We start from the raw sequence: 72089 nt of genomic DNA, 5'->3' as shown, positions 1-72089 counted from the left end.
AATCTGGTTTGGAAAGAAAACTCTGCACCCCCAGCACGGCACACAAAGCCACACACAAACCTTCAGTGGGAAGCAATGGAAGCAACTCCCTTCTCCCTTCCAGCTTTGCTGGAAATCTGGTGCTTTTGACATTCAGGACTAATTGGGCTGGATCAGCCAAGCTGTAATGTGCCTTGGCTGGGTCACACGAACCTACCCTCAGAGCCGTGTTGGTCTTCTGAATACAAAACACAGCCGTAACTAAAGCTGTACAAACAACCCCGGCTCAGACAGGTTTGGTCAGCTGCCAGGCCAGGGCACAACTCCACTGACCCCTCCTCCCTCCACTCCCCCAGCCCAGCCCCACAGAGCAGGGATGGAGCATCAGTGAGAGGAAACCAGTGGAGAGAGGGGGGTGCCTGTCACATCCAGCTGCAGAGGGACACGCTGCCCCTTGCAGCCTTTGATGTGCCAGCCTGGCCTTCTCCAGAGGCCTGCCAGGAATGTCCCCTGCACCTGCTCCGGATTGATACAGCTTCCCTAATTAATTTTTCCAAGTAATGGTTTTAATTAATTTTTAATTAACTGTTGTGCTTCATCATAAGCCGTGTATTTTATCCACAAGCAGTGTAATTTTCCACTTTAGCCAGAACACAGCTTTTTTCACAGATTGTTATTTTTAGAGTGTGTTTATTAGATCACTGAAACTTTTTAAGTTTTGCTAAACTAACCCTGATAAGCTTCAATGAAGAAAGCCTGGGGGAGCTAAACCCTGGACACCTGCAATCCAGAATTTATAGCCCTGCAAGGACAGGCTGGAGTGACCAGAAGATAAAGAAAAGACTATCAAAGGCAATTCAACATGTGCTGGAAACTCCCAGCCTGTGGGAAAAAAAAAAAAAAGATAATGAAAGGCACGGAAAAATGTGGACTGGTTAGCATGAGAAACGAGAAAACAATAACCAACAGAAGACAGAACACTAATTAACAAAGAGAATATGTACTTTAGAACCAGCAACCAAATTCGTTTGCCTGAAGTGCATAAATAAGCAGAAAATTTGGAAAGCCGGGCGCACCTAGGTGGAGCTATTCCCTCATGCTGCCCAGCCTGGGATAAAGGAATGCCTGCTCCCAAAAAAAAAAAAAAAAAAAAAAAAAAAAAAAAAAAAGCGTTAGGGAGTTTCACTTACCCCCACGTTTTCAGTGACACACCTACCAGGAGATGAGCAACACGTCTGTCACATCTGTGACTTGCCTGACCAGGCTGCCTGTCACCCAGCCAGAAGTTAATTTCAGCCTTTCACAAACACTCGGGGAGGGGGGAAAGTACAGAAAAGAAATGTACCTCGTGGAGGGAAGGACGGAGGGAAATGGGAAGGTGAGGAGGAAAAAGGGATTAAAGGAAAAAAAAAAAAAAGCTGTTTATTAACAGGTAATTAGATTGCCCTAGGAATTTCCAGATGTCCTTGGTCTGGTTTTCAAAACAAAGAACCCCAAGTGGCACGAGGAGAAAACAACTCAAGAGAAAAGAGAACTGAAACACATAAATTCTGCATTTCACATTGCTCATGTAAGGACCTTACACCCCTTTGAAATCTAAGGTCCCACTCATAAGAACACTTGAGCATTCGCAGGAGCAGGGCACTAGTTTGTGCTATTTTTAACTATACTTCATCTGTAAAGCCAGTAATTACAAACAAAAAGCCTCAGATTTAAAAAGGCCACCTGACCATACAATCACACTACTAAAAACCCATTTCCAAACTAGCAACAAACTAAAAGCTTCTTCTGATTTTATTTTTATTTTAATGTAGGTCTTTAATGCCCTATATATCAACTTAAGAGTATTGCTTTTTTAATGTTGCTTTTTCATCTGCCTCAATGTTGATGGTGCAAATCATCAAACTATCTCCCAGGGACACATTCCCAGCTGGGATAATGGGATATGAATCCCCTGACCAGTAAAACTCTGGAAATTTATATCCGCAGATGCTCTGGCCCTTGCAATATCCTTTGTTTTTCTACTGCAAAAGGGAAATCAGTGGCTTCTTTTGTCAACCCTCAGCACTCTGAAGAGTGATTGAATCTTGTTTACTCTCACCCTTCCTTACCAGGCTCTGGTTATGGAAAGAGGTCTCCAAGAGAAGTGGAATTTCCAAGGCTCACTGTCTCTGTTTCAGTTCCTCCTGAACCTGCCCTCCTTCAGCTTAAAGCCATTCCTTCTTCTCCTGTCCCTCCATGCCCTTGAGGAAAGTCGCTTTCCAGCCTTTCCTTTAAACCCCCTTCAGGGAAACTTGGAAAACTCATTTAAAAAAATTTAACAATTAAAAATTTTAAAATTCTGACATGTAATTATTCAGGACAAATTATTCCTTGCTTTGGCATGGAGGTCACTGTGTCCTTAAAACTTTAAAAATAATAAAGGCCTCTTAGGAAGGGCCAACTTGGAAAGGCACTTGGGAAAACTACAGCAGCTGAGATATCCATCAGCAAATAAAAGAACAGTTCAGTAATGGCTATTAATCTAAATTTTGGATGGGCTCAGGCATTCAGTGTGGAGGAAGGTGTCCAAAACAACACACAGGGAACAGATGCCACTGAGGATTTAGAGCTTAGTTCCAGGGTTTGAGTTTTTGTCAAGTTTTTTGAAGAGAACCTCCTAAGAAGTTGTATCAATGGCTTTGATATATTGAGGTATGTGGTGGTCACATACATCTCTTTATCCACCTCCACTCCCTCCACAAACCTGTTCAACAGATTTAACTGGGACAGAGGTTTAGCACCCCTAGGAGGTTAAGCAGCCAAAGACAGATTCATCATGCTGAAGAGAAGCAGACTGTCCTGCAAACTCATCCATATGCAGTTAGAAACCAAAAAAATTCACATGACGGAAAAATAAAGAAGAGTTTTATAAACATCTCAACATAGGGAAAAGTTCTGTGAGGGCTCAGTGTACACTAAGAGCCAATAACTCACATGTAAACCATGCTTTTATTATTCCTGGCCCTCAAGGGACTTCCTGGCAGGAGTTGTCACTCAAAACACCCATAAAGCCAATTCCTACCTACATTTTTTCCTAAATTTTGTCGTGCCATAAGTGACTAAAGCCCCAGTGCTGAGGCAATGACAAATCACCCAGCTGCCAAAAATTCACTCTGAGCGCCCCACCATCAAAAAGTTTTCCAGAGAACCGAAAACATTCTGAAGAAACCAAACTCTCACCAAAATCCCCACAAAGGCTCTGCTGTTGTTTGGGCACCGAAAGCCCTCCAGCTTTGTGTGAAACACAGTGGTCAAACTTACATTTGAACTGAGGTGCTTCAAGTGCCTCACAAAAAGCCCCACTTGGCTGGTGCCACACAGGTAATGCTTCCTCCTTCAGGTGGAAGAACAGACTGTTCATCATGTGAACAACATTTCCATTATGATCACAGGAGACGTGCAGGGACAAGAGGAGGCTTAACATAATGTCCTTTACACTGTCCTGCACCAGCTGATGTGAATCATACTCCCATTTTCACGTAGGCACGGCTTTCTTTTTCACAATGTAACGGAGAGGTGATTTGGGGGGCGCCTGGGTTATTTCGAGCAGGGAGTTTGAGAAAAACATCCTTCTTGCCTCATTACGTCACACCTGCAAGTCACCATGGAGACTCCATTTATTATCAGAGTGACTGCTTCAAAGGTGATCTTCAAGGCTGGGTCCAGGATGGAAGAAAAGAAAGCAGATACGAAGTTTTTAATTCGTTAATACAATCAGAGAGCCGTGCAGAAAACAGGCACCATGGAAACAAGCCACTGCGTTGTAGTGTACAAAAGTCTAAAAAAGCAGGCAAGTTAATTTTCAGTCTCTCAGGTTATTTTCAGGCATCAGAAGGCTTGTTTTCAGCCTGCTCTGGCTCAAATTTGGACAGAGAACAGGCAAGCAGGCACTCGAAATGCAGGATTTCATTCAGGAGTACAGCAAAGTGCTCTCTCGGCCCAAATATTTTTTTCCACAACCACTGCAGTAAGCCCCATTCACTGTTTTGTCAAGACCCTTTTAGCACTCTGAAATGACTTCAAGCCTGTGCAGGCTTGAGACAGCTCAGCCTGTGCCATTAGAAGGGAGACAGGATTGAGGACCACATGCTCCCTTCTACCCCTCGGTCTTCTCTCAGCTAAAAATGTGCATTGGTAATTTCAGGGCTGATGGTTAGGGCATCCTTGGAAGTGAAACAGAGTTATGGGCACCTCATTTGGTGCTGTGGCATTTCCCTGTCACTCCAGAATGGGAATTCCTCCTCCCACCCCCAACCTGCTCTTAATTGTGCAGAGACCACCAGGTGACAAACCCTCAGAGAAGATTCCACGTGGACGTTCCTTTTCAGGTTGTCATTTTTCAGTGAAAGAAGTGCTTCAATGGCACGGAGACCAGAGTGGCTCAACCTGGAAGCATCAGGGGGACACTTTAGCAAGCATCTCCCAAGAAGCCAAGTGCGTTATTTTCACGGATGAAAGGCAGCTTTGACCTCCTGGCTCCTAAAAGTCTTGATAAACACGACTGCTTTACACCTTGTGGAGTGACAAAGTGGTCCAGGATAATGAGAGCCTTATTTTTCATTTCAGACAGCTGGAAGGTGTGAGTTCTAAAGCATGAAGTGCCAAGAAGATGCGACAGAAGTAGTCACTGCACATTTGTTAGTAGTGAAAGACTAATTTTGTTGCTAAATTTTCAGTATCAGATGTTAAAAGTAGCAGATTTCCACCTCTTGCTAAATTCCACCCACAGATAAAACTTCATAACAAAGAAAACTGTTTAGAAATCCCAGCGTGCTACTTTCCCCTTTATCACCAGTGTGAATAGCTGAACTTAGGTACCCCAACCAATTTATTCTGACAAAGCAAATGAACCCATCCTACTGATCCATCACAGCTGTCCCAGAACAAAAGGAAACAGCACATAGCAGGAAACCAATCCAGAGCAGAAGACAAGAGGGGAAAGCACTGGCTTGTGCATCTGCTTGGTTTCACACCCACCAGAATAGCTGGAAAACCCAACACATTCTGAAAAAAAAAAAAAAAAGAGATTTCCCTGCTTCTCCCAGCAGGACAGTTTTGGCACGCGATTTTCAGGCGCTCCCTGTCACAGCCTGCAGGGTTTTCACTGTGAAATTTCCTCCACTTTCTAACAACTCACCCAAGGGACTCAGCTGGTTTTCTCTTCAAGGCAAGCCTGAGACTCCAGGCTTGGAAACAGACTGAAACCTGTCTGGTATCTATGATTTATTCTACTCACTTCTTCCCAACCCTGGAGGAGTGGACAAGATCCCTGAGCTGTATGGTTGAAACAAATAAGGGCTTTCCAGCCACATTTTCTATTCAGTCTACACTTTTAAAAAACCCGTGTTCTTATTCATCTGGATAATGTTTAAAAAAAAAAAAAAAGCCCTGCAATTAAGGGGTTTTTTCGAGGAAGACTTTTGCCCCTTGAAAACCTCTCACAAACACTAATAGATGCTTTTAGCTGAAGGAGGAGAGGGGGGGAAAGCAAGCCCACTGTGGAAATAATGTTTTTGAAATAAACAAATGGGCAGCTGCCTCCATAACAATAAAGGATGTCAGAAAATCTCACAGTAAATAATCCAGGGCATCTATTTTATATGCCAGATCAGAAAATCCTTCTTTCCAATTTATCATTGGATAAGTCATCTAACTCTTCCTGATTCTGCAAGTTCTTTTCTTTGCCTATCAGAACCTAAGAAAGAAATAAATTTAGGCCTAATTTAATTTGTGATGACACCACTGGTGGATTTTTAAAGAGCTAGCAATGTCAGACAAGCTTGTTTTGTTAATTTCTATAAGTCTTCTTAAAATATGAGGAGAAGGTGGCAGAATTCAGTACTCAAATGTTGCTTAGGCAGCTTCCACACTTAAAAAAAAGAAAGAAAAAACAAAAGGAAGGGCAGGATATGGAAATTGAGGCTAAACCTTCATAGAAAATAAATCCCCGCCGGAATGGTAAGGCTGCATGACACAAATAATTAACTTTGAGGACATGGATCAGCTGGGAGATCTTCAGTCATCCTGGGCAAGCCACAGGATTATACCAGAACACTCAGGGCTTCAAACAGGCTGGACTCAGAAACCTCCAAAGGTGGGGACAGCACAACCTGCTCCAGGATGTGACTTGAATCTTATTTCATTATATCTATAATGATGTCCTCCATTACTCAAAAAAGTTCAGAGACCACTGAAACCTGAAAAAAATTCTGTGTGAACAGTGCCTCCCCCTGCCAAGCTCACCCTGCAGTCACGGCTGCCCGTATGAAAAACTTAACCAGATTCCACCCCTTTGTGGTTCACAAATGATGGCCAAAGCCACATAACCTTTCCACTCCGTCTAAAGCAGCAGCTAACAACTCTAACAGGATTTTATTTTTCAAGTAGAACAGGGATAAGATGACACAAACTCTGCTAGGAGCCTTCAGAGGCACTTGCTGACAGCAGAGGACACGATGCTCCAGACCCTCAGGACCTGTTCCCAGGGTTCAGTGTGCCTCAGCTTGGTGATTCATAGCCTGTGAGCTGCACAGGACCTGCAGGCAGGACCACAGGCTGCTGCCAAACAGAAATGGGACATCTCAAAAAAAAAAATTTAAAATACAGCAGCAAAAAGTGAGGGGAAAATGAAATTAGTCACAATGGCACTAATGCAGAGCTCAAGACGTACAAACTTTTAAATGAAAGTTATTGAAGCAGCACAATAAAGGCTTATCTGCCTTTGGTTTAGCTCCAAGTGGCTGAAAAACTGCCTTTTTAACCAAAATCTGATTCACTGTGCTCTCTTCCTTTCCAGTGGTCCAAACTCCAAGCCTACAGATCCCTCTAAGCTGTCACAGCAGTCCAGAACCACCAGCTTTCCTTCCTTGCCTACAATAAACAGGTGTCCTGTGCACAAACAGCAAAATCAGGACATTCAGAACACGTCAGATAAATGTTTATGCACAAAAGCAGAAGCATTAACTTGCTACCTTCAAGCTTTCAGATTTGTTGGCATGGGCACAAGGGTTACAGCCAAGACTTGCAGACTTTTCTCTCAGAAAGAAAAAAAAACAAACAACCCTCATAATTCTCCGTCTTCCTGGCCCCAAGCACATATGTGGGGAAAAAAAAAAAAAAAAACCACATCCAATAACATCTAGATACCTAGTGCCTCTGCTCAGTGAAAGGAATTTGAAATTTGAAAAAGTAATGTATTTTCCTTGCCCCCGATTCTGTTTTCCAAAACAGTAAAATTGGTTATTATCTGAAATATTAACAACAAAAAGAAACAACCACAAAACCAAAACCAACCAACCAACCACAAAAAAAAAAAAACCCACACAAAAAAATCCCAAACAAAAAAAAAAGGAAAAGCCAAAAATCCCCATATCAAACCAAAACAAAATCACAGGCAGACACCTAGCATGGAAAGTTTCCTCCCAGCTCATTTAAAGCTGCAAACTTAGAAAGAACAGATCAGAGAATCTTAGAATAGAGGACGTAAATAAGAATTTAGTTCTCCAAAACACCAGAATGGAAAATCTTTCCAAAACTTTCATCCTACCACCTTCATAATCATGACTTTTTCTGAGTGAAATTACCAGTCCTTAACGCTGCTTAAACTGCTCGTATCTGATGAGCAGATCAAGCACGGGACCAAAACCCAGCCAGACCCACACGACTGCCTTTCCCACCCCTACACCCAGGTCTCTGGGGCGCTGTTTGCCCTCAGATTTGCATGTTCAGATTTGGGATAGCAGTCTCCATAAAGATTCACTCAAAGTCTGCACAACAACAGAGACACTGCTTTGAGTTGAAATAACTTAAGCCCAACCCTAATATTGCAAGCTACATATACTTTCGTACATCTATAAACCCCTCAGGGTTTCTTCAGGTATCTCCCTTCTCCAGACAACTCCCTGGCGTGTTGCTAAGACTCTCAACTTTGGGATTTCAATGCTACAGCCCCCACAGGACTCCCCAGGCTGGCAAGAATTTCCTCTTCTCTTTCCCCAAATGCAGAATGAATCTCTTTGCCCCCTTTTCCCCCCCTCTTTCTCCCAGTTACCCTCTCAGCCAAGCATGCAAGATGCCTGGTCAGCTCCCTGTGACCTCTGCCTACACTTTCCTAAAAGCTAATTTAATTTGACAACTGAGCTGCTCATTCTCCATCTCTTGAGTGTAGCTCAATTCCCGGTTACAAAATCTGAGTGTTGACCAGGAGGACAACCAACACTGGGGCTGGGGCCAGAGGTGAAGGGAGAGCAGGATTACAGTTAAGCAACCTGTATTTCCACCTGATTAAGGCCAGTGTGTAACGATGACCCTGCTACAGAAAAAATCGCAGTCCTTTCCAGAGCATAGGGGTGCCCACACACAGGACTGGGTATTAGAAGCATCCAGGAAAAGGTAAGTGTATAGAAAACTTAAATTTGTCTCAGTGTACTAAATGGTTTGTCTTCTCCTCACTTCCACAGTTCAACTCCAGTCAGCAGCTTATTCCCACACAGCAACTCGCTCACTCCCTCCGCAGCGGGATGAGGGACAGAATCAGAAGGGTTAAAAGCTACAAAATTCATGGGTTGAGATGAAGGCAAAGTAATAGGGACAGCAAAACCACGCACACGAGCAAAGCAAATCAAGGGATTAATTCATCCACCACCTGCCATGGGCAAGCACGTGTTCAGCCATGCCCAGGAAAGCCAGGGCTCCATCATCTGATGGACACACCTCGAATGTGAGTGTCCCTTGCCCTTCCTTCTTCTCCCCATCACTTCCTATGCTGACCATGGTATCATAGGGTCTGGAATACCCCTTGGTGCAGCTGGGATCAGCTGTCCTGGCCTGTGTCCCCTCCCAAATCCTTGATTACTCTCAGCCCCCTCGCTGGCAGGGCATTGTGAGGAGGAGAAAAAAGCCTTGTTGTGCAAACACTGCTCAGCAATAACTAAAACATCCCTGTGTTATCAATGCTATTTACAGCATAAATCCTAAATACACCCTCCTACTGTAATTTTCTTACCATGAGGAAAATTATCCCAGACAAAGCCAGCACAGTCACCATAAACCATAAAACTCCCAGGGAGAAGAAAAGGGACAAAAATCCACTCCCTTGCAAAATAACACTAATTGTTCCATGCAAGGTATGATGATGATGTGACAGCCATCCAGAGAGCATTTTTTTCAGCTGGAACGAGTAATCTGATGACAGGCTTGCAGCTCCTCCACCTACAAACCACAATCATGCAAATAACCTCTTACCACTGAGACACCTATTTATGTAAGCACAAGCCTAATCACTTACATCTGAGGCATTCACAAGGTATTATTACAGCATGATAAGGCTTATTAAGGAGTAACATAGCATTCTGAAGACACCACAAGCTTCAGCAGTGCAGCAAGGAAACAAAACCGTAGCATCAGTGGCTTCAGTTTCAAAATCTAAACATAAAAATGGCTGAATTCTGCACTAGAAGCAGCCCCATTAAGGCAAACCTATTTTTCTTGCCATCCCACCTTCCAAAAGGGTGTTCCTCTCCTCTAAAAACACCAGTTTACATCTGCTGCCTGACAGCGTGAACACCACGTGAATCAAATGCACAGCTTCAACTCCCAGCCTCATTTTGCATCAGAATGCTTAAATAACATCACTCTTCCCAAAAAACTGGCTACGGTCTTACCACTTCATCAGTGATCCTGTCTGTTCTCCTCACCTGCACTTTGATAAATCTGGAAAGCAACTGGTCCTTTCCAACCACCCTGGAGCAAAGGGAATTCTGAGCTGGGATCACAAGGCTGCCTCTTGGCCAGGAGCAGTGGATGAATTTACAAGCCTCTCCCACAGGTGGCCACAGCAAAGAGTTAATTTCGGAAGTAACAGCTCTCCATCCTGCTGCCCCTGCCGGTGAAAAAAAATCACCCTTCTTCATGGCAAACTGAGGTCCAGTGCTTCAGGAATGACCATTTGCCAGAGATTTTGAAGGCAACGTAGGTGCACTTCAATTAGATTTAGAAAATGGCTTTTTGTGTATTCTGTCTCCTTTTTGTTGGTGTACCAGAGAGCCACTTACTGCAAATTCTGTGAAATGTGAAAAATAAGGCTATGAATGCATTTAGCAACAATTTCTTACTGCAGCTGAAAAAAAAAAATACAGCTTTATTGAGTTATAGTCACATTTAATATGTTCCAGTAGCTTCTCATCTTAACCCTGCTGCTCTTCCAAGATTGAGTGTTCCCAGGTTTTTCCAGCTTTCCACAGGTCACAGTTCAGATTTTAGGACACTCATGGATCACAAATTACATTCATGCTCAAAAGGCACAAACCCATCAGGAACAGTTGTCCAAACGGACTCTGCAGCATTGCTCCAAGAGTGTCCTGCACAATCCTGCCCTTTGCCAAAGGGAAATTTGATACTTCAACATGGAGACAGGGGAAGCAAGCAGCACGTTTGTTAGTATGAAATGCATGCTTCAGGCAGATCACTCATTTCTCTCACTTAAAGCAACACAGAGACTCATAGAAGTAAAAATCAAGTTACTTTTTCTTCTCTCCACCTTTCAGCAGGAGGACCTCTGTGCAGTGAGACTACCCATGAGTGGTGTGTGGTGTCTGAGGAATATGCCAAGGAACTGGTTTGTTTCTTTTTACTGCCCTCGTTGTTTTGTAACCTCTTAGTCATCTCCCTCAGAATTGGTTTTAGAACCAAAGCACTACACAAAAAGCTATTGGATAAAAAGAAACACATAATTTCTTTATCTTTGAAGTCTCCTTATAGATGAATGTTAGTTCTGTTCCCAAATACTCCATCCATCTCTCATTTATACATCCAGAGTCACACCAAAGGTTTGCTCATTTTGACTCCCCATTTGGCCCTGTCACACCACTCCACTCTTCCCTCATCGCACTTGTAACTCTCCCAGGCATTTCCTTTCACACACACTGCCAATTCCAGGTCCAGACTCCTCACCTCAACCTTCCTATAGAGATCTCTATCCCAGGTGTTCAGCACTTTCATTGTCCTGTTTCATATCCCACCCTGAAGACTGTTTCCTGCCCCTTTTCCTATTCTGAAATCCTGTTCCTCCATCCTCAAACAGAAGCTGAGAGTGCTCCCTTTGCAGCTGGCATGATTTCTTCAATAATGAAAAGAAACGGGGGGGAAAAAGAAGGAGATTTAGAGTAAAGACATGAGAGTGGGGGTGGGAATAAACATGCTTAATTCAAAGATACAATTAAAAATATGTGTCTGACTTTGACAAGACTTTGAACAATTCTACAGATACAGCCACACAGACATGTGGAAGACATTGCCTTATTTTTCCACCTTTGGCTGCTGCACATTTGAAGTCAAATGCTTCACATTACAAGGACAGCAACCAACCCTTCCCCTGGGATGGCAAACAGCTGCCTGCTGGTGTATCTGGTTACTCCTCGTCTATCACAGCTAAAATCTCTTATCTCAGGCAACAAGAATTTCAAGGATGTTGCTCCTTGCCCTCAGCACCGTAGAGAATTCGTATTAATGTGTGGAGCCATATATAAAAATAGAAGGATACCTATTTTGAAAGACGCTTTGCACTCCAGGTCTCCAAGGCACAACTGCATGAGCCACGCACAACACAACACCATAAGGACTGTCTTTATTACCACACTTTCAGCAAATGGAAGCAGACAGCACATGCTGCTTTGTAAGAGCTCACAAAGGAAAATGCCAAAGCAAAGGCATGACGTGGAGGGAAGGATCTTCAGACTCTACCACTATTAGTTATTCCAGACTGCTACCATTATTGAAGAGCACATACTTATTAGTTTCACTGCAGTTTGGACAGAAAATGCCAGAGATGCTGTTGTCTTCATGAAAATGTGCTTTAATTAGAACTGGTGTTAAATTGTGTGTGTTTATTTCTTTTGCCTAGGAGGAAAGAAGTTGAGTTCTGACAAGAACCACGAAGTTTCACAACCCTTTCCCCCCAGGCCCCCCTCCTCACAGGTCATTTATTCTGTGGAGAAATATATAAATACAGCAATGGCACTGGACAGTTAGAAGTCAGGAACATCAGCTACAGTCTGTAGATACAGGCACCAGCAGCATTGATCAGTCATGCATTTTGTGGTGATCACATAATTAAACTTTTCCCATACATCATTTAATCACAGGTGGAATAAGCCTACTTCTTTGGATGGTTTACTGAAGCCACAAAATTTTATAAATTGTGACTTCATAACCATAGTTGCGCATAGAATCATGTCAAAATAATGTTTTCAAAGGACAGTGTGCTGAATAATGTTGGCATCCCAAAACAGGCAAGGAAGAACTAAAGATATTACTGACAAAGATGTTTTCCCCACTCCCACCTTACTGTTTCCATTGAACTAGAGAGTATTTTCAAGTGCAGAAATTTTAGGTTAGTTTTGTGCACAGAACTGGACTTAAGAGAAATCAGGAAAAAAAAAAAATAATGTGTCTGCCTCCAAAACTCTCTAAAAACTAAATGAAATACTCAATGAAACCATGGGTGACAGATCTGCATACATTACTTGAGGACTTGGCTTTGTGTCTCTCTCATTCATTCATGCACGTTCTTGAAGTGAAGCTCAACCCAGCACTCCAAAATCAGAGTGCCACAGTTTGATTTCAGGAGTGATTAATCTCACATTCCTACAAAGTTCTGTTAGTGTGGGGTAAGAACAGGGCATTTAATCAGTCAAATTGCTTGGGTTTTAGCTGGACTCATCAAGCATCTCTGGGCAAGGTAAATGAACCACAGCATTAAAATGCAGCTGGTACAGAGGACTTAAGAACAGACAACTACAGAATTAATATGACTTCAGAGTAACTTTTTAATCCCAATTAAAAGTGCATCATAAATAGCTTTTGTCTAAGCAGATATTCAGAAGTTTTACAACAAAGGTAAGGACTACAGTACCAAAACTTAGGAAGAAATACTTTATTTTCTTAGCTACTGTTCAGAAAGCCCTGAGGAAACTGATCCCCAAATCCCTAAGAGATCTGCAGCAGAGAAGCTGAGGAGCACTCTGTGCAGACAACTCCCGGTAGTACTTGGTAGAAAACGAGGCACAACATACCTAGGCAGCTTGCTCAGGTCACACCTCCTCAACACCACATGAATTCCATGTATTCTTCCCTTTTGGCAGCTACTACAAAGAGAGACATGATTCTCCCTGGCAAGTATCCCGCTATTGGACAGGTAACAGTTTTTGCTAGCATGTAAGGTCAGACACCTGTTGTTCATCAGAAGTCACAAAAACACTGTTTCACTGCTGGAAAAACGGGAACAGCATGACTAGTAAGGCTTCAAACACAGCAGCCATAAATCCCTCAGTCACTCAGCATACAAAGTTACAAATGAACAAAGCTACTAGCTTTTTTTTTTTTTTTTTTGTACAAAGAACAAGCTCAACAGACTTTAATTCAAATACATTTATAATAAGTAAACATTTCAAAATCAAAATTGGAGGGAGTGGACTGAAACACCCAGACATTCTTGCTTTACTCTCCACCCGCGCAAAGAAGGAATGGTTATTTCTCATAGCAGTTTGATCAGTACAGAAGACTCCCACAAACTAAAAGCTTTTGTCTTAGTTAGGTATTAGCTATGTAGTAAAAGTACATTCAAGAAGTCCTTGTATCAATTTGGTGTTTTTCAAGTACCTGACAGCTGATCCTTTTACAGATAACAAACAGCCCCTTTTGGCGTGCAGTGTTAGATCAAAATCCATCTCTCAGTTCATAGATAAACTGAGAATCCTGTTTAGATGAAGTCTGCTAGCTGACTCAGGTATTATTAATGTTAACTTCTCTAAAATGAAAACATTATGAAAGACTTATTTCCTATTTAGCAGTACCACATCTCCTACTGATAAATTTGGGTTGTGCTACTGATCACTTAGATGACATACACCTAAGAAATTTTAAAAGAATAAAATCTGAATAATTAAAATACACACTATCTGGAAAAATATCACAGATGTATAAGAATAGAAAAAAAAAGTAAAAGGCTTTAATTCATTACATTGTTTTGTGCAGATAATATTTTTACAGACTATGGCCAATCAATGAAGAAACAAAATACAAATGTTTCAGTCTTTTTAGCTCTTTTTTCAAGACACTTGACTTGTACTTTGAGCTTAAATAGTAGTTAATCCACTGATAAACAAACTCAGCAGAAAACAATTTTTTAGTTGTACCACTAAATCATTAAAATCATTAATATCATTATGTTGTACAGGAGTTCAGTGCTGTACCACTAATAAGATTTTTCCTGGTTACTGTAGAGGTAAACTTGTAATCCAGGTAAATTGGACTACAACAGTAGAAAAATCAAACTATCCCCATGTTGTGTTCAGGTAACGTTGCACAGAACAGCTTCAGATTAAATTTGCATTTGTTTTTATTCCTAGTATTGCAATGATGGGCAAAATTACCTCTAAAAGCAAACGTGTATTACAAAAAACAAACAAACAAAAAAAAATTGTTAACATTTTATGATGACTAAACAAAATAAATGGTAAGTAGGTATGAAGAAGTAAGATTCAAAACTCTGTAACCAGAGCTTACTTTCAATAGAAAGTTTCGAGTGTCAATTTTTTTTACATTGGAATAAATTGATAGTTTGCTTGATATCTCAAGTTTTGAACTTCTCTTCCTTATAAAGTGAATAAATCCCCAAAAGTCCTTACTTAACAGAAATAGCTTGAACACTACAATCTACTCAAGAGCAACAGAACACTTAATAGCTATACTATAAAAGCTGGTTCAACAAAGTTGGGAAGGTGAAATTTGATTTGATAAAGTCTCATTGCAGCAGACAAAAATGAAGCTTGCATTTTGTTTGCTGGCAGAAAAAGAATATTCAATTCACTAGAGTGCATATAACAAAACCAAACATGCAATCTATTGCTTTTAAAACTTTTACTGCAAGATAACATTAAGAGAACAGTAATTAGATATCTATAATTTTTTTTTTCCCAAAGAGAAAATATGTAAACAGGATAATAATTTTTTTCTGTATGTATATAGCTTCTCGGATCATTTCAGGGGGACAAAGGAGGGGGTGGTGTTTCTCAATAATCAGAACACTTTTAAATGTAATGGGTTTTCATTTGATAAAAAGAAGAAAGCCAACACTGTTCTAATTCAGCATTAGACAAAAATACTGTGTTTCTTGCACTACTTTAACACAGCTGAAGAAAAAACCCGAATACCCCTATTTTGGCATTCAGGATTACATTTGCTCAGATCTTTTAGATTTCACAAAGCTGCTATCCAGTGTTGCCATGAAATACAGACTATAAAATCTACGTAGCACAGGCTACTTCCAATGTCAATACTAAGTGGAAAGGAACATGAAGCAGTGCATTACACTACATTTCTGGAACTAGTACAGTAAGAGTTAAAACCTAGAAAAAGTTAACCTACTGTTTATAGAAGGAACTAATTATCTGCAGAAGCTGATTTTTTGGTTGTATATTTTTTTTTTTTATACTGTGCGATTTTCTGCATCTGCTAACTTAAAACAGACATTTAAAACTTGTTGCTTTCTTTGCTTTGTTTCCTATGTTCTCCCTTCCACCCACCCCCTATTATGCCATACACCAAGCATTATGAATGTAAGCCCAAATATCCTAGACAATCCAGTGAACAAAGTTAGTGTAATGCACTGGTGTGAGGTGTGAAATAGAAAAAAAAAAATTCTCTCAGTCTTCATCGAAGTTCTGCTGTAGAAGAAAGTTGGCAGCCAGGTTTTCATTCTTCTCACAGGCAAAATACGCCTGTATCACAAGTCCTTCAGGAAATCCTAATGCCTTTAACTGAAGAAAAGAAACATATTTAGGAAGTGCATTTTGTATGTTAGGCTTCTTTCTATGTCTAGTGTCTCTTAATGTCCCTTAAGCAATTACTGCTTTCTTGGAAATAACATTGCTGCCCAGTTCAATGCAGACTTTACTGAGTGAAAAATAAGGTGCTTTAGTAAAGAGAATCCTCACTCGAAAAGGTGATTTGATTAAGTCTAATGAAGCACCATTAAAAATTGTCACTTCTTTAGTGACCCAGTATGTCTAAAACAGAGCTGGGTCACAGTATTATCAAGAAGTAACAGCACATTGCACTGCTGCAGAAAAAAAACCCCAACTTCAAAACAATGCTCATTTTAAACAATTATACAAAGTTCCAAAGCACTTTTAACAAAAACTGCCTGGAACAAAAGCTCCCAGCCTGTAATCTTTAGTAGCTTGTCCAGCATGTCACATTAAGCCATATTTTCAATTGTTTATCTTAAAAAAATTAACTACGCACTGCAGCCAAGAGAAGTAAACTCAGAGCAATCTGGTTTTCGGAAGTCAAGGAATTAATTAAAGTCTGGAACACAGTGACAACAGGGTATGAGAACACCAGAGAAGACCTTATTACTGTGCCAAGGGCTTAGCCAGCACTTAGGGGCACTCAGAAATTGAAACCTTGTTTTAGCCAAAGGCAAGTACACTCCACTATTTCAAGATTTTCTTAAAATCCTCACAGCACCTGCAAGGCATTTCATGTATGGGGCAGATCAAATAACTGTGAGAAACTGTGTCCTATTATCCCTCACCAGTCAGTCTTAGATTTATTTCAGGCTCACAAACAGCATGAAGGCATCAGCTGCAATACTAAGACACTTAAATTTTGAGGTTTGTCTTTCACAGGAAGAGAAAGAAGCGTATGGATCTCTGCTTGGTTTTAGAAGAGACCGCAGAGCTAATAAAGCTCTACTGCATAAAATGGCTTTAAAAGGAAATGCAGCAGACTAGAGAAGATGGCCTGTGAAGAAGTACATGGACAAATAATTTTATTAGACTAATTTTACTAATTGCCAATTTCCTCAAGTTCTAGAGGACTGAATACCGATATTCAAATAGGTATCCTTCTGATGATCCTTACATGAACTTTTGTTTTGCCAGCTGAAAAAACACTGTCTTTGAGGTACAAAACCACTACCACAGTATGACAAAAGTCTTGCAGTTTGTTCTGAGAAAAATCTCAGGGGCATTGCCATCCAGGCAAATTTAGTCAGTTACACAGTAGTGTTTATGAATGCAATATATCACCCCAGAGTATATTTTCATGCTTACCAGTACTTTTAGAAAACTGTAACTAACTAATTCTCATGGACAGACAAACAGCTGGGTAAAGTTTTGACTCCAACTAATCTACTCAACTATGACTGTTCTTACTTTCCAATACTTTGCTAAGAGTGCTCATGCAGCCAGACCTTTGTATCTGGAAACCTGTCATGGCATGATCTAGAACAGTGCTGGCTGAGGCTTTTGCAAGAGGAATTACTTCCCGAGTAATTCCCAAGGGAAATCCATTCTGTCATCAATTATCACAGGATGATCTCTGATCACTTAAAACGCTCTGCCTCTTCTCGGTAAGACAGATTTAAGGTATTTTAGACTCACTTGCTATAAAGCAAGAAGAGGTATGATTTGAAACAAGGCTACAAGAGCTACGAAATGTCAAGTACGAAAACATCAAATATTATGCAGAACTACTGAGCTAAACAAAGCTTAAGTTAAGTGTGTCTTAAGCATACACTGGAGTCAACACCCCACAGCAACAAGAATTTCAAAGAAGAAAGGAAAATTTCAAAGAAGAAAGGCTCACCCTTTCTATAGCTTCTTTTTCCTGAGGTGTTACTTGAATGTAGTTCATATGAGCATTCCCAGCATCTCCTATTCCTCCAGTGCTGGCACCATCATCACTGCCACTTAAACCTTGGCGAGACTCTAGAACTGGCTCGTTCAACATATGAATAAAATGTTCCTGGTGCTGGCTTATTTGCTGTGAAGCACAGGACAGAAAAAGAAACACATATATTTAAATACCTCATCTTTAAGCCTGCCAACAGACAAGTAAAAATATTTATTTTCAGAGAATTAAGAAGTCAAAGGAATGTGCAAAAAGTGCACAGAGAAAAAAATTATTCAGTCTAACCGTAAGAAACGCAATTTTTATGTTTCAATTCAACTGCAGTGATCCTTTCCTCTTCCTCACCCCCTTTGCACCTCTTATGAAGTCTCAAATTTGTATCTAATATCATAGAAAATACATTCTGTACAGCAACAACTGCTGAAAAGCCAGCAATAGAATGTTGTAACTGCTAGTAACATATCCCAGACAACATCAACATGTGACTCTCTTGTAAAGCTAAATCACAATTATCAAGCATTATTTTCTTCTTTTAAGATCCACCTGCAGTAGTTGGGGGTTTTCCCGTCCAATCTGCTGTAGCAATGCCGGCAACAGAGAAGGATTTTGCTGGATAATTTGTCTCATCTGCTGGAACTGAGGCTGATTTCGCAAAAACTCAAGTGGATGCCCTGAGAAAAAAAAAATCAGTGAAGTAACACTTTTTTTTAAAAAGTTACTAAGAATCTTAATAAAATACATACCTACACTGTAACTGTAGATAAACAGGACATGCAAGTGAATAGCACACCCCTCACTGAAGCATAGAAGAATTTGCTTCCTCACAGTAACTCTAGCTTTAAGCAAAACTTCTTTATTCTAAGGTTAAACAAGGCATTCCCATTTCACCCAGTCTTCTCTTAAGATCCAACAGCCTGGTCCTTATCTCCAACACTTTCCTCTGTATGTCTCATCTCTGGTTAATCTCAGACACATCTACCCAACCCACCATCTCATCTCTGCATCTACACCAGAGCTCTCCACCTCCTGCCACAGGTCAGTTCTCCAGGGAGTCTTGTCTTCCCAAACATCCCACACTGTTAGTTACTGAAGTGAACACAGCAGTATCTGAACTGCTCCGAAATATCCCTCCCCCCATTCTCTCTTCATGGATCATGTCATGTGTGCCTGCAACTACTAAATGCACGTTTAACACTCTGGCCTCTTATCAGAATTTGTATCTTGAGCACCATTTCTGCCACAGCCTAAAACAGACCTTTCCTACTCCTTCATTAGGCTCCTTTCATGTATTTATCTATCTCCCCTTAAGAGGGAGATAAATACATGATAAATACCCTTCTCTTCAGCAGGCACCAACCACTGTCAAAGTGCTGCACTGCTGAGCAAAGAGTCCTAGGTCATTTATAGGTCTCTCCAGTACTACACTTCATGGCCTAATTTCAGGTTTCTCCCTTAATATTCGAACTTCTGTGTGGTAAATATATTAATATAGCCACAGTGGACAGTGCCCAATCAGTCAGAGTAGGAAGCCAGAGGTTAAGTGAGAGAAAACACAACCCCAACCATATCTGTGCCCTTGCACTTAAGTTCAGAACACTGAATTAAAGTAATTGTGCAAGTTCACTGCATTTTTGGAAAACTCATGCTTCATTGCACATGACATACAACAAGCCACTTGTTCCAAGAAAGTACCACACCTGGAATTTCCATGTTAACAGCTCTTATCCAATTCCCTTTGAGCAGCCCACAAGCACCTGGAACTTAAAACTGACTGGAAAAGAGATGAAGTGCACATTGTTTATCATACCTTCTCAAACACAGCCTTTCTTACCTCCTAGTGAGCTAGTAGTCGTGGGTATAGTTGCTACTGCTGCTGCCACTGCTGAAGACTGAGATGCACCAGTGCTTGGTGGTTGAGGGGGTTCAGCCACAGCCTGATTATCTCCAGGTATACCCTAAAGCCACAGATCACATCATTACCCACAGAAATGTTTCAACTACATGCAGTATTCGTGTTTCAGAATGAAGGAAAAAAAAAAACCCACAAACAACCTTAATGCTTTCACTGCAAATACAAGGCAAGATTCTGTGAGTTATGCGTTTACAACTGACAGAGAACACCGTGAAAAGATAAAATTAATCTTTTGGCAGGAAAAACCTGTGGTTTTTATAGAAAGACAGTAAAGCATGCACTGCATCACTTTAAAACACACTTCACCTGACAAAAAATACTTCCTTTGAATCCTGTTTGAAGATACTTGATATGAGCGAAAAAATTAAATATACTGTTACAATATGTTATACTGTTATGCAAAAGAAGTGATACTACAGCAACAAATTGCAGCACAAAATGCTAACTAAGATTAACAATGCCATACAACTGGCAAGAAACTGAGAAGAGATACAAGAACACAGCTCTTGGGACCTCTTTCCTCAATGAAAAGCTGTCATTTACTGTACCTTAAAAGTGAAAAGGTCTGTATGTCACCCAGCTTTAGCAGTTTAAAAAAAAAAAGTTAACTTGCCTTTTGTTTATTTTCTATCTGCAAGCAACTTTGTATAGGAACTGATTGCTATGGAGGCAGGAATGGACAAAGCTAAACCACAGTATTATAATAAACTAGAATGTAGGTTACACAACCATGATACCTCACTGTACTACTTTTCACCTGCATGGAAATCCTATAAGCTTCCTACCCTAACCCTGCCTACCTCACTGTCACTGAACTCCTGCACCAAGTTTGTCCTTTCAATCTATCTCTCTTGTCATGGTTTAGCATAGTTTGGGTTTTAGTTAAAGAGTTAAGTAAGTAATGGGTATTTTGAACCAAACCACTAAATCCCTGAAGCCTGGAAACTTACTCATGGGAGAGACACCACGAATAGTACAACAGGCCCTGTTGGAACAGCCCAGAGAAGTTATCCAAACGAAAGTCACCCTTCTGTTTGGGAACCACAAAACAGAAGGAACTGGGTGGGTGGAAATAGTACAGAACTACAGGGCAACCAGACAATGAAGAGGTTTGTCAAGCCTACCATAAAAATCACTGGTAGGTAATGTAGATTAAAATCCTGCTGTAACATGATCTTCACACGGTATGTTCATCATTACACCTGAACAAAAAGGACAAATATGCAGCTAATATAGAGCACACATCTAGAAAAGGAGAACTGGACAGTGCTCCAAGCAATGCTTTGCCTTACCTGTTTATTAAGAATCACATCAAGATATAAATCACCTAATCATCAACTGCATGTTTAAGCCACTCAGGGGAATAAATGCAGGATTTCCCTGTCACACACTTCATTACCTTCACATGGCTCAGTAAGCTTGCTACACATCCCTCCCTCCACTGAGGGGGAGAAGAATTCCATTCATGGTATAATTCTGAGGCAACACTCCCTTATCAGTGGCTTACAGAGCACTGATTAAATACCTTTTCCCATAAAAAAATAATTTCTGGCAAAGCAAGTATAATGTAACAACTTGGGTTACTCTTATGAAATTACTAGTTGATTTCACCTATTCACAGGCATATGTCATCACTGCAATCTGTGTCCAGATCAAACAACATGTGCTTGTTTAAACTTTTAAGTTTGCTCTTAAATGGAAGGACTATGTAAACTCATTCAAACAAATTTACTTAGAAATTATTTGTCATCTTGAACATCATCTTAACTCTTGCATGCAAGCTTGAAGTATCACCCTCCAGATAACAGAGACTGTGTACAGTTGTAATCAGACAATGCCAGTGAGGCATGTGGACCTTGTTCACACAGCTACACAACAAAATAAAGCATGGTATTAAACCACACACAAGTCACTCTGAATGCAAACACTGCTTGGACAGCAAAAAAAGGCCACTGTTGCCTTATGGTGGATGAAACAATTGTTTACTGTTTAACTGAGCAGTACAGTGGTTTTTAGCTGACATTGCTCTCCGCAGGGCAATAATCACATCAGGTCCAGCTTCTGCACAGAATAGAGAACAAAATAGTTCCAGCTGGGAGGTACTTACAGTGATCATCTAGTCCCACTGACCAACCAATTCACGGCTGACCAAAAGTTAAAGCCTGCAAAGGGCATTGTCCAAATGCCTCTGAAATACTGACAGGCACAGGACATTGACCACCTCTCTAGGAATTATGTTCAGTGTCTGACTATACTCACACTAAGGAAACGTTTCCTAAAAATATCCAAACTAAGAGGCTGGTTATTGAAGAGATGACAGAACTCCTTCCTAGTTAGGAGTTAGGAAATCCTTGGCTCAAAGGAAGATTTGAATGTAAATGCCTCCAAAGTCTGGGGCTTAGAAAAATAAAGAGCATCTTTTGCAACTGAGACCTCCTTCCACGACCACAGTTCATGGACACAGGATTACACCTACATCTTGAATGATGAAGCCATGAAAACTGAAGAACTTGCCATCTGAACCATGGACAACAAGTAGAATCTTCAGGGCTCATCTGAGGAACAGCTGTGCTTTAATTACAGTTTAAACTCCTTTCCAACACCTTACAGGTACCTTTGGTGTACTGGTTCTTCAAACACTTACAGATCTCAACATCCTAATCCTAATCTGCAGATTATATAAAAGATAGTGCTGATGATAGTTTGGAGGCAGGTAAGGTAGAGAGAAGGTCCAAGAACACTGTCACCAACAGATCAGATCAACAGTAACTAAAAGTAACCTTTTTTGATGCAGCAGGAGAGTAAGGAACATCTTCAGACCACAGCAAACCCGGAATAGTTAGAAAGACCATTTACAGAACAAGGATTGTTCTAGAAGGACAACAAAAAGTCTGACATCTAGTATGGTCTCCAAGAGCAAGACCATTCCTCCCTACTCCCTCTTCCAGAAGGAAGAAGAAGAAGAAAAGGTATTTCCAGTGAAGGATAACACGAAACATAAAGGGACATCTTATATAACAGGACCCCGTTTTACATACAGGGTCTTCTGAAGGACTGGAAATGAACTCCTCATACCAATCAATGTATTTGGCAGATGTGACATGTAACTCCATCACAGGGATACTCTATGTCTATTCTGGAGTTCCTGAAGAGAAATAAGCTAGAGGAGGGAAATGCCAGACTGAGTGCACAAGAATTGCATGCTGTGTAGGACTGCCACACACACAGCAGGCCCAACACTCACAGGAGGCACTGAATTCATGGTGTATTTACAGACTAGATGAACAGTAAAACCAACATTTTGACAGCATGAAAAACAAATGTTTGAGCCTGCAGACTTATGACAGACTTGGGAGTTACTGCATTCACCCTTGCTTCGCCTAATGGTAGCTGGGAATTGAACTTTTTACATTCTTGTACTCAAAATATGTGTTGTCAGTTTAAAATCTGAAGATTACAAAGTCTTGGGAACACTAATGTAAGTGGGAAGCATGCCAGCGACTTGTAGTTGTAACTACTGAAGGAAAACTTCATTAACAAAATTGAAGTTTTATAACTGGAGGGTAAAGATGCCAGATTTCTTATCAATCAATCAGAAGTTCAACCCACATGTATTTTGCAAGGATTAGGTCAAGATATCTGGTTGCCAGATTTTAATAAAGTTCAGATCTCCTAAAAGGAAAAACCTCATCAGGGAAAAAGTGGTGTGCCAGAGTGAAAATTAAATGCACTGGAAATACTGACTAAGCAACAAAATCATAGACAAATTCTATGGTGGTTACAATTCAAGTGTCAGATTAAGGTATACAATGAGAAACAATCCACAAAGCCCCCGAACAACTCACAGGGTTTTCATTAAAGTGACATTACTCTTCCATTTCGTCTCATGCCAATGAGGTTTGTTTAACCCTTCAAGCTTTATTTATCAAATGAAAATTGCTTCTTCTCTAAAACACTGCTGAAATGAAAACACCAGTTAAATTAAGCACAGTTCAAAAAAAAAAAAAAAAAAAAACCTCTCAAACCTTTTTGTTTGGAAAGTGTATCAAGAACACTGTGCATTATTACAGTGAACTGGAACTTAAAGAATGGTGATGTTATGTTATAGATACTAGTGCAAAAGTACAAATAATCAACTAATGCTGTCACTAAGAGGTGACACAAAATCACTGAGCCAGCCATTGGCAGTTAAAGCTATCACTGTAACTGGACATACTTTACATACAAATCCATATGAGTCAACAAAAAATGAAAGCAATGAAGTGGTAGAAGTGGTTAGGGATTACTTCAGTGTTTTCTGTAACACATCACATCTGTCAAAATTTCAATCTCACCTTTCCAGATGGCAAATGTCACTCTCAGGGATTGAGTAATGTTCAAAAATAACACCAAAATCAAAGTGAAAGGTATTACGTGGGAAACAAAAACTGAAAGAACAAGGTGTAGGCAAGGTAAGTGCTCACCATCAGAAGGTACTCCACGGCTCTGTCAGGATTGTTGAAGCTGGCCCTCAGCGCCGCTATCACCTGCTCTCGCTCGTAGCCCATGGACATGATCTCAGTCACCATGTTCTCATAGGACTGACCTGTCACTAGAAGTCACAGGACCACCATTTTAAGGGAAGAAGATGAAAATAATCACACACACACACAAAAAAAAGTTTCAATGGATACGTAATTTCTACCCAAATTTCAGTCGTTCATTGAAAAGAGTACTTCCTATTAAACATGCCATGGTTCTGTAGCTTTAATTCCAAATACATTCAGTGGTTTCATTATGAATTTGATTGGAAATAGTGGAGGGTAATGAAGAAAATGTAAATGTCTACTGACAAAAGCAGTACTTGGTGATACTTCTGTACTTGCAATTGAAATTATGTTCTCTCTTCAAGTTTTCATTTAAGGTCAAGGGCATCCTCACAGCTAATATTAAATTCCTGATGTAATCAAGAGAAGTCTCCTGCAGCTTACATTTGGAAATCAAAACTTTCAAGGCAGAAATCTGCCTGCCAAATTGTTAGCCATTGAGGATTTTCCAAATAAAGACTTTTTGCTATGCTGCTGTTAGATGACAATTAGTGATGACCATTATATTGCGATATATTGCTACGTGCTGCTGCTGATGATGATCCAAGTAATTTAATCAACTTAATGTGGACCAACTCAAATCAGACAGAAGACTTAAAAGTTGGATCTAGGAAAGTCACTCAAGACTTCAATGAGGGTCCAGGAGACCAAGTTATCTCATTTAATTCTTATCTCACTCAATTTAACATTTTGCTAGACATTCATCACATCAAATCCCCCACTTCTTACAGCAAAAATGGATGAAAACTGTCCCACAACTGCAGCAACCAAGACAAAAAGGTACACATATGATATATGGAGCAATTTAAGGGCAACTGATCACTACACTAATTTCATTGTACAGAAAATTATTATCTCTTTTCATAATCCACTTAATTTTGCTGCCTTAAAAGCAGACAGCAGGTATAACAATTAAAAAGAAAGGTAACTATTCTATTATACATTGTACCTGGTCAAATCTTAAAGTTTATCTTGCTGGGGAAAAAAAGAATACAAACAAACCCAGGCATTAAAATACCATCTCCTTCCTTGGATAAAGGTATTCCTGATCTCAGTGAAATCCTACTACTGACTGACTCTGCAACTAGGAAGTTAGTGGCAGGAGAGTTAAATAATTAACAGTAGTCATAAAAAACAACTGATTAATAATTTAAAAAAAAAAAAAACCCAGAGGAAACAAATACAAGAGCTACTCTGTTAAGACAAGTAAGTCATAATTAAAAAAACCAAAGAAAACATCAAGTTTTATTCCCTTAGGGAGAAGGTGTTTAACTCAAGCCAACATTAATACAACCCCATTGCCTGTTTCTTAACGTGTGCTTCTAAATAATCAGTGGGTGTATGACTTAGGGCTGTACACTCAAGAACAAACAATAAAACAGCCCTAGCCCAAGGGTACTTGTGCATTATCCATAAATAAAGGATTTAAAAACCTTGACTAATTTGACTATTTATTATTTGGGCTTCAAAGTAATAGTGTCAACCTGATAGTAGGGAATGGTAAGTTTTTCATGTCTTCATACAGAACTACAAAATCATTCATTTTACATCTACCTGCATTTTTTCATTCATTAAAAAAAAAAAAAAAAATCACCTAAACGTTGCTCTAAAGATATATACTTCTATATATCTTCAAAGAAGCAAAAAAGCCAAGCCAACAATTGTCCCAACACAATGATTTTGCTAAACTTCTGCTCACATTCTTCCTGACACGGCACGTTTACCCTTACTACTCCTAAGAAACTAACCAAGCAGACAGAACACCGGTTGATATAATTAGTTATTACTTGAACACTTCTGTACTGCTTTTTCGATATAAGCAAGGCAGAGACTAGAACATTATGAGAGATTTGATAGAGGAAAAAGATGCAAAAAGGCTGGCTTGCTCTGCACTGGCTGCTACCTAAGGCATAATTAAAAGCCAAAGGAGGAAAACAGAATTACTGAAAATGTAGGTGCATGTACTCCATACAGACTAGTTAACAAGTTGAGCAAAGTGAGATCAAGAATAATAATTCAGAAGTTGCACACTAGCAGTGTCATGATACAGAGTCAGGCCTATCTGTACCTAGTGCTTAGTGGAAATGTTTGAGGTCAGTGCTGAATTGATTCTGCCCTTTGCTTTTGTCTTTCAAATAACATTTTAAAGCTGGATTAACTCTCAAATCCAGTTCATCACACTCCCCACAATATATCTCGTCCTATGCCCTAAAGAAATTTTAGGTTGCTCCTGTGAAAGACGTAGTTGCACAAGAACTGCAAGACATGCAGATCTTCACACAGCACACGAAGCCACATCACTCATCACTTTTCAGCATTTAACTGAAAACAGCAGCAAATCATAGAAAACAACCCCTGTTTTTAAAGCAAAATCAATAAATTTCAGACAATGTAACTGAGAAGCCCAAGTTAGAGTATGTGTAGGATCCAACTTAGTAAGATCACAACTTATGTCTGTGAAGACATACTCCATCAATTTGTGCAAGCAAATTCCCTCCAGGACAGTTTTTCAAAAAAAGAACCACAGAGTTCATGCCTATTGCCCTTGAACATTTTTTAGCTGACAACACTTACAATATGCTTACTCAGAAAATCACACTCAATACCTGTTATTTCCAAACCCATTAGGGACACATGGGTTTTACTCCATCAGACACCAACCAAATAACTCCCATATAAAATGGATAGTGAGGGGACGGTCTTGAAATGGGATTTCTTTTTTTTTTCCATTTTTGAAGAGATTTGAATCAAGACCACCAGCTTCATTCAACTTGCTGATCAACACTGTTAACACGGGTGCTTGTGATGACCTCATCTTGGTCACTGAGATATTCTGAATGGTTAAGGAAGTACCTTTGGTAGCAGCAATCAGTTCAGCCCCTTCAGTCCTGTTACATTTTTGTCTCCTGCAGTATCCATCAGCTATTTCAGATCATACACTCTAAAACAGTATGTCACACGTAAGACCTAAACAAATCTAGTAGCTACCACTAATTCATGTAAAACATTACTGCTGCTTCTAAATCACCCTAGGCTGCTTAATCACAACACCTGCCTCCAACACAACCACACAAAAAAGGAAAATGAAACTCTTCATTTAGTTCAACTCTTTGTACTGAACTGCAGCTTCATATTTAAAGACAAAAGACAGAATAAAAACCCCACCTCCTCCTTATTTCTATGACTGAATTTGTTATGATCCAAAACAACCCAAAAATTTCAGGAGGAGTAAGGAGTTGTGGGTTTGTCTAATAATTTCCTAGGTACACAAATCAGCATAAATATGGGGCAGACCTTCTTACTGTCTTTATTGTTTATTCCACTGAGAAACAAACATTACTTAAACTGTCAGAATAAAAGTAAGTTGACTGTAAATACAGGGAGGCATTCATTTCTCAGCCCAGATAGCAGCAGATCTGGTGAATTTATCTAATCTAAATGTGTCAAAAAGCAAAGTACTTTCAAAGCTGGAACAAGGGAATAATAAAGGCAGCCATTTTATCAGACCTGCACTCTGTGGAAAGCACACACATGTTTATATCTAGTCTTCTATTCAAGCTACTTCAAAGTGAATAGTTAGAAGAGAAATTAAGGCAAATGGGGAAAAAAAGCTGGGATGACAAGGAACTTCCTTTTACACCATAAAAATATACAAAGGGAAATATTCTTCAGTAAAGTAGCTCTCAATGCTGGTTCCAAGATATCAACTTCAGGTCTTAGAGAACAGCACTTTGATTATAACTTTAACAGTGACAGATACAGAAGGAAATGTCAACATCTGCTAATCCGTCATGTTTCTGCTGCACCAAAATAATGTCTACATTAAAAAAACTCTCCACTTACCAAGTGCACTTATAGCATCCTCAAAAAGATTTGATCGAGATGTATCACCTGTTGTACTGTAAGACGAAGACAAGTGCAACGGTAATTACAAAACTTTGGAAAACTTCCTGTTTTTCAAAAAAAAAAAAAAAAAAAAAACAAACCAGCAGCAGCTGTAACTCTAATAGCCCCTTTTGTTTCTAAAAAACCAACAAAGCTTTCCAAAGAGCTCTCTTTTGGTCCTATAGTGAGAACAGATTTTACAAACTTACAATGCTAGCATTTTTAACACAAGGACAACCTTCCCCCCCTACCCCCCAGAAGTTTGGCTCTTGCCCATCTGCTCAGGGATTAGCCATCTGCTTGCTTGAATGCTTTAAAGGGTGGGAGAACAAGGTGGATTTTCAAAAGCACACAGCAGTCTTGCTAACTGCTTCCCCACAGTCACCAGCTTGATCTCAATGAGGACCCAAGGAGGTTGGTGGCAGGCACTTATTAAAATCTTAGTATACTACTTTCCCAGGAATATAAACTGCTAACATTTGCAATTACTCCATCTCAAGTTATCAAAGTTGTTAAATTACAGGATTAAAGGCTCACCTCCATGAACAGCAAGGAACACAGAGGCGCAACAGTGGGCAGAGGAATACCAATTTTAATCAGCCACAGCCAAGGGTGCCCCATTCCCAGGGCTGCAAATTAAAGCATCAGCCCCTTGGTTTCAGGGTGCCATCCAGGGTGGGTCAACAGGACTCCTTCAAGAGCATTACAGCCTACAGGGCAGTACAACTCACCATGGGGTGCCAGGAAAAAGTTCTGGGGGAAATCTAGAGCAAGAATCAAAGGCAGGGAAAGGAAAAGCACCAAAGCACCATGCAGATGAAAAGCACGGGTTAAGACAGCAAAAAGAGGAGAAAAAGGGCCAGTCATAGGTAAGAAACACTTGCCTGGCCACGCTCTGCACCTCACCACCACTCCATCCCGTCTTTTTATTAAATTCTACTTCTAAAATTTCTCATGATGCAGGGGGTGTGTGTGTGTCTCTCTCTATTCTACATGCACATGTGTATATGGAATTCCAAGTGTCCACAGGGACAGGGAACTCTGAGTTAGGGGGATCCAGACACCTGTGGAGCCAGCAACTGCTGAGACCAGACACTGTGGAAGTCTGAAGGCCAAGGACCGCAGCCAGTTCCTGGGTGAGCCCTGTGTGTGTGTGCATGTGCAGGCAAAGAGAATCTGAGTATCAGGGTTGCAGGGCTCAGGGAGTCCCCATGCCAGGTACCAAAACCCTGCCAAACACTAAGGGCCAGCTATCAAAACAGAAATTTGTATTTTTCATTTGTATTTTATACATATTCATTTTGCAGCAGTGGGCTTTGCCCTAAACAGCCAGAGGGGAACAGGATGTGGCTAATGTATCTTGCATGAGTGATGGGTTTTTCCCTGCCTGAGCTGACCTAAGCAGCCAGACACACAGGTTTATACATATTGTGTGCATATTTTGGGAATACATGTTCAGTCTTGATAACGTGATAGACTTGAGGACATGGAGCTGCAGGAGCCTCACATTTATCAGGCTACCAGAGTTGGCAACTCCTACCAGCAAGTGAAAGATCATCAGATTGATCTGAATGTTTCCAGAAGACGCCACTAAAAAGCCAACAAGGCACTTACAGAGATCTCTGTAAGATCTATGCAAGAAATAATTTGTTCCAACAAGAATGCTTCACTAGTATCTGTCAGTAGTAAGATTTACAATCAAAAAAAGATCAAAGGCAAAGCAGGACGCCAGCTGGCCTGGCCTTGGGTCAATAAATCTTGCCTTAGTAATTTAAATTCTAAAGCAAATCAGAAGGAAACAGTACTCACTGAAATCAAGGCAGGTGATAACTTTAATGTATATGCTAAATTATTTTGTTCCTTCCTGTTAAATACGTACACTGAGGCTCCCTTACTGCAGTTTTTTTTTAATAAGACTGCAATCTGTACATTAAAAATACGGAAAAAACTATGTCATTATGAAAGACTGATCTTTGAACCTAATGGACAAACTGAGCATTAAAAAAAAAAGGAAAAAACCCCACCCATTAATATTTTTACAAACTAAGTTACTTTGACTTATAAATGAAACTCCATTTGCATTCCATTTCTAACAGATACTAATTTCTCAGAAACGCAAATTAAATCATCAATTTGTATATTTAGTGCAAGAAATTTGTGATGAGTTTTTCAAGACATTAGGCAATTCCAAGTTTTGCTTCATTATCATCAAATCAGTATTCGATGGTGTTTAAATACAATCACTTAAAAATACTGTCTTGTGCACCAGTATTCCCAGAAATGACACACAAATTAAAAACCAGATTATGAAAAATGAAGATTTGATGCTATGCAGCACTTCAAGGGCCATTAAATTCCAGTTAACAACATTTTAATCCCATGCAATACTTAAGCAACTTAAAGCAAGCAAAAAAAAAGGCAACAGCATACAACAGGGATGAAACCTCCAACTTCCATTTGATTTTCTCAATTGTAGAGAATTGACTTGAAAAGTTTTTCCAGGTCCCACCATTACCTGCATATGGGCCAAGGAACATTCAGAAAAAATAAACTGGTAGCTTTAAGGCATTACATGATTAAGAGCAATACCACATCCTCCATTTTCGAAGAAAAAGCTCTTTCCAGAAATTAAGAGACTCATACAGCAATAAAGAACTTAGGGTACAAATCTGACCAATATGATCTAAAACACAATCAGAGGTTTATGAGCAAGACAGGACACATTCCTCTTAAGACTTCAAGAGCTTTGTGAGCAGTAGAGCCCCATTGCAGGTGAATATCCTCAGTCTGAAAAGAAATTTGCATGACAGCAACTCTGAAATGCCTAACAGGAACAAAAGTCTTGTGTCATTTACCTCTCCACTCCACAGGTTTATTCCCAAGACCATATTTGCCACAGGAAAAGGCATAAGCAATGAGGGGTGCTTCTTACAAGCAGTAATATTATACTTGAGTCAGAGACTGAAATTACACTCAAGAAAGAAGAAAAATTATATAGAATGGAGAGAATGACTGGAACTAGAAGCAACAGAAATGGACAGAAATAGGAACCCATTTTTGGAGGCTTATTCATACCTGTCAATTGATGATGGACTGACAGCAGCTGGTGCCTCAGGTGGTTTTTCTTCTGGCTTCTCCTCTTTTGGAGCACTCACAGGTGCAGGTTCACAGGCCACTGCATCTGGTGCTGGTGGTGGAGGGACAGGAGCTGGCACAGGGGCAGCAACAGGGATTGGTGCAGCAACTGCTGTGGGAGCTGCAGTTGTTGAGCCAACAGTGGAAGTGGCATTTGACGGCTGAGTTGCTCCAGCTGCTGCTTTGGGCTACGGGAGGACAACAGAGCTCAGGCACAGCACAAAGCTCATAAATCCAAGCTCTCTACAGGAAACACACTAAGTTCTGTTAAGACCATTTGTGTTTGATATTGCTGTCTCAACATCAAGCACAACATTAAAACATTGCAAGACATTAAATCTCTAATGCTTTTCTCTGTGTTTAAACGAGCAACTGAGACCGTCACTGAAGTACTTACACACCTGAGCATTCACACTCTAAGGAGAAAGTGAAATGCAAAGATCTAAATATTTACAGACCACAATATTCTAAATATGAAAACAACCCTATGTTTTATAAAAGCACATTTTTCAAAAGAAACCAAGCAAGCTGCCTAAAAGCATCTGCAGAACAAGCATAAGCTTTTCTCATCACTCAGATCTGGCAAAAAGTGATTAAGACAGAAATCACATTTCATTATGAATGCTGTTTGCTGGAAAACAAGATGCGAAGAAAAATTAAACTTCACCTGCAACATGTTTTAGTTAGGCAATCTTTGCATTCAAAACACTGCAACAACATCTCAAATACTTCAGTTCTAAAGTGAGCACTAAGGATAGAGAAGAATGAAGGACTACCAAACTTACAGCAGAAAATTTAGAGTGGATAATACTTGTATGCAATTGTGAAATAATCTTCATATCTCTTAACATGAATTTTTCTTAGACGCAGTATTAATCCCATTGTACAGAAACAGCCCCAAGGGCTGACAAAGCTGACCCCAATCTTTGCCTTTCTAAGAGAAATAGCTGAACTTTAACAAAACTACTTATTCAAGGTTCACCACTTTCAGACAATGTTTGCTTGAAGTAGGAAACATCTACTTCCTCCTTTTGTCTGCAAGGAGAGGTAAGGGTAAGAATGAATAGCCACCAATGTGATGGGCACAGCAAATAACATTTTAATAAGCACTCAAAGAAAAACACTGACACAGTTGGAATGCAAGGGGAGTTATTTTCTGCTGGATTCCAAAACCCTTAATGCAACAATGTCTGAGCATCAGACAAAGTTAGCAGTCTGTGCCTACGTGACTGGGCATGTCTACCCACAACAGAATCAGGAAAGGACAACTGAGCGTCAAGACTAGCAAAAATATTGTAAGACTGAAGAAATACCAAAACTACAGGTCCTTTAATATCAGAATATACTGAATTTAGCAGATCTTTGTGGAGATCTGTGTGATCATAGAATTGTTGAGGAGAGGTCTCAAATGACTGAATCTAACCCAGCACTGCCACACCCACCACTAAACCGGGTCCCTAAATGCCACAGCCACACATCTGTTGAAAACTTCCAGGAGGGGCAATTGCACAACTTCTCTGGAGCCTTCTGCCATCAACAAAATGAAAAAGTGGACTCCTGACATCTCATCTGCACCTGTTTTCTTGCACTGATAAATGCCTCTTTGGCAAACCACAGATGAGAAAGCTGCTCAGTCAGGAAGACAGCAAACAACAGTTACCTTTAACAAGCCCAGATGTTTAATTATGTTTAGTAATACCAGATAGAAATAACAGAATATATGTTTTCTTTGTCAGGAGGAGGAACTCTAGCTTCAAAATTAATTTCCTATTCCAAAACAGAGATGAAGCCAATTTCATTCAGATTGCAGTGGTCTGGAATGCCTGGAAAATCAGTGGCTTGATTCCTGGAAGCAGCCTAACAAGTGGTTCAGAGAAGAAATACTTCAAACACGTGTGTCACAGTCATTCCCTGTAAATTGCACTTGCAGTCTCTCAAAACCCACAGGTTTGTTTACTGACAGATGTATCCTGTCTCTACTGGTTTATGCTGTTGAGCTTGACAGAAGAAAAAGCCATTAACTATGAAAAGCAACATGGCAAGGCTGGAAGAGTTCCATACAGAGGATTTAACAACAAACTACCTAGGTTGCCTTCTTCCTTTTAACAACAAAAGGAGAAAAATAACGGGGAGACAAGAAAGAATAAACAGTAAAATCAGCCATTAGCAATTTTTTTTTTTGTTTGTTTGATACAAACATTCAGCACAGAACAGCAGCAAAAATCAGGCTAGGCAAACCAGGACTGTGAGGCAGTATTTTTTATCTATTCACACAAGCATTTTGCTGTTGACCAAAACTTGCATATGACAAAATTCCACTGGTTTTAAGGATGGGCATATACAATCACTCATCATAAGAAAAAACAGAATTAAATTAATGAAGCTTCCTATTCAAAAGTAACAATTACTCACTTTTGTCACCATAACCACCACAAAGTTCTTCTCATCTATCTTGTATTCTTTAAGAGCAGTTTCATCATTAAGGATTTTACCTGGGAAATTAAACAGGTAGAAATTAAGAAGTTGTTTAGAAAATCAATAGATGATCTTAGGATTTCCATAGCTTGAGGGCTGCTGCCCTAAGTGCTGAAGATGCTTCAAACCATTTAAAATAAAAGCATTAAATCTGGAAAGACTCACTGGACCCATAAAAAAGATACATGTAACAAAGAGGAAAGCCTTTAACATACCAAAAGCTTAACCAAGTAACTTAAGTCTGCTTACACAGTAAGGGAAATTCCTTTCTACTTATCTTCCATTTGGTCTTCAGGTAAGAGCATTACCTGCAGTAAGAAGTTTGTGACCTTGCAACTTTAACAACTTGCTATTAAAAGAAGGCTAAAACATTAGAAAAAGCTAGAACCATTCCATAACTTGCCACCTTGACAGAAGGATGAAAAAGCCATCAGACAAACCCAGAAACATTTCTTATACTACCACTTTTGATGTTTCATAAGCAGAGGTGGTACTGTGACAAAATAGATTTGCATCACATCTACAAGTACCTAGGAACACAGTAAGCCACATACTTCTTTGCCTTTTCTCAAAATAAGCTGACTTAGAGGTAGCAGCATAAATCAGAAAATTAAGTCTGTATTTCAGAGAGTTTTACAGCACCAATTTCCACTACAGAATTTTCAGGGACTATTTTACAATTTAAACTGATTAAGTTTCTGAAGATGTGCCACACACTGATTCTATTTCACAACGTCTCTCCGTGCTAGTGGGCTGCAACTAGAAGGATACATCCTTATCCTGATGACTGCAAGGAAATCAAGCAACACACACTTTATGGCACTAAGAACACAAAAGACTGGTTCCACCAGTCTTGCAGGTCAAGCATTCGAGAAAGTATTACATGTACTGCAGTAACAGAAGTATCTGTAGCATCTGACTCAGAACCTACATGGGTCTACTTATGATTTTTTATAGGCACTTCGGGAAAGGCTTTAATGAATGTGTATGTAATATAATATATATACTTTCATAAAGTATATATACAGACATCCTGTCTTCTCGGGACACACCACTCTCAGGGTTTCTAGACCTTACCTTAATACAGATATCAACACAATGGACCTGCCTCTAATCAGAGTCAGCTGGGGCTACCACTTTGTTTTTACCAAATTCTACAGCTCGTTTTAATAAAAGTAAAAAAGTCATCAGTATACCCTTGTATCTCTTGTCCAAGAAAAAGGAAAAAAAAGAGAATCAATCTTTGGATAGTATTATATTCTCAATCTTATTTCCTATATTTCCTACTGCTTGTGAGGCTTATACAATACTGCAGATACATTCTGGCTTCAGAAAACACTCAAGTAATGTCACAGAATCTTGTGCAATCCTTGGTTTTTGCAATCACTGAAACAAAATATTAAGAGTGCCATGCAGTTACAGACGTTGCACAAAGCCTTCTGCCTTGTTAACATTTCTTGGTTATACATAAGACTTCCACCTTTGATAGAGGCCTGCAGTCAGGAGTATTTTCTGGAACAATCAATGGAGGTTTCAGAGCACCTTCATGTTCTTGACATGCACTCCCTTCACTGAAGTACTAGGGACATAAAACTTGCTATGAGACATAGCCCTGAGGAGCTGTACAAAGACAGAGACTCACAACACTCCCATTAGCATCTCTCCACTGTCATCCATGGCTTTAGCTTACTACAAGTGAAAAGACAATACCTATTACAAAGCAGTACATGACAGAAGCAAAAATTCCACCAAAGTTTCTTTCAAACTCAGTTTTAGAGGAAAAAAAAAAACACTAGAGGGAGTACTGGAATAGCACCAAAGTATTGACATGAAGTGAGAACAAAAAAATGGATTTATGTATTAGTGCCAGAACGAACAAGGCAAGTAAAATAAAGCTCAAATAAAGTTAATTTCATGTTTTAAACTGACATTAGCCTGGTTTTTGCTAGTACATAATACACATTTCTAGTGACAGAGCTTGAAAATATTGAAAGTACCTTTGTACAGCAAGCATTTGGTGGTGGGTTTCTTTTGTTAATCCAAAAGAAATAATCTGGTTTTTAATTCCCTGAGGTATATACAGCAATGCTTCAGCTATACACGGCATAAATGCAACAAGAAAAGAATTAAGCCGGAACAGCAGCTTTGACCTGCTTAAATCCTGAATTCCTGTAACAAAAGCTATTTCTTCTTCACCCAGCATATCCCCAAGACATTAGGTTGTAAGAGCAAAGATGACAGACACACATGCACTAAAACCTATTAAAAAATTCTAATTCAAAATTAAGAGCTCCCTTTGACGCCAAGTTTGGTTTTGTATTTGTGGGGGTTTTTAACCTGTCTGTACTTCAGTTCTTCGAATTCTTAGAAGACTTAGCATTCACATCCAAGTCAAACAACAACATAAAAAAGGCAGGTTCAGATAAGGTACCTTCAGAATATCCATTACCTGCATAAATTAGTTTTTGGCCAGCTACTGGAAAGGCATCTTTTCCCCTTTCTGATTCAATCTTCTCTTTCAGTGCCTTCACCTAAAGCACAAAAACAGTTTTAATGAAAACAAAGTTCACAGTACAAAGTTTTAAATACTGAAGAGTAGTGTCAATCATGTCTTGATTATGCCAAGTTTACCAGTCTTCTGAATATGTCACTGTAACCACCTGCAGAGCAACATGTCCCCCTCACAAATAGTCTCCTGCGCTGAATCAAATTAGGTAATTATTTCTCCAAGAGAAGTTATTAGTATGAGTGTACAACACAGTGAAAAAATAAATTGATAAATCTGGGGAACAACCATGTTTTAATCTCTTGACCCATTTGCCCTGTTCTTTCTCTGAATGCAGCGGGTACACCTGCTACAAACAGAGCTGAAGGTCTTCATCATCATAACCACTCTTCAGGGAATGCCTGGTTTTTTTTGGTAAGATCACTATGACATTCAGCCTTGAAGTCCCCATACGCAAAGACTTGTGCAAACTGTTCAGATGCTTATCTTACATAAGCTGTTTTCAACTCTTCCCCCTCCATCTCAATTTCTGGAGCTGCACACAGCAATTCTAAGCCTACACATTTACTTGCTTGCATGGACCATTGATGCATCATCCACACTTTCACAGCACCACATGCAGTAGCTCAAGTGGCACTGTTAGCTGTCATGTGTAAGAATGCTCTCAGTTCTCCAGAAAGACTCCAAAATGCTACCATGAGGAGGTAAAGCAAGCTCCTGTAGAAGCATTCCTGTACTGACACATCTGAAGTCATGTTTTGAGACAAACTGCCTGCACACAGTCGTTCTTCTTGCTTTCTTACAGACACTCCCAGTATACACAAAACAAAGACAACCAATCTGTTATGAGCTTGTTACTACAAGCCAACACCACCTTCTAAACTTTTTTTTCCCTGAATATTCAAAAAACCTTTTTCATAAAACTCTGCAAGGATACAGAACACAACATATTGCTTCCCTCTATGGAACTAAACCAAAATAGGGAGCCAGCTCTTTTTCCCCAGCAGATGAAGAAAGGATGCTTTTGGTATTTTGTATCATATATGCCATCCCAGCACCTTCCAAATGCTTTGGAATTAGTCTCCAACCAGGCAGTTGCTTTCCCACAGCAAAACTAAGAGCAGCTCACTGCCACACCTAAGTCTGGAGGACAGTCAAACCATTACTTGTTTTAATAATTTGCTGAAAGCATCATTCTCATGCCATTACTTTACAACAGTCTGTCCTACCCTTGGATTTACACTTATTTTTAAAGCTTATTTTCTTGAAAATTCAAAATATAATTTATTAATTCCCCTCCAGTTATTAAGGATGGAAGTCACTCATCTTGCTACTGAACAATCTCCTTCACCACAGATAAGCCACCAAGGAGTTTTTTCCTAAACTTTAATTAATAATACTGTCTAATACTTCACACAACTTCAGTTAAAGTCCTGCATGCACTAGGGCAAATTAATCCCCTGAATCATGTTAAAAGTTATGTTTCTAAATGTCTACTTTTTAACATTCTGGTTACATATACTTACACACTTGTACCAATCACTCAAAGATAATGACTCGACACTACTCCTTTTATACCCTGTTACCACGTTTGTCATAGATTCGTAACAAATACTGCAATGCGACTAATGTCTATAATCCATTTTGTGGGAGAAAATTAAAGTTTTTTTCATGTCCACTGCATCAATCAAGGTACTGGCTTCAAACGTCTACTTTGTCCTCTTCATTTTCTATTGCTTTATTCCAGAAAACTGTCTTTTTCCCACAAGGAACAAAACCAAGATGTGTTCTCTCAAACATAAATGTTTGAACAGCTAAAAGTCTAGGTCAGGGCACGCTGAACACACATGTGGATTTACTACACAATAACTGGTTCCATGAAAAGGAGTTAAGATATTTACTGTAGGAGGATCCAACAATTCATTTGCCTTTGCTGACCACCTGCGTGCAGCATTTCCCCTTATTAATTACTGTGATGTGACTGATGTACTGCAAGTGACCTGGGGCACTGCCTTCTTCCAAAAACCTCCCAAAATGTTCTCCCTGCCGTAAGTCTGCAACAAGCAGGACTATGCTTTCATCCCTTTGGTAGATGGCATTCATCTTCAGACATAGGCAAACTTCCACTTTTACACCATGGGGCCAAGGGAAATGAGAAAAAAATATTTTCTAGGAATCTGTTCCAGTGTTTCACCATCCTCACTGTAAAAAATCCCCTCCTTATATCTACTCTAGACATACCCTTTCTTAGTTTAAAACTTTTATCCCTTGTCCCATTGTAACAGGCCTGCTAAAAAGTCTGTCCCCATCTTTCTTCTAAGTCCCTGTTTGGCACTGGAAGGTTCTCCAAGGTCTCCCCAGAGCCTTCTCTTCTCCAGCCTGAACACAGCTCAGTCTTGTATCCAAGCTCTCTCAGCTTGACTCCATAGAAGAGGTGCTCCACCCCTCTGAACATCTTCGTCACCTCCTCTGGACCAGCTCACACAGGTCCACATCTTTGATGTGCTGAGGACCACCAAGAGCATGAAGCCCCAAGTTCAACAGGACTGCACCTAGGAAAAGTAACTCGGCAGCCACAGGCAGTTTCAGCCTTGCTGGATACACAGGAGACTGTGCTTCAGCTGTACAATCCCTTTCCACAATCCTAAAATCATCTCTGAATACTAATACTGACATAATTTTTATTATTGTGGTAGCCTAGGTCAGAACAGACTTAGGAATACACTAATTACTATGCAGTAATTGGATCCACGTGAAGGTATTTATTGCCTCAGTGAAGTAGTTATCAATGCAAATAACACCATGAAGTTACAGAACCATGGTGGTCTGAACATAAGAACAAACTACAGGTTTGCTTCTAAAGAACAGAGACAATCTTTGACTATAGCTTACCATTAACTTCTTAATTCTTGAAAAGACTGGAAATCCTGAGGAGAAAAGGCTGTTACAGTTTTCAATGCTGGTCTTTATTTTCTGCCTGTATTCTTGCCATGTACATCAATGAGTTTAAGAACAGATTATATCCTAAACTGGAACACAAATTACTTCAATTCTCTGGCTGACAGCTTACAAAAACCTGAAACAAATTTAAGCTTAACAGAACTGAGCCAATTTACAGTATTTTGCTATCTATGTCCAGAGACGCTCTGCCATTTGCAAAAGGAAAGATCATTTACATAGGTCTCTCATTTAAATGGATATTCACTCTACTGTGAACTTTTGCCATCCAAAGATACCTGATATGTTAGGTTGACTGACAGCAGCTCACCATGAGCTCCGAATTACAAATTAAAAATTTTATAATGTCATTCCACTTGCTCCTTTAAAACTGAAAATACACAAAATAGTCGAGTAATTTGCAGATTACATTTGAGAACATTTCAGAGCATTGCTTAACTGCTTTATAAAGAATAGTGATTTAGATAAGGGAATGTGTCATATCTCAAATGAATACAATGAACTGATCGCATCACACCTATTCAAAAGAACAAACAAAAGGACTTAAACAACTCTTAACTACTACAGCTTGAATCTGCAAGAAAATGCAGTCAGCTGCAGACTTCATCATTCTCCTGTTAGAGACAGGAGTTCAAGAAATACTCAGGCTAAAACAAAAAGTGCTTGCCTGTTCTGGCTTTCATCACTGCCTAGCCCAGGATGCCAGAAACACATCATTTGCAGAGGATACAATACAATTCTCAGAATAAAAAAAGGAATAGATAAGATCAGATACATCAATTCTAGCAGCAACATTCCAGTGGCACAGAATTTCCTCTTGTAGTTCTAACTAGAGTGACTGAAGACTTAGTGAGAAATAACTGTGCCATTAATTCTGCTAAGAGAAGAAAATGCATGAGGGTGCAACAACCTGTATGTCAGACAGTAGTCTGATCCACCTTTATTTAGATTTAAACCATAGATGTTCCATTTTCAAGGAGGAATTAAAAAAAAAAAAAGGCAAAAAAGGAGAGAGAGAGAGGGAGAAGCCCTCTCAATGCTTTTCAGAAAGACAGCTGCATCTTCCAGCTGCTGGTGCAGTGAACTGCTGAAAAAAGCAACATCCCAAACTTTGCCTCTAGCAAATTAGGTTGCTGAGAACCCAGACTTCAGCACCACCACTGGTTCATGGTCATTAAGTGAAAATTAATTTTGGGGAAGCACACCCAGCACATTGATCTGTCAAACTGAGAAATCATCCACAGATTATGATGCATTTTTCTCATAAATACAGATCCATAAACCTAACCTTCAGGCTTCCTAGCTTTATTCAACCTGATTAGAGTTCAAAATGTATTTCAGTCCTCACCAAATCCCATTTTTTCTCTGCCCTTATAAAATTTCACAGCACAATAAAGGGAGCCTGTACTTTATGGCAATAAGTTTAAGAATGAGCATCAATTCATCTACAAACACTTTACCCTGAAGATTCAGAAACAGTACACGTACAGGTCAGGATGATTTTCTTCTGTCCCCTATGAATTTAGACATGAAACTCTCCCTACTATTCAGAAACTGAACAGAACACAGTGTCCTTGAGAATATATGCCATGCAATCTGTTTAATAAAGAGCTAGAGCTGATCAACTGCTAACTGAAAAACCGAGGTCTTCCAAAGAAATACCAGTCATCAACTGCATCCCAGACAGGCATCCTAAAAATGGGATTTCATTAAATCACCGGTGCTGAGTTTCCCAGTTGTTCCTTGCAGTCACTTTCTGCCAGCTAAGCAACCAGGGCATGCTGGGTTCCATCCAGGCAAGCAGCTCCCATTGATCAAACACCCTCCCCCTTCCCTCTCTCACAGCAATTTTTATTTCTCCTACCTCATATAAATGCTAACACAGAAGAGGCAAAAATCCTCAGTTTATTCAGAGACTCATTTCATAAATCTTAATGTAAAAGCGAACAGGGTACTTTCATTGGTTTTAATGTATAATTACACAGGCAAGACAAATTTCTGAACTTCTTGAGATGTTGAGAGAAACTGAATACAAAACTGGAAAGAATCTCTTGTGACATCAAGCCACAAACCCACCTTCCACACCACAATATTCATCAGAAACTTGATGCACCTAAGAACAAGTAAGGTTGTTTGCTACTTCTACCAGGAGGCTGCTACAAAATTTACTCTGATGTTGGAAGTCTCTTTCTAATTTCCAGCCCAAGTTAATTCACAGACTATTAATACCGATTTGTTCTCATGCTGATGTTCTAATTCAAGCATGAGTAGCCTTCCCACATCCCGTGATGCTAGCCAGTGTAAAACATTTACACAACTTTACCAAAACTTGTGAGTTAAGCTAAGTAGATCTCTTCAGTTTCCTTTCATGTCAAGAGTCACAGTTCTCCACAGGCTCCAGGCACCTCTTTCCTAAGGTAGAAATTCATTCCCCGTGGGAACAGGCGGCCAGCACACTCGAAGCAGAATAGCATCACTACTCTCCCTTTCAGGATCTGTGATCTTCAGGGCTTCACCTTTTCATGAATCCAACTCCAAATAATCTATGCTGCTCATTTGAGAACCATGTACCAGAGTCTGACCCTCAATTAGGCAGCCAGGTACTAATGTTAAACTTTGTGTTTGTCAATGCCATCATGCTTCTATTGATTTGTACTCAAATACTTATCAAATGAATAAAAGGACTATGAAGAGATGGATCCCTAGACCAACTCTGAAAGACCTTCACTACCAACCTGCCTACTGCTGAACTGCTTCTCTTTGAGAAGAAATGCTGCACAGAAGTATTTTTCTTTTAATCTACCTTATAATTCTCTACCACTCCATGTTTTTTTCTGTAGTAGGCTAACAGGTTTCTCCCAGACTTTGGGAAAAGCCACAGTTAGACAAGGACAAAAGCTTTTACTCCAAAGGGCTTTACTCTTTTCCTCCTCCCTGAGAGAGGGCATCATAGTCCAGAAACTTGTTTAGAATATAGGCTTAATATTTCTGAGTTTTCTCCTCCCACTGCCCTTGCAAAAATATTCACCACACATTATACTGCTATACAGACACTGCTCAAAGTCAGGCGAGGACAATGCAGCTGTGTCAGACAATAAACCTGCTAATGAAGCAACAAACTGACCAGTGCAACAGGTTTTACTACCCTTAATCAAACTCCATGATCAGCAACTGATTAATGACAAATATTGTGCCTGCTACTGAAAACACACAGAGGATAAGAAACTAGTTAACTCCTCAGTCAATGCTTTACAGTACTTTTACTCGTAAGAATGCATTTGGTTCCAGCTACTTCTTTCTACACACTATGAAAGCAGCTTTTTCTGGCACAAAACTCCATTTACAGTGTTCTCTTATATTGTCTTTCTAAACAGGGCACTCGCATTTAGTCAGGAGGCAATCATGGTGGTTACACGAACAGATCGCTGCCCTACTTCAGGCCTCAAAGGCACAACAGATACAGTAATTGGGAAGAATCACAGGAGAGGAAGAGCCTTGTGAATCCAGTCAGGTTTACAAGCTTAGTAAGTGCATGGAAAAAAACCCAGTTGTACTCAAATAAACAAGGCATCTAGAATTACTCCAACATTTAAAAACAAACAGCATAAAGCATTCATAAACTCCTGTATTTACTTGTTGTATATACTGTGCTGAAGTTGCATATAAAGAAAGAAGCATTCTCTGAAGAAAAACAGTCTGGAATTGGCAAGGTAAAAACCCAAATTTAGCCCTGACATTAACTTTCTATGCAATTACCTCTGCCTTTCTAATTTCCTCTACAAAATTGAGCTCAGCTAAACGCAGGTGAAATTTATAAGTCTAGCAGTTGTTGTTATGCACTGCCCAGAGATCAACAGAAATAATTTCTGATCTCAAAGCTGGCCTCCAGGCCTCCACACGCTTCTGCCCTGCATTTCAAAAATGATCTAAGCCCTGCCTGAAAGAGGAGACACCAGGGCCAGTTTTCTGATGCAAAAAAGGTGACTAGAAGAGCTGCATTCATGCAGCTTTGTACTAACACAGGAACACAAATTTCAACCTAAAGTAGAGTTTTCTGTTTTCTGCAGCTTGAAGAAAAGCAGAAAGATGAACAGTCCTGCCTTTGAAGCCACAAAGGCTTGTTTTAGGGAGAAAGCTTACATTCTTAGTGGTGACCCTTGCATGGTCTTGTTGATTAGCACAAAAAACCCTCCAGTAGCTTTAGGCAGGCAATTTTTACAACAGGCATATTCCCCACAAACCGATTTACAAGTATAAAAGTGACATAGTCACCTGAGTATGAAGAAAACTGACAAGTCATTTCAATTAATTCTAAAAAGACACTTAAAAACCCCTTTTCCAATACTGCATGCTGACCAGCCAGTTGGAGTGGTGCCTCTGACACAAAAACATAGGGAAAGACAAAGAGAGGGAGAACCAGAGTCAGTGTGTAGACAACACTCTGTGTGCTCACAGCCAAGGCAAGCCAGCCCTTCCCTCTCCTTTTCCCGTTCCTTTGGTGCTCCCTGCAGGGCAGCACACAGAGGACAGCCATCCTTACAGGCACTGGGTAAGACACGCTGCACACCACCGTGTCCTGTGAAGTAAAGAGTGATTTGTTTCACTGAGTCCACTCCACCCAAGGGAACCATGACCAAAGAGGCAAACCTCGGTGGGAGAAGACATTGCCAGCCATACCTTTTAGTGCTGTAAGTTTGCACCACCCAATCTCACACCTACAGATATCCTTTCCTGTGCTTCAGGAATTCAAAGAAAGTATTTTTTGAAAGGTTTGTCGGTAAACACAGCCATTTACGCACAAGGGCAGCAATGGGGCTCTAGACAGTAGCAGGATCATCTGCTCATATTAACTCTTTTTAATTAAAATGTACTCTCCACTTTCACCAAGTTTCAAAGGGAACACCTTCCGGCCTGCTGTTATCCATATCAAGGACAGATACCCTTGCTTTCCAATCATATCTCCAAAATAGACCTTAAACATATGTATAGAGCTATCCTTAAGTGTGCACAGGCTCTATATTTAACTTCTCAGTGTACTGGTCACCTTGTGAATGGTGGCCCAAGAAAGTTTAGATTTTGAGAAATACAGCGCATAATACTGCTAAATTAGTAAAAGTACAAAGCTAACTTTCCTTTGCTGACAGCTAAACTGGATAAAACATTCTCAATAAAATAGCTGAAAAACTATGGGCAGAGCCATGGCATTTGAAAAACGGGTAACACGTAAAAACACATTCCAATATGAATAAAATAATTTAGTTGTATTAAGTAATTTATGCTATCTTATCCTTTCCTCTATTAAATTAAAAAAATAAAAAAAAAAGAAAGTGTCACCCTGCCCAAAGGTCTTTGGAAATTATATTAAAACACTCACTAGAACTTCAGGAAAATATTCCTGAACATGTGAAAGCCTAGCCTTCTTCAGCCAAGAATCAGAACTGCCTTGCTTGAAAATCCTAACTCTAGCCAGGAAACAGAAAAGGACTATCCACCAAAGAAAAGCAGTAGCAAAAAACCCCCAGAGAGTTAACTACCCAAACATGAACTGTAACAGACCATAACTTGAAAATGCTACAGTCTGAGAAGAAAGTATGAAAATAATGAAAAAAAACCCCGCATATACTCTTATTCCAGTGATCTCTGAAGTTACAATTTTGCAGAGTCATGTATCAAACCACAAGCAGCAAGTATAAGCCCTTCAAATTCACACCTCCTCTGCCCATGCAAGCACACACTCATTAAGTAATATAATCCTATGGAGAGGCAAGAACAACAAAACAATCCCCTAGAAAAGCTGAAAGATACCTACTGTACAACCCAAGGAGCAATTAGAGAAAAATACCAAGACTTCAAACAGAAAAACACCTTTAACCTAGAAGGGTACTTCTGGATTTTGAATTGAGCACTCTTCCTCTAACCACCAAAATGATAAACTCCCAGGGAAATACAAAAACAATCCTCTTACCCACAACTTCTGTAGGATTAACCTGCACTGAAACACATGTAGGAAGGAGGCTGTCAAGAGTACATTCACAGGTTACAAGCCCTGGAGTCAGCTTTCACCATTTCACCCAGCAGTAGTCTCTGATTCTTGCAGAACTGTTGCAAAGTTAATTCTTCTGACACAGTAACGTTAGCACCCAAAAATCCCCATAAACACATTTAACAATAAACCATACACATACTAAGGACACACCAGAACACAGCAGAAGCTCAAACTTCCACAACCAAGTGTTCTGCTGACATGGTGTTAAACAAGCTGGCTTTTCCTGGGTGTTCAAGTGCTGTGGTGGAACAGTGAAATCCGAAAGCCCATATTATGTGACACAGACTGTGGCCGAAAGACTGCTGACATCCTGAATATTCCTTGCACTTCTCTGCATTTTGACAACCAGGTTTTTAGGTTAACAGCACAGGAGTAGCTGAAAACAAAACAGGACAGACTTACTTCTGCCTGGTGTTTCACTTCAAAAGTTAAGAATGTTTGCTGAAGATTTTTAAAACCCTGCTTCACGTCTACACAGTGATAACTACAACAGAAATGCCACATTCAGAAACCTACAGAGTCAGCACTGTCAACCTCAGACAAGACATGTGGCTACACAGGTCTGCATCAGTGTCAGGCAGTGCTTATTATTTGCTCCTAACACAATGTTTAACATATTTACTTTCTCACAGCCAGGCAACAAAAAGAAGCAGCAGCTTGTGCAGATGGATACATGCTTCCATTTCCCCTGGTTAAGGGTGAATGCTCAAACCCGGAGTGGCCCCAGTCAGAACACCAGAATCACCACAATGGGTAAATCCACCCCTGTGTGGAGCTTCATGGGTGCAACACAAAACTTAACAAAAAATAGCCAGGCCTGCAAAAATTTCTCCACTTGATAACAGGCCTTCTCCAATAACAGGGCCTGAGGCTAAATCTTTTCATCTTCTTTAGTCAGTCAGGAATATCTGACAGTCTTCACCTAGTGCTTTGGCAAGCAAGGATAGCTTTAAGTGTATTTTTTACTCACTACAAATACTCAGTTGGCCAATGTTTTAAAACATAACTAAACCAAAACTAGAGTCACACTACTGAAGGCAAGTTTAAAATTCAACTGTGTGATTCAACAGGAAAAAAAAAATAAGACCAGTTGGCTAATTAGTTATTAGGAAGCGTGTTGCTTCAAATTCTTACTGGAGGTTGGTTTAAATATTCCTTACTATGGATGACAGCTCTCAGTTACAAGCATTAAGTCTTGTCAGAATGCTACCTTGCACAGTAACATCAAAGTCTCTCCAGATTAATTTGGTACTGAGAGTAAGGGGAGGAACTGCTAGAAACAGAAAATCAGTTTTACAGAACCAGAACCCAACTTGAGAGCAACAGGTTTCCCGTGTCTATCACTACTACATGATTTTTGGCCTTGTCACAGCACAGGGCAGAAATCCAAGTAAACAAGCTTACCTCTATCTGAGAAACACACACATGGTCCAAAGACTAAAAGTAATGTTTCCCAAACTCCACGAAACACCTTTCAAGGTGTTAGGAAATTAATCTAAGAAACCAGCACACTTAGACAAAATCTCTATATTTCAAAAAATCTGACTGAGAACTTCCAAGCACATACTTGTGACACTTCCTCAACACAGTACATTTCAAAGCATTTGCTGATTTTAAGACTCAGTTTGCAACTGAAGGCTCAAAGTGTTCTTCTCTTTACTAAGTTACAGGATTTTTAACACTTCCAACACCAATTTCTTTGTAATTTTCTAATGTGACAAGGAAATTTAAACATTTTTTCCCCTCTACAGCTAATAATAAGATCAAGTCTTTACCCTGCTCTTTTTAAAACAAAGTTCTCCTCAAAGTCTACCCAAATTTTCCCTACCTTACCACCCATTTCTGGCCAAACTCTGAAGTATTATGCTCATGAGGAGCATCTTTATTTTGAGCTACTGTAGCAGCCACATTTATAAACAGAGGGTGCAGTCTCATTTCCCACAATCCAACTTGTAGTCATTGCATTCTGCTGTCTCATAAACTGGTGAGCGCTTTGACTGGCAACATTCCTTCAGTCCTCTCCTTGAATTTACTTCCCAGGACCTTACTGAATGCAGAAAACAAGAGAAAAAGAAAAGAGAGTTTTCTCAGTAACAGCAAAGACTTCTGCTTTAAATATTTGAAGGTTTCTGACCCATGCTTCTCCTAGGCATTTGCCACGTCCCTCAGTCATAATGGTAACCCAAATGAGGTCTTGATCCAACTTTTAACTGTCATCCTTTATTTTTCCTAAGATGGAAGAGAGCAAACCCACAGACTTTATAAAATCAGATACAATGTTCCATAGTTTCTAGAGCTTCACTGCCCACCAGTCACAGGAAACCTTGCTGCAGACAATACTTCAGCTGCCAGCCTCCCCAGATCTTTCAAACCAAGGCCACAACTGTGTCTGGACTTGGCTATCAGAGTGACCATCCCTGCTCAGGCAAGTGACAAGGCAACTTCCAACCCTGCCAACTCACTTCAGGCCCTTCCTCTCATCTCAGAACACTGCATTTCCCCGAGGATTTTCCAGCAGACTCCGTGTGCGAGAGGAGAACATGCACTTGGAATCAAAACATGTCTCCTCCTCACTCGCAGCATCATCAGACACACACAAAGACACCAGTGACGGGGAATAAGGCTGCTGTGAACCCCACCGCATACCCCAACACCGGCTCCACCAGGGTCAGCAGAGTCTCTCCCGCACTCCCTCCCATCCTAAGCACAGACTGATTAATCACTGCAGCTCGCCCCGTGAGGCCAAACAATAAACCCTGCCCGCGCTCTCCCACCTCCACAGCACACACCTGCCCGGGCACACGGCGATGCACCTGGGAGCAAACACCAGCCCCTCTCCAGCCCACGCTCCTGCCCCAGCAGAAAAGCCCCACAACTCTCCCAGAACTTCCCTTCTGGCGGGAATCCATGGGAGGATGGGAAGGACCACCACGTTTTCCTTCTGCTGCACCCCCAGCCCCAACCGGGAGAGAGATGCTCTGGCAATACCCCCTCTCCCAGTGCTCCCATTATAAACCAGCAGCGATCTGTGCCCCACTGACTGCTAACCCTCGGCCCGAAAGGGAAAACTTTCGCTTCCTATAGCGCTCCTCTCCTCCCCAGGACTACGTGAGCTATTTATTCCCCCTCCCATCTCCCGGGCTATTTCCCCTTTCCACCTCCTGGGCTATTTCCCCGGGCTATTCCCCCTTTCCATCTCCCGAGCTATTCCCCCTCCCACCTCCGGGGCGTTCTCCTCAAAAACAAGGGGGGAAAAGTCCTTCCGCCGGAGGTTTGGCCACGGAAACCCCTTTCCTTTGGCGATGGGAAGTCACTCTTACCGAGAAGCATCCCAAGGAAAAGGGGTCCCTCATCACCCCCGGCTAAGCTCACCCCCTCGCCCCGGCCCCGAATCCCCCAAAATCATCCCGGGCGGGCACCGCATCACCCCCGCGGCCCCAACCCCTCACTGAAGCTCCGACCACCTCCACCGGAGGGGTCCGTGCCTCCCTTTCCCCGGGGGCGAGGGGACAAATCCCCGCATCCCCCTCCACGGCCGCGTCCCGGGGGTGGGGTGGGGTGCGGGAGGGGGGGAAGGGATCCCGGGAATGGGCGCACCGTCTCCTCGGGGTCGATGTCGATGCGGAAGGTTTGCTGCTGCAGGGTCTTCAGCGTGATCTGCATGGCGGCGGGTGCGTGCCGCGCTCCGGCCGCCCTCGTCCCTTCCCCGGGAAGAGGTGGTGGGGAAGAGGCCGGGAAAGGGAGGAGGAGGAGGGAGGCGGTGTCGGGCTCGGCGGGAGGGGGGGACGCGCATGCGCCCTCTGAGGCGGCCGGCACGGCGCAGGCGCGGGCGCGCCTGAGGGCGGGGAGAGCGGGAGGAGGGGTGCGGGCAGGGACTGAGAAATATAAACATGCAGGGGGAGCGGGAGGGAGCGGGTCGATATGGGGGGAAAAGAGCTGTGAGGTCATCGAGTCCGGTCTGTGACCGGCCAGCACTCGTGTCAGCGAGGCCGTGGCACTGGGTGCCACGTCCCGTCGTTTCTTGAATGCCTTCAGGGGCAGTGACTCCACCGCCTCCATGGGCGTCCCGTTCCAATGTCCAGTCACCCCTTCTGTGGAGAAATTCTTCCTGATATCCAACTAAACCTCCCCTGGCCCAGCCTGAGGCCGTTCCCTCTCCTCCTGTCCTTGTTCCCTGGGAGCAGAGCCCAACCCCCCCCGGCTGCCCCCTCCTGTCAGGGACTTGTGCAGAGCCACAAGGTCCCCCTGAGCCTCCTTTGCTCCAGGCTGAGCCCCTTTCCCAGCTCCCTCAGCCACTCCTGGTGCTCCAGACCCTTCCCCAGCTCTGTTTTCTTCTCTGGATTCACTCCAGCACCTCAATGTCCTTCTTGAAATGAGTGGCGCAGACACCGTACTTGTAAGTTGTTCCACAAGTTTATTAATACACGCTCGCGGGTTTATAGCACCTAAGTTCCGCCAGTGCAGTTTCCATAGAATCATAGAATATAAAGGGCCATCTAGTCCCAACCCCTTCGTCATGGGCAGGGACGCCTCCCACTAAACCAGGTTGCTCAAGGTTGTTTTATCCAGCCTGTCCTTGAACACCACCAGGGTTGGGGCATCCACAACCTCCCTGGGCAATCTGTTCCAGTGTCTCACCATCCTCACAGTAAAGAGTTTTTTCCCCGATATCCAACCTAAATCTCCCCTCTTTCAGTTTTTACCCATAGCTCCTTGTCCTATCACTACAGTTCCCAATGAAGTGTCCCTCTTGCTGCAGGCTCCTTCAGATACCAGAACCTTCTCTCCTCCAAGCTGAACAGCCCCAACTTTCTCAACCTGACTTCACAGAGAAGGTGCTCCTGATGAAATTGGTGGCCTCCTCTGGACTTGCTCCAGCAGTTCCATGTCCTTCTCCTGTTGGGCACCCCAGAGCTGGATGCAGCACTGCAGGTGAGGGTATCACAAGAGAAGAGAGGCAGAATCACCTCCTTTGACCTACTGCCCATGCTGCTTTGGATGTAGCCCAGGATTTGCTTGGCTTTCTGGGCTGTGAGTGCATTCTGCTGGCTCACAGTGAGTTTAGTACTTTGTAGTTTAGTGTTTGAGCAGTTGATGCATACATTTGATGGGTTATTAACCTGTGCTTGCCCTGGTGCTCCTTAGGTAATAAAGGAGGAGTGCTGCTACAAATAAACTTTAAAGTTGAGCCAGCTGTGTTGGTGAAAGAGACCCTTTCCCCTGCACCTCATAACCCCTTTCATCATCAGGTGTGGAATCTCCTTGTAGCCTCTTCCATCTGCAGGCGTAGGATCTCCTAGGGCATTTTCTTTGTACCCAAGGCTGTCTTTCCGCAAAAAGGGGACGCTGATGTCAGGCTGACTTAACACTGTATTGCAATTAAACTCCAAATTTCCTAGTATTGTGTAATGGCCAGAGAATTTCTAGTCTGCCACATTGCCAGCTTGATGTTTGTAATAAGAACCATCTTATAACTCATTTTTACAATAAGTTGGTTTCCTCACCATTTCCTCCCAGCAGCACAGCAGAGCAGGGGCCAGCAGACTGCAGTGCCAGGCAGAGGGAAAGCGGGAGACCCCTTTCCCTGCAGGAGTGAGGGAGTGGGGACGTGTTACACGTACACACAGGGCTGGAGGTGCTGCCTCTGCCAGCGTCCTGCTCATGCTCTGACACACAGCTGCCAGACAGCCAGAGCCTCCTGCAGCTTTCACAACTAAAAAGAAACCGCTGACTGTTGCTAGTAGGAATCTGGCATTCTTGACAGCACAGAATAACTTGCTTGCTCTGCGTGGAGAGTCATTAAGGGAAAAAAAAAAAAAAAGAGAGAGAAAATATCACTTGCTATTTTTTGCTTGGAGGGTTGCAACTTAAAATATGCTGCTTGTTCACTTCCATTATTGCCTGATACCAAATCTAACTCTGTACTTTGAAGATAAAAGGGATTTTTTTTTCAACTTTTCATTCAGCAGTCCAGATACGTAGGTGCTGAGCTTCACATGCAAACTAAAGTACCTCATGCTGAGGGTTTGTGTCAGTTTCACTACTCTTTTCTGCTCAGAATGTGTTAAACTACTCATTCTGACTTCTGTGTTTGCTGGTTAGTGTGAAGCAGTTCTGCCTAGTTGAGGGTTCATTTGCACAGTGGCTGTGTAGCTCTGCTTGCAAAAAGCCCCTGAATAACTGGGAATCAACTCCAGAGGCTGTGAATGGCTTCGCATGAAGTTTTTTTCTGACCATTTATTTGAATTTTGAAATAGAATGAGAAAAAAAAAAGAAGCTGTGATTTTTTTTTTTTCCCCCTTCTGAGTGGTTCAGGAATTTATGACAATTCATTGTATGGGGAATAGGATAAATAAATTCTTGGCGTTTCCTCTAGCTCAGCCCATTCAGCTCCATAAAATCTGGCAGTGCTTGACTCTCCAGTTCTTTCTTGCAGTTGCAGAATTGAGGGCCAGAGTTTTTCCCCCAGAGTACTCTCATAATTTAGTTTCATAATGCTTCTCCTTGACAGCCAGTGCTTGGTGGTTTTTTTCATTCTGTGTCTGAAGTATTTTGGGTAATCACCCTGTGTTCAGACTGGAGCACCACAGTTAGCTAACTTTATTTACAACAGTTTATATGCTGACTCAGTGAGCATACAAACTTCTCCTATGCAAAGAGAAAAAACTTGGATTGATTTGAGAGAGATGTGAAATGAAGCCCAAGACTTAGAAAGATACTTTGGTGGCAAATGCATACACTGATTACTTTTGGATTCCCACTTCCAAGTAACTTGATCTCCCTGGTGCTCTTCATCCAGCTTTGTGCTGCCGTGGCTTTGCCCTCCTCAGCTCTTTTTGGTTGTTCCCCAGAAACTGCTCTGTACCCATACCTGTTCAGAGCTGTGAGCACACCCCTGGGTTCAAGGACCCTCATTGTTACAGAACCTGTTGTAACAATATCAATGTGCACGTCTGCATGTTGTCACCTCAGGCGATGTGTGTGTCACCTCTCCAGCCACAGAAGTCCCTGTTGCATGATACTGCAGTTTGTCTGCTTATCTTGGGAAAAGTTTCCATGGTTTTCAACGGCAAACACTGAGGCAAATACTCAAGTCAGTGCTCTCGGTAAGACAGTTCAACCTCTGCACTAACATGCAGTGAGTACACACACCCTCTTTGTTACCTGGGTCATCCCACTGTCTTAGATACCTGTATGTAATTAAGGCTTCCCGTCATTATCATCACTGCCATAATTTTTACAGGTCCTACCCAGATTCTAGGACTGACAGCAGATAAAGAATATGAAGGTGACTCTCACCCCAAAGAACCGTTTAGGGAAGCAAGGGGTGAAATGTGCTGTACCGGTTTGGCCAAATTTAGAAATACATCCTCTGAGAGAAGGCAGGTCACCACCCCTCCCCCACCAGGTTCAGGAAAAATAAATTTTCCTCAAAGGAAAGTGAAAGACATAAAAACTATTTATTTAACAAACACATGGGAAAAGGAAAATAATGCTAAATAATAAAATCTCTCGCTGTGGAGAAAAAACCTAGGAAAGTGTCAGAGTCCTCTCTTTGGTCTCCTCGGAGCTGGGGCTTGGCCCAGGGCCAGGCCCTCTGTGCTCAGTGGAAAGTCCTCACCATGTGCTCTGATATTGAAGCAGTACAGTAGAAAAGGGAGAAAATCCAAAATTCGTGGGAAGAAAAAAAAAGAATTCAACTCTCAGTCTCTCTCTGGAGAGAAGAAACTGAACAACTGGCCAAAAGCTGACCCGGGAGCAGCAAGCCGGGTGCTGCCTCCCTCCCCTGCCGCAGCTGGGGAAAAAAAAGTCGCTATCTCAGTGTGACCTTGAACAAGCTGCAAACTGCTTTGAAAAAGTTTTGCTCAGTTTTTCCTTCTCCCTCTCAGACTCAGTTTAGAGGCACAGAAAGGCACAAAGTTAATTTCTGGGCATAGGGCAGTGATATGAGATACACATCATAAAGTCACCCCAAGACACTGCTTACAAGAAAACAGCACATTCTGTTTCAGACCTTTCGAGGTAGGTGCAGGCTTTTCGAAACCAAGAGAGCAGCAGCAGAAATGGCCTGAGCAAGGCCCTTAAGGTGTAGAAAGGAACGTGTTTTGGCTGTGTTGAACTGGGAGGAGGCATGCAGAGGGCAGTACTCCAGGCGAATGCTTGTCAGTCTGGATAACAGCAGTAATGGAAGGAAGAGGCAAGCTTTTGAGCTCGTGGTGGTGGTTAGGAAGAATTGTTACACAGGTAGATGTGTAGAAGAGTTCCAGAAGGGCAGCGCAGCCTGGAAGGGTTTGGGGTGAAATGGAGCACATGCTGGTAATGGAGAGGTGAGAGAAGATAGCACCATCACTGACAGGCAGTAAAATGACCTTACCCTTACTGAAAGGCAGCATTTTGCACTTAGTTCACAATAAGTGACCTATCCCTGAAAAATGCTTCAAAAGCAGGCTTTTCCCACTGGCTGCTGACATGAAATAGGCATGAGTATTAGGGTGAGATTTTCCATTGAGTTGACTGGTCTCTGCTGTTCCACATGTCTCTGTGCAGATCTCCCACTGGCTTTCTCTGTATCACAAATTAGTTGAGAGCGCCAGTGGACCTTTTGTGAAGGATGAACCAACTGCAGGCACATCTCTGGAGCAGGTGAACCTCTACTTAGATTCCATCTTGCAGTAACTCATACAGTGTAAATTAATTCACCCTCAATCTTATTCTGCATGCACTCAAGAGCTTTATCTGCCTCCTGTTGGTAGCATTGTCTCTTTCAGTACAGAAATAATTTGGGGGCTTACTTGCCCCCAAACTGCTACCACGCTTCCTCAGTCATCCTCATTTTTTGTGCAGGACTAGCAATGAAGCAGCTTCACACTGTTTGTCACGATAGTAAAGAGCAGCTGTGCAGGTTAATCAGCTAATTAGACAGTGAGGTATTAGGCAGAGACCATGGAGGCAGTGGTTGTATGCAGCAAGGTGGTTGTAACCACTTCGACCACTACCAACTGCAGGAAGAAGGGGGTCTGTATCTTACTTGTCTTTGGATTTATCAGTGATCTTTCATGTCTGCATGCCATGTGGTCTGAAAATAAAGGCTCATCAAAAGGGGCTGGATCCTTTGGACTTGGAGAAATCTCACTCTGAAGCAGTGGTACTGCCTTGGATGAGGGAAATCATTGGGTGCGTTTTCAGCAGCATGCTCAGAAGCATGGAAATTCCCTTCGGAGTTCCCATCAGCCCTTGGACACCATGGATGTTAGCACTGAAGTCTGAACCTACAGTTCAGTTTTGTCACACACACTGATGAAAAGTTAGTATGAGATCAAAATGAAACCCAATCTCTATTGATAAAAGTGACTAAAATTTCTTTTATGCAGGGTTCACACTTTAGGTCTTTTATTTTGAGAGTGATTGCTTTTCTGTTCTTAATTTTTTTAGCCTGATTGACACTCAAACAGCTGCCAAGAATACTTCGAATTCACTATAAAATAACAGCGTGGCAAGTGCATTAGACTATCATCTTGACAGGCTTATATATTTATAATGCTAATTATGTGGGTGTAGTAATTGTATTAGGAATATCTAGATATTTTCCATCAGTAAAATCAGTACCGAGTATGGGGAAACCCACAAAAGATTTCTCAGCTGACTCTAATCTGCAAATTTTCCTTAAACATATAATAAATGTTCTCATTCAGTTGCAAAACCTTTTACTGCTATTTATTTCCTCTATACGGAGATTTAGGAGCAGCAACTATAATAAGTACATGAACTTCCTAATTTGAGATCCCTTTTAATTTATTTCATACCATTTATTAAGGAAGTAAGGGTCAAAGGGTGGGGAGGGGAATCTCAGTCCAGGGAGTGTCTGCAAGGCATGCTGCCTCCAGGAGCTATTCCTGGAGCATTGCTGCTGACAGTTCAGCTTCACAACAGCACTGGGCTTGCACTTGGAATCTAACCCCTTCATGTATCATTTCGTTTGTTTGTTTATAGGCTCCCTTGCCATCATATCAGTGTCATTTTGCAACTGCAGGAAATGGGGTTTGCCGAGTAAGGCTAAGTGGGACTTGAAGTTAAATACCAGGCTGGTAGTGCTTCTTGCCCCAAGTATTTCAGAGGAGAGGTCATCTTCCAGGCTTGTAACAGCCATGGCTAGTGACTCTGGAAGGTTATCCCAACAGTGTCAATGCCCTTAACATACTATTGATTGGCATTGGAATCAAACTCTTCAAATCTTTGTGTGCAGAAACTACTTGTCAGCTAGGAGAGGGAGGTATTGAATTCTGTATGCTTCAAGAGAGTTTATCTAGAAATGAAAAAATCTTTTTGCCCATGAAAAGTTTCCTTATTCAATCACTGGTTTCTTTGGAGTGCCAGACAGCTGGAAGGGAAGGGAATAAAAATGATTGGGGTTGGACAAACACCTCTGAAGACAGTTATCTGATGCCTGTGTCTGCAATCAGGAAGGGCTGCTCTGGCTCTAGGAGGGTTTTACAGTGTTTCAGAATGCAGACTCTTTGCCAGCTATTCTAGTATTTAGGCTTTGTTTGAGCTTCTGTCCTGTCTGTGTCCCTGCCTGTCCTGTAATAACAAGGACAAACGGGAGCCGGAAGCTGTACATTGTCCTCCTGTGGTTCTGTAAAGCTGCTGTGGAAAAGCCAGGCATCTGAATATTCCAGAGCAAGGCCAGTAATTGCATGAGCCATTAGAATGGTGAATAGTGCAGCCAGCCAGGGCAGCCCATTGCTATTGACAGTTGTCACAGGGTGAGTCTTCCCAGCTTCAGGAGCAGTCGCAGAACGGATTGCTGAGTGCTCTATAAAAAGCTTCTAGGAAAATGACGTCAGGAATCATCAGCAATTAATCTAGAACATCGACTCCAAGAATAATATTTATCTGAAAAACAGCGAATCAAATCCTACAGGTCTAACTAGGCCTACTATGAATAAATTAGATCAGTTTATTTTTGTATGAGTCATTAATCATATTCCAGTCATCACTGTGGTTATCTGAAAGTATTTTAATTTAATCAAAATGCAGTTAAAACTCATATAAACAAATTTGTTCTAAGTTATACAGCCACACACACAGACCAGTCTTTTCCAGTGTGGTGTGAGGAATTAAACACCAAAACAGATAAAGATCAAACAGAGACCCAACTATGGATTTTTGCATTACTTGATTTTGAGCATGCACTTTCCAACACTTTGCTTTCTTTAGTGACTGCCAGATAAAAGAGAACAATACGCTGTTCTCTGAAGCTTTTGTCACCGTGTTCATAGCTTGTACAGGCCATCTGCTGTGGAGTAATATAGCTGCTACAGTACATTGCTTTCCTAGCATGTGTGTAACCTAACAGCTGGGGAGTGTGAGCCCTCTGGATTCAACAGGAATTCACTTGGATGTGTAGTTACTCTGTCTACATCAAGCCTTGTGTAAAACAATACCAACTCCTAGGTCACAGAGCACAAAAGTAGTTGGCACAGATATGAGTAGCTTCTACCCCAAACTTTTACTTGGGGGAAAAGAATGAATTCTGGAATTAATTCAGACCCTGATGCTCAGAGCTGTGTCCAGCCAGACTTTGAAAGCCTCTAAAGATCCCACAGCCTCCTCTGGCTCTTGCTATAGTGCATAATTGTTCTCATTTTTCCCCCTTCTAATCATATGCTGAACCTCTCTACTTTCTGTTGATGTCACTGTCTCTTGCCCTCCTGCCAGGGAGTGTGCTTCACTGGGAAGACGCTGGCCCCATCTGCTTGATCTCATCCCCAGAGGCACAAGGTGCCCTAAACCATTGACTCAGCCCCAACCCCAGACCCTCTTCTCAGATTATTTCAGTCACACAGTTCCAGTGGCCTCCCCTGAGCCCTTCTGGTTTGTCAGTTCTGCCTGGGACCCCAAACAGGACACAGTGCCCAAATAAAGCCTGATGGGTGCTGAGCAGAGGGGATCACCCTTGCCCACCTCCCTGCACCCTGGATAGGAGAGAAAATAGGCACAAGACTGTGGAGCCCAATGAGATAAATCCCAGAGTCTTGAGGGAGTTGGCTGATGTTGCCAAGCCACCCTCCATCACACCTGAAAAGTCATGGCAGTCAAGGGAATTCCCTGGTGCTTGGAAAAAAAGGAAGCATCACTCCTATTTTTAAAACAAGGAGAGAGACACAGGGAGCTACAGACCAGTGAGCCTCACCTCTGTGCCTGGGAAGATCATGGAGCAGATCCTTATAGAAGCAACATGGAAGACAAGGAGGTGTTCCCAGATATCCAGCACGGCTTCACTAAGGGAAAATTGTCCCTGCCCATCTGGTGGCCTTCTGTGATGGAATGACTGCAATGGTCAGCAAGGGAAGATCGACTGATGTCATCTACCTGGAGTCCTGAAAGGGCTTTGGAGAGACATGGGTTTGAAGGGTGGAGGGTTCAGTGGATGAGGAGTTGGCTGGATGGACACAGCCAGAGAGTCGTGGTCAATGGCTCCATGTCCAGCTGCAGGCTGGTGACGAGTGGTGTCCCTCAGGGCTGTATCCTGGCACTGGCCTCTTCAGTACCTGCACAGTGACAGGGGCAGGGAGAGCAGGGCCACCCTCAGCAGGTTTGCAGCTGACACAGAGCTGAGGGTGCAGTGGCACACCTGAGGGATGGGACCATCCAGGGGCACCTGGACAAGCTCTAGAAGGGGACCCAGAGAACCCAAAGAGTTTCAACAAGTCCAAGTGCAAGGTGCCTCACCTGGGGCAATCCCAGACACAGCACAGACTGGGAGAAGAATTCACTGAGAGCAGCCCTGTGGAGAAGGACTTGGGGGTTCTTCTGGTGGATATAAAGGTGGACATGAGCCAGTGGTGTGGGCTGGCAGCCCACAAGGCCAACTACACCCTGGGCTGCACCAAAAGCAGTGGGGGCAACATGTCAAGAGAAGTGATTCTTCCCCTATACCCTGTCCTCATGAGACCCCACCTGGAGAGCTGCATCCAGGTCTGGATTGAGCAGCACAGGAAAGATGTGGACCTGTTAGAGCTGGTCCAGAGGAGGCCATAAAGATGCTCAGAGGGCTAGAGCACCTCTGCTAAGGAGAGACAGGCTGAGAGAATTGAGGTTGTTCAGTCTGGAGAAGTGAAGGGAAACCTCAGAACACCTTCAAGTAGCTAAAGGGGATCCAAGAGACCTGGAGAGAGATCTTTTTACAAGGGCATGTAGAGATAAAAGAAGGTGAAATAGCTTTAAGATGACAAAGGGCAGGTATTGGGAGGAAAATCTTAACTCAGAGGATAGTGAGGCCCTGACCAGAGAAGCTGTGAGTGCCCCGTACCTGGAAGAGTTCAAGGCCAGGCTATGTGGGGCCCAGAGCAACCTGATCTAGTGGATGACATGCCTGCTTTTGGGGATGGAGGGGAGGGATGGAACAAGATTATCTTAGGTCTCTTCCAACCCGAACCTTTCCAAGATTCTATGAAAATCTCTGTGACCACTTGTGGGAGGAATCTTGGGAGCCTGGAGGGCTGGCTAGAAGTGCTGAGATCTGGGGAAGGCCTGTGGGACTTTGTGCTGAAGCCTCCCAATGAACCCTCTTTGCCTCATGTGCCTGGAGTTGTCTGCCCAAGCCAGAGTGACCTGATGGAGCACTAGGAATCATAGAATTATTAGGTGCCTTCTAGGCGCACGTAAAATTGTCAGGGACCTCCCTCAGGCTCCACAGGCTTTTCAAAGATGGCAGAAAGTGGCCTCACAACTGTCATCACCCACCTCACTCAACCCCCTTCAGACAAACCCCTCTCAGGTCAGTGGAATTGGATAAAACAAGATTTTCTGGGAGACCCCTGAGCTGAATGTCCTCTGCTCCTGGAATTCCCCCACTTCTTCATCCCTGCCTTTGGGCTACAACACCTGGGAATAGTGTCAGTGGAAACTGAGAGGAAGAAGACACAAAGTACCTCATGTTTGCCTGCATTTGCTGTCAGCGTACCACTCAACCCATTTGTCATAATTTCCTTACCTGATTTACTTCTTACATAGCAGCAGAAGCACTTCTTGAACCCCGGTTTAGCTTTGATTTCCCTGATCACACCTCTGCAGAAATAATCATATAGTCTCTGTCATAACCTCTCCTAACTCCCACCATGCTTATACATCTTTTGGTTTTTTCGCATTTTTCTGCCATGAGTTTTCTTTTTAGCCACGCCAGCCCCCTAAAATATCTGTTGTGTTTTATCCTTGAGCGTCAGCATGGACTTTTCTTTTGAGCTCCTTTGCCCTTCAAACCCCACAAGAGCTGCCTCCCATAAGAGCTGCCTCACACCTACCTCTTCCCTGAGTAAGCCGCAGTTTTTTGTCGTGAGGTTTAGGGCTATTGGCCTTCCTACTCCCCAGCCTGGCCCAGGATCTGGAACTTCCCTGTGTCTGGATCATTAGAGTTATACCCTGACCAGTTCTTCCTTATTTTTAGGTAGCACATCCAGACCAGCATCATCCAAGCTGGTACATCTAACACCTGTGTTATCCCTGACATCCTCCAGAAATCACCCTAGTGGCCTTTCCCTTGCAACAGGTGCCAGGGAGGATGAATTCCACCAGGAGAACCAATTCTGGGAAGCAGAAACTCAACCATGGCAGGAACGCTGTAGTTCTGTGCCCACACACTGTGATCTAGCTCAAGTGTAGAATGCAGGAATATAAGACAGGCCCAGCAAGTCAAATATGAATCCCTATTTCCTAGAAATATCTTAAAACATTATAAAACCAAGCATTTTATTGCTTTTGTATTGTTGTTTGGTTCAGGGTATTTTACTCTATGACTCTTGCAATTAATTATCATGAGTCAGAAATTGCCTCTCCTGAAACTGAATGTCTTTCTGTCTCCTATATAATGTGTTTGGGATCAGTTTAAACCTGTTTCGTCTTGGGCCAGCATGGCCACTCATGTTTTTCAGCATTCATTTGTATTCATGTACAGAAATTGTGCTACTCTTGGCTTGTATTTTTTGAGACTAAATATGCCAAACTTCTCTAATTTTGCCTCCTTTCCCCCGAATATTTTAGCTGTCATTCTCTGCAATTGTTTTGAATTGGTTTAGTCTTTCTTGAACTTGAGCTGGAGCCTACGCAGCATCTCACTGGTATGGTTTGTGCTTCTGGATCTTGCTTTGCACCTGCCCTGTGGAAGCGCTTGGCTTTCTCACAGCTCTGTCTTCTTGGTGACATGTAGATACATTTAGGACACAGTTACACACACTTGCCTGTCTCTTTCAGCAGTTTTCAACTGCTGATCTCACAGAAAGTCTTACTGTTGTGCCAGAGGGTTTGGAGTCTATGCTGCATACATTTTTATACTTTCTTCCAGTTTCCAGAGGCACATCTTTTTACATGTGGACAGAGCCTGCAGACTTTGAGCTAATACACTTGAGTTTCTGAAAGGTGTTTCCACATTTTGCAACACTGTCATTAAAGGAAACTCACAGTCAGTTCCCAGAGAATTCCTCAAAGATCTTACTCCTGAACTAAGATCCTCTCTCTCCACATGTTCTTCCTACTCTTCCTGAAGTCAGCTCCTAACCTGCTGTACCTTGATGGCACTGATCCCTGTTCTTGCCAGCGTTGCTAATTTTTCTAAGATGACCTTAAGTTAAGTGGATAATATTTCTTCAGTGCAAAGGGCATCAGCAGCACACCCAGTATTTTTTGATGGCTTTTGGTACTCAAGACTATTTTTATGTTTTGGATTGCTTCAGATGACTTGGGCTGAATGATGCTGTTGTGCCTAGACACTCCCAAACACCCAAGCAGATACACACACACACATCCCCGTTCTGTACTTCCCTTGTGCATTTTCAATGTCATCTTTTAGGAAGGCATCCACAGATATTTGCGCACAACTGCCACAGCAAGTGCTTGAATGCTGATGGGGCAGCAGGCTCACTGGGAAGCACTGCCTTGATTCATTAGGTGTCTGAGAAGTGTGGTGGGTGCTATCTTTAAGAGAGGTCTGCACAGATTCTTAGTTGGCTGCAGTACACATTCCAGTTGAGCACTAATTACCAGAAAAATTTCAAGGTTCAGCAAACAATTGAGCTAGTGCAGATGGAATAATTACAGAGTTGTGAAAGGCTGAAATGTAAAACAGACTAACAGATTGTTCCCTCTACCTGTCAACTTTGGTGAGGGAAAAAGTTCAGCTTCTGGGTAGCAGCAGTGTCATAGCTCAAAGGGTCCTTCCCTCTCTCCCAAAGGCCAGAGCCATGCTCCAGATTGCATGTACACTGCAGTGTCACATCTTCAGTTAGTAGATTGTGTGTTTCTGATACCCAGCTTATCACCTGGACTTGTGGGCTCAGGCTGCACACACCAGGTCCCTGCAAAATACCGTGTCCAAGGATGCTGTTACCAAACAGTACTGCTGAGTGTCTCAAGTCCAACTGGTCAGTTCATAATTAGAGTTGGATCCCTCCTGAATCTCTCAGGGAAAGCCTTTTCTAGTGCTAACTGAGCCAGGGATATGTTACCTTTAATTGATATGCCCTTTTCCATTTCAGCTCTTCTGTCTCTGTCTGCACTGTAGTGAGGGATTGCAGTACACAAGAGGGTACCAGGTTTGGCTCTGGTTTCCCATGGTTACCAGTGAAATCAAATATGAATAAAAGAGAGGGCTGATTTCCGTGGGATTTAGTAGCATGTTTTTTCCTTTTTACTCCCAACTAACTGAAAGCTTTTCTTCTTTTCTTCTCCTGCAGTTTCCAACTGCAAGTTTAGGAAGTGGTTCAGAGGAGTGGGTAGGATGCCTGACTAGGTCTGCCTGCTAATCCTGCCCAAAGTAAACGATCAGCTAATGGTTTGATTTTAGCTGTATGTGGCTCAATCCTCTCCCATTGGGAGGACTCTGCAAAGTGCAAGGACTTGAAAATTAGCTTCACAATTTTTTTTTTTTTTTAATTAAATGAAAGAGGAAATTAAATTACTGCCAGTGAGAACAAGAAGTAGCAGTCATTCACTAATTGTTTGTCAGAAAACAGGTTCAGTGAAGGGGAAAATCAAATTTGATTGGTATTGCTGGGTTTGTCTTCATACTTTCTTGGCTAAATGCTGTTTTCTGAGATCAAGGAGAGGACCAAACAACAGCAATTCTGTTTCAGGATTTATGCAGAGTTCACTTGCATGTCAGGTTACAAATATTGGTAGTTACAGTGACACTTCATTTCTACTACAATTGTCACATACAAATAAGATTATTAGAAGTGCAAGAGGCCTGAAAGGGATAATTTGCTTGAGGTAAGAACTTTAAAAGCTAAGCATAAAGTCATTCAACTCGAGCATAAAGGGCAAACATCAGATCAGGCAAAGCAGGCAGACTTTAGCCAACCTTTGGTGAGACCCAATGGAGAGGTCATGCTGTCCAAGTTAATTGGCTCTGAGGAGAGAAATTATAGAGTTATCAGGAATACTCATTCTCCTGATCACTGCTGTTGCATGGCTGCTGTAAGAGAAAAGACTGAAAGGACCCTGCTCCCATCGATGTGCACACTTAGAAAAAGGAGCAGAAGAGAAGTAATGGGGAAAACAGAAAGAAGCTAGCTGTGGAGCAATACTAATACATGTTCAGTAGCACTTCACACTGAGAGGCAGCAGACTCAAATATCCACAACCCTCAGCAGGGTGCTGCTTCTTATAAAAGATGGGGCTTTCCTGTTTCCAGCTGAAGCACCAGAGACAGGCAGCTCATGTGAATGTTTTTCCATGTACACATGCCACCCAATGCAATCAAGATGCATTAAACCTCTTCTACCTGCTGGGAACAGGACAGAGCACGTGTCCTGTGCATGGAAACCCAAGTGATTTTAGCCCCAACTGTTCAGCACAGCAGCTATGCACGATTGCTGCAGCTGGTTGCCATGGTTCAAGCAATTCTGGGATCTCATCAGGGATTTCCAGTGTTGCAGAAGACACTCTTAATATCCTGCTGGAGAAAAAAGACAGGGCAAAGGACCCTCCAAAACAGCAGAAAGCTCCACAGATAAGACTGCAGTGGAGATTAATTGGCTTAGCCAGAAGATTCATGTCTGCGTTCCCCAAGGAAAGCAATTATAAAAGCCAATGTTGTTCACCCCTGCAACAGGCATTTAATTGTAATATGATAAGTGCTGGTTTTTCCAATATACACATATTTACTGTATTGGGTTGGGAAAAACAGTTAGCTCGTGCCTCAGCATGTATTTCTCAAATATCTGCTGCTTCAGGTGGTAGATTCCCAAATCTTACTGCTTGCTTACTGTACTGCCTCATTTTTCCCTGCCAAGTGACACTGCCATTTGCTCTCTGAAGTGCAAGTGTCTCAGAAGCCTTACTGTTTTGTGAATGTCACAGAATTTGTCAGTGTGAAAGTCCAAACTTGCACATCTGGAGTCCAGCAAAATAGACTAGAAATCTCACTTTTGTGGGCCTTCAAAGGACAAAAAGTCTTTTGAATCTTTTATCCCTGGAGTTTTATTTGTTAGTCATCTGCGGTTTACAACTAAGATGTAAATCTTAGACCATCTGTACTCACAGGTTTTTTGTAGCTTTTTTCTCACGTCTCTCATCTTTGAAGTGTAAGTGCTCTTGTTTAAAGATAGACTCCTGTCCTAACTTTAGGACCCAAGCAGAAAGGTTGCCGTCTTGAAAGGAATCTTGCTGGGGAAACTTTTTTAAAAGCTGCGAAGTTGGTGCCCACTTCCCTCTTTCTTGAAATAGTTATTCCCTCTTTGCACAGAGTTGAGGTGTCAGTTTACTGTTTTACATCCTTCTTTTATCCCTCTTTTTTTTCCATTCCCTGGAGAGCTGCCCAGTCCCAAGAAATTTTTGTTGGGTTTTGTTTTTTTTTTTTTTTCTAATTCTGCTGTCACTTTGTGAGGAACCGGCGGTTGCGCGGACAGCCCATGCTGAGTTTTCCATGTGGGAATGGAAAAGCGCTGCGTGGATGTGTCGGGATCACTGCACTCTTTTTACCCAGCCAGCAGATGGCATCGAAGCTCCAGAAACGTCTGCCCGTCACCGCTCCCTCGGACCCTGCTCGGGCTCCCTTTGGCTTCGACGACGGGATTATTTTAGCAGGCTTCCACTTAGCCTGCAGTTAACTTCTAAAAACCTCATTACAGTAGTAGATGTACACATTTTTTAAGGTTGGTGATCCTTCTTCTGAAGCTTAACATCCTGGGAATTTAACTTTTCTCCTTCAGGATACTTATAGGAAACTTAAGAATTTCTCTTATATTGTTTGAGGATTCATTTTATTTCTTATTTTAAGTCTGATTTCTCAAGCTCATTTTTTAGACTACTATCTGTACTCCAGATATATGCAGAAGTTTGGCTTTTATGAATGCTGACATGGGTAAAACAGCAGATGTTAATCGAATTTGTTGAAGTTATATTATTTCTAAATCATATTGCTTCCTGATGTTAGATTTCAGAGTTTATGTGTAGCATTCAATAACTTATGAATATTCATTGAAAAACTGCTGCTTACATGTCTTAAAAAAACTAACACAAAAACCTGTTGTGACTATATAAAATCTAATAAGTTCAGTTGCAAAGTTGACTCTGATTTCTATACTTTGTTAGGAGAAAGAAATTTGTAATTATCACTTCACCTCTTATGAAAAGTAAAGTATAACCCATTTGCCCTTTCATTTCCAGCATGGCAAAAGACAGCTGACTGTCTGTGTCTAATCCCACACACACTAGTCTTCATTGAAAGCATCTTGTGCCAGTTTCTTTCCTAGGAAATACTTTTTATAGGTGCAAAGAGAACAAGAAAAAATATTAAATTAGTAGGTTTTTTCCTGGTTTTTTTTTTTCTTTTTAACAAAACCATTTTAACACTGTCAATAACAAATTACACATGATGGCGGAGTCCAAATAATTCTTTCAGTTCAAGGGAAATTATGTATGATAGAATATTTTTCTTCAGAAATCCAGAAAATAGTCCTTTAGAGGAAAAAAAAGAAAGTATTGAGCCATTTATCTGATTAAAGTATTTATGGATTATTGTTTCTCATCCCTCATCTATGCTACTTGTGGTACTTGAGTATCTTTTGTGTCTCCCTGATATGAACAATAAAATAGATAAGTTTAAAAAGTGAAGTCCATTTGGCCTTAAATAAGGTAGGAAGCTAACCTTTTTTGGCCATGGGATTCCTCCTGACTTTCATAATCATGGATTGCTCAAGAGGTACCTAGACACTGGACAAGTAATTTTTGCCTGTTCCCAGTTTATCCATTATAAATTCAGTTATATTTATATTGGGAAAACATCAACATCAGGATCAACAACTTTTTATGTCCCTCAGTGCCATGGATTCTGTGATAAATGTATTTGTTAAGGATTTCTTGAAGTGTTACTCAGATTTTAGGCGGTGGTTATACACGACATTCAGGTGTCTTCCTCTGTGATTGATTTCCATATCATTAAAAATTACATCTCGTATTAATTCTAGTTCTATTATTATTGATTTTACTCTTACAAACTATTCTAATTCTCTATTCTTAGTTCTGTTTCACTGAGGTTATCCATGCTGGTTAACAATAGTTTTTTCAGATATGTAATATGACAGAATTTATCACATTCTTAGTAAATAAATAATAGTTGGTTGCCAGGAATACTCATTTAGTGCATATCTGCATGGTTGCACACTTGCATAACATTCCCAAGAAGACAAATAATACTCCTTCTTGAACGATGCTCCAAAATATTTAATTTTATTTAACTATTCAGTTAATGGACATAATAATTTAATTGATACCACACCGTTGAGGTAAAAAAAAGAAGACATTACTTCTGTAGAAAACATAATGTGAAATGCTGCTTGTTAAATACTGAATAAGTAGTGAGAACTGCCAGGTTAAGTGATCATGTGGCTGACTCAGTAGTCTGCTACCAGAAGCCAAAGTTTGTTCTCAGAAAAGAAGCAGATGTGAAAAAGGAGGAACGGCAGGTGGGGGGGTCTGAGCCAGGTTTTGGTTCAGGCTGCTGGGCAAGGTCTCACTACTTGCATTCACTGCCAGTGGCCTGTGATCTGTATGAAACCTTAGAGCTCCAAGTGCTGTGTGACCCTGGCTGGGCAGCTCCTCACCCTCCCACACACTGCTTTTCCAGGACATGGTTTTCACCAGCTGAGAATGGTCAGAGAGCTCCATCTGAGCCCCCAGTGCTGCTGCAGTACAAATAACAAAGAGTTGTCTGTTGTTCCAGCAGAATTCCTGCTCAGATGAATCTCCCCAGAGGTTGGATGTTTTAGGAAATGGAGGGTGGTAATACTCAGATTGCGAGTTCTGCTGGCAGGAGAAAAAATTGAGTTTGTGAGTACATTTTATCTGCAGGCTCTTTCTCTGCTATTATCAAAGTCAGTGAAATGGTAGGGAGGGTCAAACAGAGGTGAGGATCACCTGTACTGGTGTCCTCAGCTTCTTTCTTTGTCGTGGAGGCAGGGCAGTAGGACTGAAGCTGTGCTTAGGATGCAAGGTTCATTCAGCTTTCATTGTCCCTATGCCCACTGCACAGAGTAAATGACAATTACAAGGACTTCTCTCTTCCTTCAGCCAGTACCTTAGGTTCATAATTCTATTCCTCCCTAATTGTCTGTGAAAAGGATCTTTTTCTCATGTTTTGAAGCCTCAGGTACTCACCCACAGCCATAAATTTGTCTTAGGCCTGTCTTAAGTATGAATGATCAGCTCTCAGAAGCACCCTTCTGATTCTTCATTTCTCAGCCTCAGCTTATTAGAGAAATGGTGTACAGACTCACAGCAAATCCTGCATGGGCAGGACAGGCTCTCTTCTCATGCCTTTTTGCAAGAAAACCACCCCCAGTGGTTTCATCTGCTTATCAGCAGCTCACTCAAGTGGCACATGCCAGCTGCTGTCCATCCTCCAGCTAATCCAGTATTTGCTGGGAAAAACAGCACAGTGCTGTCCACCCGCCTTTCTGTGCCACTTGGAAGGCAAAGGAGCTCAGGAGTAGTGGAATATTTTCAGTTTCAAGGCATAAAATTGGCCTACACCATCAGGAAAAGGAACAGTCATAACAAGAAAACATCCTGGTTAAACAGTGAGTTACTGAAGGAGCCCCAACACAAAAGAAGGATATGAGAGAGATGGAAAACGTAAGAATACCACAAAGAAATACAGAAATTGTGCTCCTGCATGCAGAGAGGTAGTTAGGAAAGGAAAAATTCAGCCAGAGCTCAAATTGGCAAATGATGTGAAACATAGCAAATAAAAGCCTGTTATTGCTCTGTTACAGAGTGGAAGCACGAAGAAGCTGCAGGTGTGATGCTGAATGGGGATGGAAGGTTAATTAAAAATGTCCACAGAAAAGACAGGAGTACTCAGTGCCCTCTTCACATCAGTCATCATGGGTGCGATCAGATCCCAGGTCTCTACACTGAAATGTGGAAGAAAGTTCATTTAAGGACCATCTCCACAAATTGGACAGCTATAGATACCTTCCTCAGTTTCAAGGGGGAAAAAAGAATCACCATGAGAGTAGTTAGCCATGGGAGCCAGGAAAGAGGTGGACTTTTCTTGATGAAAGTATTCAAGACACAGTTTGACAGAAAATGGAGATCTAATCTAGGGCACTGCTTTCCGTGGAAGTTTGAAGTCCCCTTTGAATCTGGACCTTTATGTAATTTTTATGGTCATGTCTGGTTTCTGCACAAGAATTACAGGGAAAAATAAGTAGTCTGATTATAAACATGTTGTACATTTCTTGTGGTGACTTTAATAAACACTTGTACTTTGCTCATCTCTTCAGCTTAAACTTTATTTCACTTTTTCTTGCATCTCTGCCTGTGCAGTCCCCTCTGAACTAAAGATCACAGAAGTTGCTGTGGAGAGAGAGGTTTTATTCCCCAAAACACTGAAATTTTTATTCTGAATTATTTGCTCATAATGTTCAAGCTTTGGCTTCTGTCATTAGCTCTTAACCTCTGTTTAAGGGTCAGTGGAAAAACACTTTTCCTTAATGATAAAATTTTGTTGTAATTTCTGGTATTTGCAGCTACTCACCAGGTTGTGCCTTACAGAGTGAGATAGGATAACTTCTTCACAGCTCTCACTTGAATAATTTCCACTTTGTTTCTCTGTTGTTTTGGTACACCCGTCTCTGCTTTTTGGAAAGCTTTTGTGCTGCCTCGCAGAAAGGAGGCATGCTTTTGTACCTCCATTCCAGGAAATTCTGTCCTCAAAACTATCCCTCAAACATTTTGGCAGGTCTCCTGATTTTTGAGGTAAGTCTTAGGGAGGAACATCTGAATTTCCACCCTGCACCAGAATGGTATCCAACTAAGTTTTTCCAGGAGTGAATAATGTTTACTTCTTTAAGGTGTCCTGGAGCCTCTTAGGGCTTCACCAGACAGCAGTGCTGTGATTACCTCCCGAAGAGAAAGAGGCTGTGCTGTCACTAACCTGAAAATACTCACCCAAATATTGTCTTTTGAGTTCCAATGGGCTGAGTCAACACTACTGTGATTTCATGCTCTGTCTCCTGGGCACTCCACAGCCTTTGTGGCTGGGATTTCACAGGTCAGCCTCCAGCACTGGTGCTGATAACCCAACGTGCTCCAGCTAATTCCTCCCCCAAGCTGCAAGTCCAAGAGTTCTCTGAGCTTGCCACATGGTTTTCCCAGGATACGTATGATTTCCAGCAAGCCTAATTACTTTCTGGCTGATGCAAGACATACAGAGGGGAGAAAAATATCATCAAAAAAAGTGCAAACTGTACACATTAGCCTGCCTCTGTGCCCCTGTGGCCAAGCAACCTTAGGGTTTAGATTAGAGGCTTTTAAAGAGCCCACTCTTCTTTCTCTCCCTTTTTCCTCATGAAAGTGGTCTTTTCCTTTCTTTCCAGCAGCTGTTTTTCTGCTCCCAGTCTTCCCTCATTTTTTGACATGACTGAAGAGAGAACACTTCCTGGGTTGTCATTAGTCTCCTTGTCAGGAGCCTCACAGATCAGGCCTGTCAGATGTGCAAAATCTATCACCACCTCATCCACAGCTTACTTGTTACCCTGCCGAGTTTCAGATTGGAATAATTAGTTTGCCTTGAGCCATTGCCAATTATTTTGCTGCCGTATGATTAAATGGACTAAACTAACCGAATAGCTGGTCACCAAGATTTAATGACCTTCCACTGTTATATCTAGCCAAGTTACAGATTTTTTTTTCCTTTCTGTCACCTCCTAGAGGACTTCAGCTGAATCTGAAGGCAAAAGGTCACAGGCATGCACAACAATGAGAACAGAATTTGCAATGTGGTATAGAATAACATAAGAGAGTCCCTAATATCAAACAGAGTTTATAAGCAGGGTGGTTAACAGGTTATTTTGCATGCTCGCAGAGACAGACACAAATAAGAAAAGTGCTAAATTGACTTACTTATAAGAACTATATGTTCTTTCCTAATTAAGAAAAATCTCATATTTAGTATGCAACCCAGCTGGATTGAAGCATACTTTCAAATAGAAAGTTATGTGCTCAAGAAATGGATTCTTCATCTATGACTAAGATTCTTGTAATAAATTAATGCTTATTTCCCCAAATCCATCTCTCAGAACTTAGATATTTGTTCTCTAGTTGTAAGTTGCCACCTCACTAAAAAAAAAGGTATAGTCTGTTTTTAATGTGTCTATGCCAAGTTTTGATTAATATTATGTAACTCAGCTGGTGAAACTGCAAAAGTATTAAAATAAAAGAAGTTTGTTTGAGTCTTGGACTGAAACATTGTGGGAAATTAATCTACAGTCTGGACCAGCACATTTAAGCACATCAGCAAAGAGATGTTGATAGTTCTGTGTCTTGCTCAGAAAAGAAGTCACAATGTCCCTGCAGCACAATATGTTAAGTAAAGCTTTCAGCAAATATGGGTTTATGGGTGATCAGCAGCACTGATTTTTGTGGTTGGGTGTAGATGTGTAGATCTGATCTTTTAATTCGATCACGTACATGCAAAGCAGTGCCTCCTAAATCCTTTGATATTGCAAACAGCCAAGCAATGATTCATCAGACCAACGTCCTCTTGATGAGAAAACTGAATCATTGAAGGCCTTCTGTGTTCAGATCAGCGAAGAAAAAGACACTGCCATTCATTCACGTTCTCCTGGCCACTGCAATATGTAGGTAGTGCCCCAAATGCAGTAACATTTTCCTTGTCCTGGAACGTTCCTGCTGCTCAGCACCACCACCACCATCACCATCACAGGCAGCAAGCTGGCAGCTGTGCATCCCCAGGAGACCTTTTGCTGCCTTTCCCCCTGAGCCCCTCTTCTTCAGCTCCTCTTTTCCAGCTAGGACAAGATGCTGAGTGCATCTCTGACCTGGACAAGGCCAGCTGGCACAGCCTGGTGGCACGCATTGGTTCCGTGAGGGAAGAGGCCACTTCTTCCTCTCTAGCCAACCATGCTTCCAGCCCTGGGGGAGAAGCTGGGACCTCTGCCAGGGGCATCTTCCTGGGCTGTATCACATCTAACCACAGGGAAATAGTTCTTGAGCATAAGGAGCAGTGGGAGAGCCTTTGAGTGCAAGTCGTGGGCTGGCAGCAGGGTGCATTCCTGGCCAGCAGCAGGCAGGGATCCTTAGGACTGCAGGGGGGTAGTTTAGCCACAGAAATGTTAGGTCTTTGAATTCAGAACAATATTCTGGCTGTCTGGAGGCTTGGGACAAGTTGGAAGAAGAGGCAGGGACAGGCAGGATATGCAGGAGGAGCTGCCTGTCCCAGCAACCATCTGAGTTGGCCATGCCAAAAGCTGGGGCTGCAGCAAATCCCAGCCCCAGGAACCCACCAGGGACAGATTTCTCAGTGCATATTCATAATTATTACACTGTGGAAGTCCTGGACCAGCAAAGTAAGCCTCAGACATACATTTTCAGATAATTACTGATTTTTGTTGGTTTGTAAGTAACTTTGACAGGAGTGTTTCTGGACTTCAGGCTTTTATCAAAGCTTCAGGATAAGATGCTAAGAAGAAAAAGAATATCTATTAAAAATAACTCCTCACAGTCAAAGCATAGATACTAAAAAAACCACAGATCTGATTTAACCCATGTTCAATCCTACTGCTGTTAAAGAGAAGAAATGTATGTAAGGGAGCGTTAAATAAGATACAATAAGTGCATTTACAAACAACTTGTGCAAGGAACAAAAGAAACCCCAATTACCTAGTGTGTTTGTCTGCATGGAAGCTCCAATATCCAGTGGGATAAGGCTGTGCAGCTGGAGAGATACTATCACTGATTCTGTCTTCACTATCATCCCACAGATTTTCACAGATTTTCACAGTTCTTATGGGGAAACTAATTGCCAAGTTTGGATGAAATTCACAAACGATTTTGGAGGTCATACAAATTGTTTTCACAGAAGCTAAATCCTAACTAGACCTCAGCTAACCTTAAGCAAGTCCACTACACCTGCAGGTACTGCTGTGTATGAGCACTAATTACTTTTTGCTGATTAAAATTATCCAGATGCATGTACAGCTATCTCTGGCTTTAATGCAATCACTAGGTGAGCCTGGGTGGAAATCAGAAACCCTTGTTTTGCATCTTCAGAAGCTGATTGTGTGCGCATCCATCTGTGCAAAAGAAATATGATTCTCTCCTGCAGACAGCAGATAAATATCATGTCAGCTCTCCTCTGCTGCTGAATCCCTGGATGATCCTGTTACCTTTCTTTCATTGTTATTCTCACTGGCAGCAGGAGCCCTTCAGCAGTGCTTGCTCTGGGCCTGAAGTGGGAGGTGGGGTTTGAGGCACTCAGCCACAGCACCCCCAGGCACATCCTCATCTCCGTTTCACCAGGGACCAGCACTGGGAACCTGAGCACAACACTTCATTTGTGGTCTGCTGGCT

At 41.7% G+C, this 72089-nt stretch overlaps 1 protein-coding gene across 1 annotated transcript; it reads right to left on the bottom strand.

The window, feature by feature from the left end:
- Positions 1-12827: 12827 nt before the first annotated feature.
- RAD23B (RAD23 homolog B, nucleotide excision repair protein) lies at positions 12828-48972 on the bottom strand. The gene is made up of 10 exons (XM_082302147.1): positions 48816-48972; positions 36158-36239; positions 33646-33725; positions 31174-31421; positions 28057-28112; positions 24091-24218; positions 19547-19670; positions 18259-18386; positions 17671-17847; positions 12828-15836 (listed from the first exon to the last, which is right to left on the bottom strand). Exons 1-10 carry the CDS (start codon positions 48879-48881, stop codon positions 15723-15725), a joined length of 1203 nt encoding a protein of 400 aa, XP_082158273.1. The 5' UTR covers positions 48882-48972; the 3' UTR covers positions 12828-15722.
- Between the last annotated feature and the right edge of the window lie 23117 nt (positions 48973-72089).

The sequence above is a fragment of the Coloeus monedula genome (genome assembly GCF_965178545.1).
Source record: "Coloeus monedula genome assembly, chromosome: Z".
Classification (NCBI taxonomy): domain Eukaryota; kingdom Metazoa; phylum Chordata; class Aves; order Passeriformes; family Corvidae; genus Coloeus; species Coloeus monedula.
Note: the sequence above shows the minus strand (reverse complement) of the source record. Positions and strands in the feature narration are given on the sequence as shown.

Bases quoted from the DNA above. Each gene is read 5' to 3' on its own strand.
- RAD23B (XM_082302147.1), bottom strand. From the start codon at position 48,881: ATGCAGATCACGCTGAAGACCCTGCAGCAGCAAACCTTCCGCATCGAC. The intron at 18,387-19,546 runs GTAAGAAAGGCT...TTTTTTTCTCAG, and splicing joins GACTACTAGCTCACTAGGAG to GGCATCCACTTGAGTTTTTG. The intron at 15,837-17,670 runs GTGAGCCTTTCT...TCTTTTCTTCAG, and splicing joins AAAAAGAAGCTATAGAAAGG to TTAAAGGCATTAGGATTTCC.